This window comes from Glycine soja, chromosome 6 (assembly GCF_004193775.1).
Source record: "Glycine soja cultivar W05 chromosome 6, ASM419377v2, whole genome shotgun sequence".
In the NCBI taxonomy this organism is placed as follows: domain Eukaryota; kingdom Viridiplantae; phylum Streptophyta; class Magnoliopsida; order Fabales; family Fabaceae; genus Glycine; species Glycine soja.
Genome location: NC_041007.1, coordinates 40963810 through 41024757, shown reverse-complemented (window position 1 = coordinate 41024757; position 60948 = coordinate 40963810). Strand labels below are relative to the sequence as shown.

The following is a 60948-nucleotide window of genomic DNA, read 5'->3' as shown; positions in this document are numbered from 1 at the left end:
CACTACTGAGGCTCTAACATGGTAGTACTTAGTCCATTGGTTGAAGACAGATGCATGGAAGAAGAACCTGCATCACAAAAAACGTTATTGTCCATAAGGAAAGCGGGTTCCTTAGGTTGGGGAATGGCACTCTCACTAATCAACATCACAACAACAGTTGACATTGTAGGTCTATCCTTTGGATGCTGTTGAACGCATAAAAGACTTATTTGAATGCAACGCAATGCTTCTGATAGAATGCATGAATTCTTCAAGCTTGAATCAATCAACTCTAATGACTTTCTTTCTTTCCAAAATTTCCAGGCCTGCTAAAACATACAAAGACATCTCATGTCATCACCAAAGTTTGTTCATAAGTCTTAACAGAAAAATATCAACTCCTTGTCACTTACATGTCCAATAAGGTTTGCACATTTATCTGAATGGGAAAATCCTTTGTTCTTCTCTCCACATACTATCTCGAGCAGTAATACTCCAAAGCTGAATACATCATATTTAATTGAGAATAACCCATTAATGGTATGTTCAGGCGTCATATAAAGATATGAAGGTTTAAATATGTTTTTGATCCCAATAAGTTAACACTTTATCATTTTTGGTCTTATGTAACTTCATTTTTCTAATTTTAGTTCATGTAAGTTAAAGTTTTTCCAATTTTGGTCCTCACAAGATATTTTGCTCATTTTTAGACCAAGTTTGTGTTTATCCAATTTTTATTTTTGTAAGATTATAATTTTTTCATTTATAGTCCTCATATGTTTACACTTATAGGGACCAAAATTGAAAAAAACGCAAACTTAAAAAGACTAAAAATGAGCAAAATATCCTACAAGGATCAAAATTAAAAAAACACAAATTTACAAGGACTAAAATTTTAAAAAAATGAACTTATAGGAACCAAAAGTGAAAAAAATGCTAACTTATAAAGACCAAAATCATATTTAAGCCAATAATGAATGATAAATTTTTTGAAAGATAACATTACAAACGAAAGATAAAGGAGTCTAGGCAATAGTTCGGTCTGTCTGTATTCATAGATAAGCATTTTCTCTTCTCCTTGAGTGCAACAACCAAGAAGCTTAACTAGGTTTCGATGTTGAAGTTTAGCAATCAATACGACTTCATTCATAAATTCGTTCAATCCTTGTGAATAACTCCGTGAGAATCTCTTGATGGCAATTTCTTGTCCATCTTCTAGCATACCGTACCATTTCCATTTATACATAAACAATAAGTAATGATTTATAAGCTTTTATATTCATAAACCAATTATGCAGCATAACTACCCTATATACAGTCCCAAAACCACCTTATCTAAGCTTCTTGTTAGTTGAGAAGCTATTGGTTGCTTTGACAATTGAAGAAAGGTCAAAGGAAGGAAGGTACTGGTTTTCTTTCATGCTTTCAACATTATTCTCCATCAAGTAATTCTCTGTTTCCTCAACTGTAAAGCACATGATAGCAAGTTGATTCTAAGACACATAATAGCATGCCATTACCAAACATCTAATTCTGTATTTTATCCTAATCGAAAACCTAACATTTCAGAAAATAATAGGGCTATAACAGAACAGAGTTATGTTTCAGAAGTTCCAAGTCGTCTTGTGAATGAAGCCAGGGGATTATTTTAGATTTATAAAAAGCATTTATTTAAAGTTCCAATTTCAATTCCTGTGAAAATGCAGATTATTTACATCTTTCTTGGTCTAAATGCACGATGTTGATCCTAACTACAAAATTAAAAAAAGAATGCAACATTATTTTGCCAGGGAAAAAATAGAATAAGGCAATTATGTATTGGCGTTCAAATTTTTGAATAGATGTTTACTGGTAAGGATCCTTCATAGCACAATTTATAAGAGCAAGTATCTAAGCCAATGAATGTGAAATTTATTGGCAGTTGTCACATGCTAAACATTATGCTGCAAATAAATTAATGTGGAACATGGCATGTAATGATTTCAGCACACCCCTCTCCCTGATTCAAAATGGAGAAGATACATCAGACACAGTGAAACTAAAACTGATTACTCTTGTTTTATTTCAGTTGAAATTCCTTAAGTAAGAGTAAAAACTACTTTTTGCATTTTTTTCATTCTCTTGCCAATACCAGAGCCAGAAGCCAGAAGCCATTGCATCAACATAAGGGAGAGTCACAAATACAAGAGACTCACTTTTTCTTTGCTCTATTAATTCTTCTCCGCTTATGTTGTTTTTCTAGGCCAATAATTGAGCCAGAGTTTGTTGGCATGCTAACTTGGACTGAATCACAACCAGTTCAAAATAAAGTTTGTTGTAGGCTTTAGAGATTTTTTTTATCCATAAGAATCAAAAACAAAAATTTACAACAATTCACATACCTTGTCAGTCTATTGAACCAACTAGCCCCTCGGTAAAGAGGTTTGCCATAGCATAATAACCATGTCTATTTTTTACAGAGAAGTTGATATTTGTGGTAAATTATTGATGGGTTAAAGAAAATTCCAAAATTTGAACTACATTACTACACCATCAATTTTGAGGTAATTAAAAATGTATTTGTCCAGAGAATATTTCATAGAAGTAAAATACAATTTTTCGTCGGTGGGAAAATACAAACAGAAACATCATTTTTGCATGTTGACGACTTTTTATAGAAGTAAAAAACAATTTTAATACTCTTTCAAGAAGATAGAAATAAAAAAAATAAAAAAAGTTATTATTTTCTAAAATTAGTTGACCCGAAACACGCACTAAAGTCAACAAATTTCATTGACTACTTTCTGATATGCAGGCATGGCATCACGATTTTAGAAGTCTCTTGCACGTTTCGTGATCAGTGATCACAGTTGTAGCCTAATCCACGGTAAATAAAAACATTTGTTGCCATATAAAAGGTTTAACCCTTTAAGTCTATAGGTACAAAACTTTCCCTTAACTTTTTAATCATTTTAACCATCGTTTTGAGTTGTCTAACGCAGTTCCATAAATGGAATGTTTTAAACTATAAGAAATAAAATTGTTATATCTATTGGGACTAAAAGAATAATTAAACTTATATAAAGTAAAAGTATATACTGTTGTAGCAATGGACATGGTAACAGGTATATCCTATTCTCACTTTTTTCCTTGTTTCAACTTTACACTAAGCAAATCTAGATCTAACCTAAAGTGGGAACCATTACGAGGAAAATGACTTTCACGCATGTACCATCCGCCAGAAGAAAATTATTTGGTAATAGCTTCAAAATATAAATTCACAAAGTTAAAAAAAGGAGTTTTCTTATTCGATTGAATACTATGTCAAGTATAGTATGACATAGTGTCTTCCAACAATTAGTTGGTATGGTAAAATTGTTGATGACTTAGTAATAATTATTTTAAAAAATATATATAATTTTTAATTAATAGACAATCTACTTTTTTATTTAGTTTCTCTAAAGTTTTTTTTCTTCTTTAGAGACAATTCTTTTCGTGATATTTTTACCCATTAAATTTAGACATTTTTCCCAACTCAAACCCCTTGATGTGTAATTGATTCACAATGTAAAAACCTTTTATTTACTTATAAAATAAACTCTAAACAATAGTTAAATCGAGTAATATACAGGGAATAAGTAAGCAAATGAAAAATCTCTCTCCCACGGTTTCTCCTCACAAATCAAATGCATGCATGGCAATTCAAACATCCAAACCAGACCATCGAATGAGGAAGAGAAACCCATAACTGATAACAAAATACAAAAATCAATGTTCATTGTTCAAGGTCTTGCTGAAGCACCTCCTCCAGCCACAACTTGGACCCCTCCATGAGCTCAGGACTCAACCTAAACATCAAAACACAGAACTCCAGCTGGCTCAGCACACCGTCGCCATCGAAATCGCCCTGCCGGAGCATCAACCGAAGGTCCTCGTCGCCTAGTCCTTGCAGGCCAAGAAGAGCAGCGTTCCTCTTGAGGCTCTCAAAGGTAATCACCTCTCGGTGGGAGTCCTTGAGCAGGTTGAAGCCGTTGCAGAGCTCGTCGATGAGGCCGTCCCCGCCGAGCTTGTTCGCCATCATGGGGAGGTAGTCGTGGAAATGTTGGGGCTGCTGCGAGTTTTTGGATGGCTCCATTGTTGCTGCTAAAAGAATGCAAAAAATAGTTTTTGTTTTTATCTGTGGAAATCAAAGACAAGTACGAGGAGGTTTACAATAAATAGAATAGTCACGTATCCTGTTCAATCAATTAAATCAGAACCCTTGGCACGTGAAAATTAGTTTGAGAGAATATGAATGAATGAACAAGGTGAGAATGTGAGAGAAGGTGGAGAAGGGAATGTGGTTATATGTAGAGAAGAAGGAATGAGAAGGGAGGTTCCGAGAAAGAGGGGGAGAGATTAATTGATGGAGATAGTCGGTGACTGGGGCTGGAGTTTACTTGCCTATGGCTTTCGCAGAAGGTCGTTCGAGGGCAAAATCGTCCATGAAGGAATGTGTAATTGTCTCTTTGTAAGTTTCGCGCTACCACGGGAGTTGATGCCATGGAGAGTGTGGCGCAGGCTAATTTCAGTGGGCCCGGATGAGAATTTGGGGTCTTGTTTATTATTCAGAGAACGTTTCTCTGTTTTCTTCTCTTCACTATTCTTTGAAAGAGTTATTATTATAGTTAATAATTATGTATTTATGTTCTCATTTGTTTTGATTGGGGTCTTATTTTCTTTTTGTTTTCGTTTTTATTATTCTTTTTCTTTCTGTTGTCCTACAGCTTAAATGCACCGGATGGACAGTTATATTTTTCCTCTCCATAACAAGAGAAAATTAGCATCACCAAAAAGAAAAAAACATGATTAGAGGTATAAATGTTGTTTATTTTTTGGGAAAAAAATGTAAATTATATTAAACCCAAAATGATACAATAATAAACGGGGCATACCCCGCAGTTAAAGAAAATCAAAAGTCTCCCTAATACAAGAAGACCTATATCACGATGCTAAAACAAATGCAACAGGTGCGCTTGTCTATACATAAGAAACTTAATCTTGCTAATAATTTCTATTACAGAAAATTGATAATCTTCAAAAATCAGCTTGTTCCTAGACAGCCAAATGCAGTAGTCTGTAATTGCTATAGTCAGACAACGTAATTTTCCTTGAACACCTGATGTGGATTTGCCCCCAATTAAAGAGTCAGTAATGCACTGTAAAGAAGTGAAACGCCTGCGGAAAGGAGCCAACTCACGAATGTGAGCCCAAACTTGGAGAGATTTCCTGCAAGAAAAGAACAAATGAGCATTTGACTCAGACTCATTTGAACATAAAGGGCAGAGGGAACCCTTGTTCAAAAAAGCAACTTTGTCAAGAGTAAGTAGCTGATTCCTTTTAGCAAGACAGGCTTGACACCTCTAATGCATTCATAGACTTTGCCAACAAGCAATTGTTCATTGGTGCTCCAAGATAAAAAATTGAGTATTAAGTATTCATATCTTTTTGCTTATAAAAAAATAAGTTGAATTCACTTGACTTTTTCCAACTAATTTATGGTGAAATTGACACCAGGAAAGATTGAAATGTGAGATAAAAAAATATATAGAAAATATTAAAAAAATTATTATAAATGTGAAATAGAAATAAAATTATTTTATTTAGAAAAGAATGAGAGAAAAAATAAATAAATTTGAAACTAAAGAGGCATGAATGCATGATGATTCATCCAATTTCCATCCTCCTGGTGAAACGATTTGATTCATTCGGTGTCCATCCTACTGGCCAAATAGTTTACATTCAATACATGTTTATGACCAAGTTATAGTATTGTTAGTTGTTAGACCCACTACAATGTTCAAGAAGAAAAGTCTAAAATTGTCATATTTAGAGGCAGAATTGACGATGAAAGTTATTAACAAATAATTGTACCACGTGATACTAAAATTGCCATCTCACATTTCAATTGAATTAACAATTATTTTTTAAAAAATTCGTGCTATTATGAATCAATAAAAAAAATTGTTCTTATTATTATCATGGTTAGGGGCACCCAGCAGGTGATGTGTAAATTAAAATTTAGTTTGATTAAACTATCAAGATACGACCATAATTTTCAAAAACAGAGCAGTTCCATTTAAGTCATAGATTCAATACAAAATAATAATAATAATAATAATAATAATAATAATAATAATAACTCTAGAGGCATTGGTATTTTTTCCACACATATTATAGTCCTAGTTGAAATTGGTAGTAGGAAGCGGTTCTATTTTCCATACCATTTTTTTTTCAAGTATTCATCTTGGCTCGAACAATGAGTTAGACATTTCATTGAGGGAATAAGCATCACAATTTCTTGAAGAAGAATCTGTCATGGTTGAATTGTCTCTTCCTCCTATGTAGAACCCGGGTTGACTTGGGTCAGGCAATAATTTCTCACCATTCAGCATTAAAACCACTGAAGACATGTTTGGCCTATCTTCTAGTCTTTGTTGTACGCATAACAAACCAATATGAAAATATCTTAACATTTCAGATGGAGCCGAAAGGATTGTCCTCTGAGTCATCCATTAGTTCCATTGGCCTTTTTTCAATCCATAGTATCCATGCCTAAAAATTACAAGAGAAAACCATTAGTTAATGATTTGGTTCTCCATATTAATTGGAGACTACTAGTTAAACAATAATGTTAATTGTTTCAAGGGTCAAAGTATTAATATTCATTCACATACAAATTATCATTTTTAGACTTACATGTCCTAGAAGATTTAGGTGATTGTGGGGTCACAAAATCCCCTGTTCTTCCTCCCACTGATTATCTCCAACACAATCACACCAAAGCTAAACACATCGGATTTGACTGAAAAAGATCCATGTACAGCATATTGAGGAGGCATATAAGCACTGCATAGAAAAACAGGAGTCCATAATATGAGAAGCTAGAAGCAATTGTAAAAGGGGAAAGATAAAAACAACTACAGAAAATTACTTACCACGTTCCCATCACTCTATTTGTGTTTGCTTCATCTTGATCTAGTCCAAATGTCCTAGCCATACCAAAATCTGAAATTTTCGGGCTTATATGACTATTGTGAAGAACATTACCTGTCTTGAGATCCCTATGAATGATCTGATAGCAATTTTGGATCATAAACATATATATATCACATAATTGAATGAGTTAGGACCATAATTTTATCAGCTAAAATATTAAAGTGGTCTAATCAATATAAAATTATGGCTAAGGGCATATATGTCATGAAAGACTAATTGTGTAAATACCATTAGTGATGTTATAGATGAGAAGCCAAATTATAATTATCAAATTTGGGGTAACTGATTATAGGACTAATCTTGATCCTCATCAACCTTTCATCATTCCATTATAGCTAATCTAGGTAACGCTTCCGCATTTAGTTTTCATCATGATTTTGAGTATGGAAACACAATGGGATTTTATTCATCTTTATGCAGTAATTTCTCTCTATAGGGATAAAAAAACATGTGGTTAGGATTTATGACTCTGTTAGAATCAAATTAGGTTGATTGATTGAATTCCTACAATTTGGTATCAGAGCCACCCATGTTTGATTCATATATGATTTTGGAAATTTTATTTATTTGGGTGGCTGACATATTCTAAATTTTAAAAGAATTTAGATATTTTACATATTGTTGTTTGTTCTTACTTTGAGAGGAAGCTACAGTAAATTAAAATAACAATCGTGGGCTTCTAAAATTTAAAATAAATAAATAAAGTTAAAATAATTTACTCTAGAAATGTTTTATTTTTGGATTTGATGCATCAGTGTTCAAAATTTAGCTTGTGGTATATCATTTTAATTGTTTAACATTTAAATGAGCTAATTGAATCAAGATGTCACCAAAGTGACATCTCTTCTGTAGATTGATTGTTTATAAGAAATGTTAACAAGAAATGTTAACGTGTGTGATGATTTATATGAGTGGTGATTGGCCCAAGGAAAGTTATCATTTAACTAATTTACATATACACCTGTGATGTTAAACATATGATAATTACGAGGTTTTGCATGTGAATAATAAGTCACATCAAAAGATGAGTTTGTTATTTGATATGCTTTTATTATCAATGTTTGAACATTAGAACAAGGATATCACTAGCAATTAATACCACTGTCCAAAGACTTGATATTAATGGTGCACTAGATATCTTGAGATGAATTATATTGTTAGATAAATGCATCGATGATTGTTCTGTGAGCTTATTGGATTATTTGTTTTAATCTTTTCAGTTGTTATTTCTACATTTGCTAATCTGAATTCGGTTCTGGTAAAGAGAACATGCAAATTGTTCTTGACTCTTGCATTAAGGATTGAGAAACCCCCTTCTCCCATGGATTCAAATACCTCTGAACAAAGGAAACTTCATGAGAAGTGGGATCACTCAAATCACATGAGTCTTATGATCTCCTGAGGTCTGTAGGGGCAGAGATGATATAACTAGTGCCAAATAATTACTTGCTGAAATTGAAAAACGCTTTGCAAAAAGAGATAAGGCAGAAAAAAGTACTTTTCTTCAGAACTTAATTTCCATGAAGTATAAAGACAAAAGAAATGTCAGGGAATACATTTTGGGAATGTCAAATATTGCTTCAAAATTAAGGGCACTAAAGCTTGAGCTATTAGAAGACTTGCTTATTCATTTAGTGCTAATTTCTCTACCTTCACAGTTTAGTTAGTTTAAGATCTCTTATGATTGTCAGAAGAAGAAATGGTCTTTTAATGAGCTCATTTCATATTGTGTGCAAGAAAAGGAAAGGCTGAAGCAAGAAAGGACTGGAGGTGCTCATGTTGTAAGTACCTCTAAAGACAAGAGCAAAAGAAAAAGAACTGAGGAGCCCATGAATGTAGTTGCTAAGGGTCCAACACAAAAGAAACAAAATCAAAGTGATGAATGTTTCTTTTGCAGTAAGCCTGGACATGTAAAGAAGCAATGTACCAAATATCATGCTCGGTGTGCAAAGAAAGGTATGTTTCTTACTTTGGTATGTTCTGAGGTCAATTTAGCTTCAGTACCTAGAAACACTTGGTGGTTAGATTTTGGTGTCACTACTAACATCAGTGTTTCAATGTAGGGTTGCCTAAGCTACCAGAAGACAATTGATTCTGAAAGATGGATCTATGTTGGAGATGGTAAATCGGGGAAGGTGGAAGCTATAGGGCATTTTAGACTATTATTATGTACGGGCTTTTATTTGGATTTGAAAGACACTTTTGTTGTACCATCATTTAGACGGAATTTGGTTTCAGTTTCTTATTTGGACAAATTGGGTTATTTGTGTTCAATTGGAAACAATGTATTTAGGTTGTCTTTTAATTCATATATTGTTGGAACTAGTTCACTCTTGGCTTATGATAATCTATATTTACTTGATATTGTAGCTTCCTATGGTGAATCCTTTAATGCGGAATTGCGTGGTACTAAGCGTGTAGAATTGATAATACAAACTCAGGAGCATTATGGCATAAGCGCTTAGGTCATATTTCTAAGAATAGAATTGAACGACTTGTGTCAAACGGAATCTTCGATTGAATTGATTTAACAAGATTTGATGTTTGTGTTGAATGCATTAAAGGTAAACAAACAAAAAATAAGAAATTAGGTGCATATAGAGTTACAGACGTCTTGGAATTGATACATACGAACATTTGTGGGCCATTTCATACACCTTCATGGAATGGTCAACGATATTTTGTATCATTCGTAGATGATTACTCCAGATATGCACACTTGTTTCTTATACATGAAAAGTCACAATCTCTGGATGTGTTCAAAACATTTAAAGTTGAAGTTGAAAATCAACTCAACAAAAGAATCAAGAGTGTTAGATCTGAGCGTGATGGAGAATACTATGGCAATATGACGGTTTAGGTGAACAACGTCCGGGGCCTTTTACTAGGTACCTAGAGGAACGTGGAATTGTCCCACAGTACACCATGCCGAGGTCACCTAGCATGAATGATATGGCTAAAAGACGAAACAAAACTCTTAAGGATATGGTAAGAAACATGATTTGTCATTCTAACTTACCAGAGTCACTCTGAGGAGAGGCTCTAAAGACTACAACTTACATTCTAAATAGAGTGTCAACCAAGGCAACAACCAAAACACATTATGAGCTTTGGGTTGGGCGAAAGCCTAGTCTGAAACATTTTCATGTATGGTGTCCAGCTGAGGCAAGGCCTAATAAGCCAAATGAAAGGAAATTGGACTTTTGAACAGTGAGAAACTACTTTATTGGTTATTTTGAAAGATCCAGGGGTTATAAATTTTATGATCCCAAATTAAAGATAATTTTTGAGACGGGAATTGCCATATTTTTTGAGGATATTGAGTTTGGGGGGAAGAATAAGGTTAGAGTCTGTCTTAGAGGAAGAATTAGTAGCAATTCCATAACCGATTCATATAGTTGCTTTTGATAAAGCAAATTCAGAACCTCTACAAGATTTTGTTAGTGAATCTCTCGCTCAAGATAATTTGGTCGTTCGTGAAGAACAAACTCAAGATCCTCAAGAACCTATGCTTCATGAGCCAATACCTTTGTGGAGATCTATAAGAGAAAGGAGAAGTGGTATTTCAAATGATTATATTATATTTCTCTAGGAACATGAGGAAAATAATGGTATGATGGAAGATGACCCAATCAACTTCCATCAAGTCATGCAAGATTCCAACTCAAAAAAGTGGATTGAAGCAATGAATAAGGAGTATAAGTCCATGCAAGAAAACAAGGTTTGGGAACTTATCCCATTACCAGAAGGTGTGAAACCCGTTGGTTCCAAATGGATATTTAAGACCAAGTAGGATTCCAAAGGTAATGTGGAGAGGTATAAGGCTTGTCTTGTGGCGAAGGGTTATACCCAAAAGGAAGGGATTGACTTTAAAGAGACTTTCTCTCCAGTTTCATCGAAAGACTCTTTTAGGACAATCATGGCTCTTGTTGCACATTATGATTCAGAGCTTCATCAAATGGTTGTCATGATGACATTTCTCAATGGCAACATTGATGAGACAATTTATATGGTGCAACCAAAAAACTCTGTGTCAGAAGACCCAAAGAATATGGTTTGTAAACTGACAAAATCCATTTATGAGTTAAAACAAGCATCTTGTCAATGGTACCACAAATTTCATCAAGTAATTCTCTCATTTGGTTTCGAGATGAATCTTGTTGATGATTGTGTGTATCACAAATTCAGTGGGAGCAAGTATATTTTCCTGTTGTTATATGTTGATGACATACTGCTTGCCATTAACAGTATAGGCATGTTGCATGAAACCAAGAGATTTCTATCAAGAAACTTCAAAATGAAAGATCTTGGTGACGCCTCCTTTGTATTAGGAATTCATATACACCGAGATTGATCTCGAGGTATTCTAGGATTATCACAAAAGAGCTATATTGAAAAGGTATTTCAAAGGTTTAGCATGCAGGAATGTAAATCTGGGGATACTTTAGTTGCTAAGGGAGACAAGTTCAGTCTCAAACAGTGCCCAAAAGGAAATTTGGAAATTCAGGAAATGCAAAAGATTCCCTATGCATCAGCTGTAGGGAGTTTGATGTATGCCCAAGTATCTACCCATCTGGATATAGCATACATAGTTGGGGTATTACGTGGATATTTAAGTAATCCAGGAATGGATCATTGGAAAATAGCCAATAGAGTTATGAGGTATTTGAAGAGAATAGAGTATTATATGCTCACATACAAGAGGTCAGATCAGTTGGAGATCACTAGGTATTCTGACTCGGATTTTGCAGGATGCCTAGATAGTTTAAGATCCACTTCAGTTACATTTTCATGTTAGCTAGTGGTGCAGTTTCTTGGCGCAGTGTCAAGCAAACCCTTACTACTTCATCCACTATGACGGCATAATTTGTGGCATGCTATGAGGAATCAAATCATGAAATATGATCGAGAAATTTTGTCATAGTGTTGCAAATTGGGGAAGGAATTAAAAGACCACTTAAGTTATATTGTGACAGTAAATCAGTTGTATTGTATTCTAACAACAATAAGAGCTCGACCAAGTCGAAGCATATTGACATCAAGTTCCTAGTTGTTAACGAAAAGGTACAGAGTGGACAAATTTCCATAGAACACTTAGGGACAAACTCCATGATAGCAGATTCTCTTACTAAGGGACTTCCACCCAAGGTCTTTCATGAGCATGTTGCTTACATGGGTGTTTTACAGTTTGAGGAATCTTTGGTTTAGTGGGAGTTAGTCACTTTTATGTATTTTATGTTCTATGTTAGATTTTATGTATGCATAGATTAACTTTTGGATATATTTGGTTATATATATATATATATATATATATATATGTTTTATTATTCATTTATTACACTTTGCACATTAAGGTTATTAAATGATCTCATTAAGGTAAAGTAGGACCAGTTGAAAATAGACGTGTACAGGCCATCTTCATGTACTTTTCATGCTACACATTTCATGACGAGTCTATGTCATTTGATTTTGTCAGCATTAGTGATCATTGAAGTAATCAATGGACAAGATTTTTGGAATATGCTCAAGGCTTGTCATGGAAAATTTTGAGCTCATAAAGTCTAACACATTCATAAGGATTGTAAGGATATACATATTTGTGACGAGTGGAAGATTGTTAGCAATTTTGGGTCATATATATATATATATATATATATATATATATATATATATATATATATATATACATAATTGAATGAGTTAGGGCCATTATTTTATTAGTCAACATATTAAAGTGGTCTAATCAATATAAAATTATGGCTAAGGGCATGTATGTCATGAAAGACTTGTGTAGATACCATTAGTGATATTATAATTTGATGAGGGGCCAAATTATAATAATCAAATTTGGGGTAACTGATGGTTGTTACCAATATAAGAGGTTATGGTCCCCATTGGTAGAGAGGTGTGACAGAACATACAGTTTTGCTTTCTTTTTCTCTTTATCCCCATCATAAGAGAAAATTAAGAGAAGAAAAAGGGCTCTCTACATTTGGAAGATAATAGAACCAATCTTGATCCTCATCAACCTTTCATCATTCCATCATGGCTAATTCAGGTATTCTTCTGCATTTAGTTTTCATCATGATTTTGAGTATGGGAACACAATGAGATTTTATTCATCTTTTTGCAATAATTTCTCTCTACATGAATAGAAAGCATGTGGTTAGGATTGATGATTGTCTGTTAGAATCAAATCAGGTTGATTGATTGAATCCCTATATGTTCTTTAGTCTAGAGTCTTGATGAAGATAGAGAAGTCCTCAAGCAATTCCACAAATAATTTCAAATCGCTTAGCCCAATCCAATAATGTGCATCTTGTTGAATCTGAGAAAATTCATTACTAAGTTAGCATAACAACTATTGGAAAAAAAATATTTTTTCAAAAAAAGAATTGTAAGGATTAGATTCGAGCAAAGCTCCAACCAAATATAAAGTAGTCCAAGTTGTTGGACAAGTGACCTTAATAACTTAAGAAGGGGGTGAATTAAGTTTCACAATTTTCCCACTAACAAACTTTAACCCCCCCCCCCTTTTAAATGATTGGCTTAGAATGAAGAAGAAGAAGAAGAAGAAGAAGAAGAAGAAGCAATCAATTTAACAATGTTCTTTTAAATGTGTAAGATAAAATTGATTGCAATAAAATAAATGAGATAAAGGAAGAGAGAAATGCAAACTCGATTTATACTGGTCCGGCCACTTCCCATGCCTACGTCCAGTCCTCAAGCATCCCATTTGAGATTTTTACTAACTTTGTAAAAATCATTTTTACAACTTCTGAACACCCGAGGAATCCCTTTCCCTTGTGTTTAGGAAACTCACAATTCAAGAGACAAACAGTCTCTTGATTACAACTGACTTTCTGAGATAAACAGAAAGATTTCTCTCCTTTAGAGTGGATGATACAAATTGAAGTTCCTGGATGAACTCTCAATAGATTTGCAAGTGTTTGCCTAAGATTTTTTGAGAGAGCATTTGGCAATGAAGTTCTCTTAGAATATCTTTCTCTTTCTTTTTGAAGTCACACACACACACACACACACACACACACACACACAAACACACACACACACACACACACACACACACACACACACACACACACATATATATATATATATATATAGGCCCCTCGTGCCTTTTCAAAATGATTTGAAGAGATGTGTCTTTTCAAAAATCTTTTTATGAAATTCTTCACTGGTAATCAATTACATGTTTCTGGTAATTGATTACACAGTTATATTTTGAAGGGTCATGACTTTTCAAATTTTGAAAACACTTTGTTTTGAGGCAAAAGCTTGATCTTGAATTAATCTTGAAGCAATGCTTGTTTGTTGAAGCAAACTTGTATTAATTTGAAGCAATGCTTAACCTTTGAATATTTGTTGAAGTAATCTTGAAAGCAACCTTGTTTGATTATTCTTTGGCATCATCAAAACTATGTATTCATACATGCTTTTAGAAGGGTTTTCAAATTGAATTTCAAGAGTTTCGTTGCTGGTAATCGATTACACATCAATGGTAATCGATTACAACTTTTAAATTCAAATTTCAAAACCTTTCTAAAAGCTATTTTTTTTATTTGTCTTCTGGTAATCGATTATCAGACAGTGTAATCGATTACCAGAGCCTTGGATGTCTTGGTAACACTTTGTTTTGAGGCAAAGGTTGATCTTGAATTAATTTGTCTTCTGGTAATCAATTACACTACCTGGTAATCGATTACCAGAGCCTTGATCTCTTGGAAACACTTTGTTTTGAGGCAAAAACTTGATATTGAATTAATCTTGAAGCAATGCTTGTTTGTTGAAGCAACCTTGTATTAATCTTGAAGCAATGCTTAACCTTTGAATGTTTGTTGAAGTAATCTTGAAAGCAACCTTGTTTGATTATTCTTTGGCATCATCAAAACCATGTATTCATACATTCACATTCTCCCTCTTTTTTATGATGACAATAATTATCAAGTGAATTCTTATCGACATCATCAAAACCTGCATGATTCACACAAGCTTCTATTCGGCATGAATTCATAAACCAACAACTTCTCATCTTGCTAAATGGAACAACCAAGAAGTTTTACAAGATTGCGGTGTTGAAGTTTTGCAACCAGCATGACTTCATTTTTGAACTCGTCCAAACCTTGTCCAGAAGTTTTAAAAAGTCTCTTAACTACAATTTCTTGCCCATCTGGTAATATGCCCTGGCAATAAATTTTGGAAACATTAAAATTATTCTGAAGAAGATGAATGATTGGATTAAATTTAATTTTCAATTTATACCTTGTACATAGGTCCAAAGCCACCTTGTCCCAAATTGTTACTCTTTGAAAAGTGATTTGTGGCATTGGAGATGGTTAAAAAGTGAAATATTGGTAAATCAATGTCATCCTTCTTACTCTTGTCTTTCCAATAATTTGTTTTTGCAACCCACAAAATTATTATCAAAACTTATGAATGGAAAAGAATTTAATTTCTGTTAATTTTTAACAAAAATGAGAATTTAGAAATAGTGATAAGTTGTTAGCGCATTCCCTTAATGTTCTATTTGAATAAAATATAGTACAAACAAAGTGTCAGTATTTAATTGTCACAATTCATGAGTTCACCTGACTGCTTGAGTTTCTTCCTCCTGATACAAAAAAATCCGAATATTGTAATTCCAATGATGAATATAGTACAGCCAACCACAATTCCTGCTAATTTCTTCCAGTTGAAGTGGTGATCTGAAAGATTAACAACATAAATGCATAATCAAGTAATAATTAACATCAACTGACACACAATAACACTTTGGAATATTTATTACAAGAAATACAAATAAAAACAAAAAAGTAATATATAGAACTTTTGATAAAATATCACCTTCAAAATAATTAAGAGTAGAAAAGGATAAATGAAACAGAGAAGAATATGCAAAGAAGGGCCAACATTCAACAAGCACCACTTTCCTAGTTTAAGCAATGAACAAAAACATTCTATTAGGAAAAAAAATCACTTATATTGAAACACAAATCAATTTTAGCCAATCTGGTCAGAGATGGTCTATCAGTAGAGAGAAAAGAAAATATTTTGCATGCAACACAATTAGTAGTGAGAAATTTTATACTTTGTATCTTTAGGGCAAGATACTTCATTTTGTCAAACCTACTCTACATGTTGGGTACATTTAGGTACTTACTAAAAATAATTTGCTTTTGAAAAATTATAGTTTTTTTAGTACACTAGCAATAACCTTGTGTATTTATCTCAACTTCCCATCACTAGGCCATCTTAGTGGGTCAAATTATACATAGTTTAAGTATGAGAGGACTAGATATGGCTTCAAGTAGAACTAGATATGTCTTAGGTATGAGCTGGATAATTTTTTTGTACAAATGAAGTTTCGTACTTATTAGCATTTTTCTTAAGTAATAAGCCTATTAAAGTACCACTACCATTATGGCAGAATTTAAATGAAAAAGCAATAAATTCATTGAAGAGAAAATGTGAAAAATAAAGATACCTTGTAATTGTAAATCTAAATTTGAAACTATAGCCATTCGCAAATAAAAATCTTGTCCACCCGTTGGGAGTGTCCTGATGTCAACAATGTCATAAAACCAATGCAAGCAGCCACTTCCATTGCCACTGATATTCAATTGAGCATATGCAGTACAAGAGCAGTTGCTCAAGGTATATTTCTCACATTCCTGAAGACTAATAGTCTTATCATACCAAGATGAAGATGTGTCTGACAATTTCATTCGATCATACTTCTAAAATTTATCTATATCTCCCTTATTACAATCTAGACGTGTAGTTCAAGCACAAGTTAAATGTGCAGAGTTCGCTTTGAATCCACTCAAGCATTCACAGTGTTTATCTTTTCCATTAAAGTTGCAAATAGTATTTGCACCACACAAGGAATATGTCTGACACACACCATATGGTTTAGGGAGTTGACCAACCCATCTTTTATTCTTATTTAACCATATGAAACGTACTTGATACCCTTTTTCTGGAAGCAAATTTCTTCTCAGTATAGTTGAACTATTCAAAAGCAGAATCTCATAAAAGACGTCATTTTCATTCATAACAAAAAGGGATTTTGTTAATTGATCATTTATTTCTCCAGGGAGTTCTGTTACACTAAGACCATTCCATGACCCTTGTCTATAAGCTATGTCATTACTACTATTAGCATTCTCCTTTATAATAACTAATTGAGGAAGGCCATGATTATCGACACCAAGTCAAAAATTACCTAGAGTAAGATCCGATAAAGATTTCCATGATCTTAGAGCTCGATGTTGACCGGTTTTGAAGTTCACTCCAATTTTCATTCCTGGAAGTAAAGTGTCACTAGGATAATCAAAACTTTGCCATAAAAGGTTGTTATGTCCATCTTTCACAACCATGTTTCCTGATTCCAACAACTTCACCACAATCGATTTGTTTGGTGTGTGTGATGCACTTGAGGACCATATTTTGGCTCCTCCACCATCCTTGATGCTAAGAATTCCTTGATTAGTGCCTACTTCTAAGATGCCAGTGTTGTCTTTAAGTGGTGTTTCTTTGTTTGCTACCCAAACAGTTGTTCTTGGAAATATGTTTTTGTACCAAACTCCAAGGTATCGGTTGTTGGAGTTTGCAAGGTTGAAGAATCCTGCTTCAAAGGTTCCATTTTTAAAAAACAAGAATTCCATTCACATTCTTACCATCTCTGATGGGATGAGTTGGAGTAACCATGTCCAATGTGGAGGACATGGTTATCAAGGAGAGAAACAAAAGGCACACACCAAGAATTTAAAAGCTTTCCATTATTTTTGGTACGGTTTCTTCGAATGGTTGGCGTCTGAACTCAATGATGGGAGGTTGGTATTGCAAAAATCAAAGAGGAAAGAGAGAAACACCTCAAAGGAGTGCTACATATGGTCTTGGTCATGAAAATTCAAAAGGTTAAGAATGTGTTGGTTTATGGCTAGAACTTTATAGTACGATGGACTATTAAAGGGTGTGAAGTAACTACCTTGATGGTGTGTCTCTGATGATAACCTGAGAGTCTTGTTGAGGTTGGAAAATTTCAACATGGCAAATTTTTTTGGGGTAGTTTCTACAATTGAAACATGACCAAGATTGTGCGCCCATGCATTAACGTCACAAGAGCTTCACTAATGCAAAAAGGACCCTACAACAACGGTTCTAAACCACTTTCAAAAATGGTTTCGAATCATCTTTGAAACAACCGTCGTTGAAAGTCTTGAATTTCAACGACGGTTGAATACAAAACCGTCTTAAAAAATTGTGTCATTCTAAGACAATTTTTAGATAAAAATCGTCTTAGATGGATATTTTTCTAAGACGATTACTTAGAAAAACCGTCTTAGAATTATACTTTTCTAATACTATTCTTAGTAAAACCATCTTAGAAGGCTACTCTTCTAAGATGTGTGTTATCTAAAAACCGTCTTAGAAGACAATTCTTAGATAATAACCGTGTTAAAATATACATTTTTTAAGAAGGTTTTTTTAAATAACAGTCTTAGAATGTTTTATTTAAAAAATTTTAGAAAAATTCTTGTCATCAGTATAATGCTACTCATAATTTAAAGGTAAATGCAGTAAACATAACAAGATTATAATTGAATAGTAAAAATAACTCACTTGATAAATCACAAAATCTTCTTTACCTGCAGCAAATGTTACAAAGTAATTGCTACGAACTTGTTTGGTGCTTGCAGCAATTAGAAAGCCACAAAACAATATTTAGGGGAACTGTAATTTAATATAATTTCATTTTTACTATTGGAATTCCCTACCAAATGTCACTTATACCTATACTTTGTTTACCTGTGGTAACTACTCAATTAATGCCAAAATGCTTTCCATATCATTACACTATATTCTCATACTTACTAGGATTTCAACATGTTAAGAAAAGTAACATCAATAAAACTAGCAAACCAGGATTTCTATGTTTGTTGCATTTGCAGCCTGAATTATACTACCATGACATTGACGTGGAAAAAATAATTCAAATCATTAAATCACTCAAAAATTCCAAGTGCGTTGAACTTTCCTTCACCAGTTTCTAGCACTGCTCACCATCGCATACCACTGTGCAGATCTTTGCTAGCCAATTTCCAGTATGTCCAGGCTCTATTCTTGTCCCTGGTAGGATGCTGAATTGATTTGCCTGTTGAACTCTCTGAAGTAAGAGTCACATGACTACCGATAATGCTTATACGATCTTCTAGCATTGAGAAAATGAAATATCAAGATAGGTTATAGGTTTTAGACAAGGAAATATCATGATGTGTAAGTTGGGAGAGTTTTGAAAATTCATACCGTATACTTTATATAAACAATAGAAAGGACAATTTATTCACAACCAAAGAGCAGATCTTATACCTTTGGAATTTCCCAAAGAAGAGTTTAATGCAGAAAAAGGAAAGTTACAACTTTCTAGCGGAAAATAATAGGGTCATGCAATAATCAATCATTTATTGAATTTCAATGGACTACAATTTACTACGCTTTTGGAGAGATCTGACAATTGGTTAACTTCATGCACCGAGACTTAAAGATTAACTAAATTGGTGACCACACAATAACATTATTTGCGAAATTAAATATTTCAATAGAAATTGAGCATCAATAGCAGTATATAAGATATTAACGAAACAGACTTGAACGTAGTTAGCATTAAAGAAATGACCTTTGTTGGAGTGTTAGTATTAAAGCAGTATAATAACAACTTTGGTAACCCACTAACCCATGTGATACATAAAATTTTTATTAAATTTTATAAAGAGTAAAGTAGGTTTTTGATCATCAAAATATTTGAGAAGGTTGATTTTAATCTCTATAAATTTAATGCGTTTTTAATCCTTAAATTTACTACAAGTGATGTGATTTTAGTCCTTCATTAGGAACTAAATATACATGTTTTTGGATACATGTAGAGACTAAAAGCATGTTAAATATTTTAGAAACTAAAATAACATTCAAAAACATTTTAAAGGACTAAAAAATACTTTATCCTTTTATAAATATATTTACACACTAATATATACCGTTAAAGATTTAAAATTACAAAAAAGCACATATACTTCAATTTATATAATTATTTACGTAATGCATCATTTTTAATTTAATTTGATAGTAATATATTTCTCTTCCATAATATTTAATACTTTTGACATTAATTTAATTAGTTTATTTATTATTTATTATATAAAACAATATTTATTTGGACTCTAAAAAAATATTTCTTAAATCCTTCAAAATTTAAAAATTTCACTAATCTAATTTTTCAGTCATATAAATGTAATATTATTTCCATTTAAGAAAATGTATTGTTTTAAATGTTAAGTCTTCTGCTATGTATCAAAAGAAAATTTTAATATGCTTTATTTTGATGAAATATGTGATTTAAAAAAATATTAAAAAGATAGTTACACAAAATAAGAAGTATTATATATACCATGGAACTTCAGCTTGGACCTTTGGGTTACTGAAAATTTCAGCAGCTTTGTGTCTCTTATTTGTAGGGATAGGCTCACTTGTGGGGTGTAAGAATCACAAATGACCTTAGCAAAACAAAATATGTCTAGTTAACTTCATAATATCTATATTTAAATTTCAATCAACATGCCATGTGACCTCTTTCAAGTATAACAGTCCTTACCAAAATATTGTTACCACCACGGAAAGGATCTTTGAAAATTGCTTGAGGATTGGGAGAAAAAAAAAGATTAAAATTAAAACTACAATGGTGTAGAGTAAGTAACATAAATAGAAGTATCAGTGCCAAAATTCTTACTATAGGATTACTTCAGTATCATCACCCGGTGCCTATCCAGTCCTAGATTCATCATAGTTCCATTTAGGGAGCTCAGAGGGATCTTCAACAGGCTTTGACATTGTCTAACAAATGAAAATATATGTGTATGATTATCACCAATAGCATGAAACAATTCAAATGAAAATGATAGGAATAATTTGCTTATTTAGAACATTATAAATAACATACTCTTGATTTACTGCGCACATCAATTCCTGTCCCCCAATCCTGTTTCAATAAACAAAATTCAGTTTTAAATACCTTGCATCCTCCCTCAAAAGCAGGAAAAAGGAAGTAGTTAGTCATAATTTGATTCGGAGAAACTATGAGATGCAAAAGGAGACAGAATAGAATGAATACCAAATGTACCAGGCAATTATCTTGTCAGTGAATAGAGTTAATTGTCAGACTTTCAAAATGTACTCAGCGATTTTTTTTTTCACTAGGTTTCTCTTACTTTTTTCAATGGGTTCATAAATTTGAAGTCTTTCAAAATTTTAATATTCTTTGAAGGTCTTGGAGTCCCATTTCCTTGTTTTTATGCATTGTTGTTTTAAGTTTTAACACTGTTCCTTTCATTCTTGTTTTAGATGTATTCACCTCTTGAACAGTTTTTTACATTTCCTAGTCATAGGACACTTCTAATTTGAATTTCTTTTGCTTCATTTTCATTTTATTCGTACTTAGTGCATCTGTATTGTCCCCAAGAAAATAGCATATTTCTTTCAGCTATATTTAAATTATGAAAATTTAGCTTTGCATTGACAGGTACTACTCAATGCTTGGGCATGTGGAAAGATTAGCTCAAGAAATAAAGAGAGGAGCCGATTCTGTACAAGGGTTTGAGTCCGAATTATGGCAGGCATGTTAATTTCATTTTTAATGCATCAGTGTTGCTAATCATATATATGCATTAATTCAATTCTTGACATTTTTAAGTCCAATAACCCCTGTGCTTTATTCTGTGTGATCTCTGTGACTACGACTTTATTTCCCAAATTTATAACATATGACACTATCAACTAAGGAGCTTGGTGCACGAGAGCACCGACCAAGAGTGATGTACCAATCATCACCAGAAATGAGCTCAATGATGCTGATGGTTTTGTCTTTGGCTTCCCAACAAGATTTGGAATGATGGCTGCTCGGTTTCAAGCTTTCCTTAACTCAATCGGATTAATATAGGACAAAGAAGAACAACTGCTTGAAGGCAAGCCGGCTGGAATTTTCTTCAGCGCCGATTTCCAAGGTGGTGGACAAGAAACTACAGTGTAAGACCTAATTACATTATGATCGGAAACTAGTTTTCTCAAGCCTGTTTGGATAAACTTTTGCATAAGTACTTCTAGGATGATATAATAATTAAGAAGGAAAAATGAAATAAAATTCTCTATAAGCTAAAATTAATGTATGCATGAATTAAAAAAATATCACGAAAAGAAGCTAATATGAGAGTTTCAACATATTACCTTTTGCATAACACGCATTGCTCGAGATTGTGACCAATAATGTAGTTCTTGAATCTGAGTTCTTGTTTCCGTGGTAATGATGGTTTTCTTTTTAACAATACAATGTTTTGCATTGAGCGTTGTGGTTTCATTGTACTAATGACTGTTTTCTTTTCAACAAACAAGACAATGTTTTGGATTGTGTTGTAGTTTCATTGCACTGTAGATTGGTCATTGATATTTGTTATAAATTTCTTTCCTAATTTTGTGTTCTATTTTTTTAAGATTAATTTAACATTAAGATTTAAAATTTAAGAATCAATTGATGATTAAATTATAGACAAAACGTAATTATCACACTTTTTATTTATTGAAGGACTAAATTAAGTAGAACTTTCATTATTTCAAGAACTAAATTATCATTTACATATTCAACGATCAAAATGATCTTTTATGTAATTTTAATTAATGAAATTTAAAATTTAATCAAACACTATAAATGTGATTTTATTGTTCGTTAAAAAATTATTATTAATTAATTTGTTAATATTGAATTTGCTCCATTAATCATACCCTCTAATATTATAACTAAAATGATACTGGTATATATGAATAGGAAGGAGAAGAAAAAAATTAAACATATTTAGCAACAGCTATTACAACCTCAATTATTGTAGGCGTTTGAATGGTTCTAGTTTAATTACAACCAGCCTAAGCACAACATGAGGTTGGCTAACCTTTTGTACCCTGAAACCATGCAAGACCATACACTTTTACGACCAATTTACAAACTAAATATAAGGTGTTGTTTTCCCAAAATAACTCAAATGCTGACTTATAAAGCCCATCAAAATCCCCCATTGTAGCTCAGACCTGCTAGCTTGCAAATTGAAACAATAAAACTAAACACACAGTTGTTTCATCAGCACACCCGCAGGTCTCCTAAACAAGTCACATTTTATTCATCATGGACATGAAGAAGGTCACTTGTGCTGTTCTCATCGCCGCCGCCTCCGTGAGCGCTGTGGTGGCTGCCACTGAGGTTCCAGCCCCTGCCCCCGGCCCAAGCAGTGGAGCTTCAGCTAGCTTGCCCCTTATTGGCTCCTTGGTTGGTGCCTCAGTCTTGTCTTTCTTTGCCTTGTTCCACTAAGCGTGGCAATATGGCAAGAGATTAATAAAAGAAACATTGTAAGGAATTTAATCAAAAAGATTGAAAGATGTGATTTTGTAAGAGAGAATATTCAGACTGATATAACATGATGATAGAGAATGTTCATGCTTATGTGTCGATCGACTACCCGATTTCAACTTTATTATATTCTTTCTTTTTGCATTTTGGGATAATTCATTAGTTAATTTTATACTAACAATGAATGGACAAATAACGTTGATCCAATTGGAGAGGAACCAGCATATATCCAAAAGGACTCTTGGGTTCCCTACCGATGTAAAGATCTTGTTGGTGAATAATATATAAGTTTATCTCTAAGCATTCTTTGGGATTCGAGACCTAATCTAATCCTCTGGAGACTCAACTCACCTAAACTTTTGAAGATAAAAAAAATACTAACAATGAATAGACGAACAACTAAATAAATTAATAAATCACAAAATGAACATAAATTCACTTAATCCCCACATCTACTTTATAAAGATTGTTATCAATTATCAAAGTAGCTAGCAATAAATAACGAAACAAAAAAACAAGTAAAAAAAATAAATTAAAGATAATAAATAATAAAAAAATTGTAAAACAAATGCATGTCCAAATATAAATGGTATTTACATTTTATTTTTGTATCACCCACTTTTCTCTTAAGTTTTCTTTTATGGCTTGTATCAGTCATCTCATTTTATTGTTTCCGTATTCATTTGTATTTTTGTTTGCATACCTTCAAATTGTAAAATGGGCTGAGCGCCTGAGCCCCTAGCTAGGTTGATAGCACAGAATGATAAAAAAAGATTATGTTGACATCTTGACGTTCCTTTTTTTAGTTATTTTTATTCATATAATTAAAGGATGTGAAATGTAATGTTTTCAAAAAAAGGAATATTACACAATATTTGATGAAATCTCAGGAGATAGGAGATGTTAGTGTAGTTTATTGTAGAATCTTTTAATTCCATTCAATTGTTTGAATACATAAGAGTTTGTATGTCCCCTTTAAAATAGAGTTCGTATGTAACATGAAGCATTGAAATTTTATTGCTACTATTTATATTCTATCTTGCATCTAATCCCGTTATAGAAAGTTCATTTGATGAGCACAATTTGCAATTTACTTCAGATGTAATTGCCTCGTTGTAAAAGGCAGGAACGATCCATTCTGGCAAATATTTCTCTCCATTATTGAACATTGGAACCACTGATGACATATCTGATCTGTCTTATGGTCTTCGTTGCACTCATAATAAGTCCACTCATATTCATCGCATGACTTCAAATGGCTTGCATGGCTCTTCTAACACTTCATCCAATAGGTCTAGGGCCCTCTCTTCAGTCCATAATCTCCATGTCTAAGATGGTTCAAATTAAACTAGTGAATTGAAAACATTTTCAAATTATGCTAACTAGCAAGTTAGTCAGACCATTATGTTTACGTGTTCAAGAAGATCATCGCAATATTCTGGGTCTGAAAATTACCTGTTTTTCTTCCCACTAACAATCTCTAGTATTACAGTGAGAGATCGCTTTCAGATACCTACTATTGTCGAACTATTGGATGAACTGGGTTCTGCAATTATTTTTTCTAAAATTGACCTTTGGTCCGATTATCATCAGATTCACGTTGTTCCTGAGGATACACAAAGACTATTGTCACGTTAATTTGTTTTAGCTTCTTTTTTTTTAATGATATTTTAATTTACAGTTGTTCAGTGGAGTTTTTTACATAAAAAATATAAAAAAATAATATTTACTCAAATAATACAAACCAAAAAATATTTATTATAATAACACAAAATACTATAACGAGTGAGAAATTGATTGTTTTTTTTTCACGTTACTTATCATAACGTGTTTTTTTTAACTGTTCTTTTTGTTATTTAAAAAAAATATTTTTTTAATTATCCATATTTATGTTTAAATTGTTTAAACTGAAAATAATTTTATTTTGTATATGTTATTTCTTTTTTTGCATAATTTTTATTTTATCATTTTTTAAGAGTTGAAATCCTTTTTAAAAGTGAGTGATGCCTATTTGAAAACATAAGAATAAAAAAATAAGCATGTTTTTATTTCTTATGTCCTTATTTTGTAGTAATTTTACCAAACAGACAACCGTGATGAAAGAGCCATAAAAATTAATAGCATAAAAGTTATAGAATATTTTGATTTCAAAACTAAAAACTAAAAGAAGAAATATAAATTCAATAGAATAAATAAACCAAAAACAATTCATAATCAATAAATAAGTAGTTTTTTTAAAAAAAAAATAACTGGTTTTTTATTTGTTTTAATTTGTGTTAATTTTTTATTTTACTAATTCATAATATTTTTTGTTTTATAAAAATTAAAAGAAATTATATGCTTTAATTGTTTTATCCTTTAGCTAATCCTACTATACTATATCTAAATTTGCATAGGCATTTGTTATATCCACCCCCTTTGTTTCTAAGTACACTCCTCTTCTTCTTTTTTTTAAATCCAAATGACTTTAATAACCTCCTTATCTCAACCCTCTTCTTTCCCTCACACGATCGCACACTCCCCGGTCGGGTTATTTGTGTAGTGACTTTTCACCAACCTCTTAATAAAAAAGAGTTACTCAAACTAGAAAGTAAAAATAATAATAAATAAAAGGCACTCTAGCTTCTGTCAATAAATACTACACTTATTACAAATATTATAAAGATTAAATTGTATTTTTAGTTCCTCTATAATTTTAAATCAAAACATTTAGTCCTTCTATTTTTTAAAATAAGTAATTTTGGTCATTCCGTTAGTTAACAATCCAAAGCCATTGACTTTGATGTGACATATTAATTTTTTAAAAATTGATGTTAATAATGACATTTTATTTATAAAAATGTCACCATGCATTTTGTAAAATTGGTTTTCATCAAAACCAACATTAACTAGGCGGTTTTAGATCCTATTTTTGTAGTAATGTACTCTTCGTGAAAGTAATACGATATCAGATTGTCTGGCTAATGTGGGGGCATTCTCTTTTATTAGGAATTTATTTCTTTGATCAACCACTTGTTCAATGCATATCTTGTATTAGAAATGATTTTGTTAAGGTGACTCTACCTTGTTGGGTTGTCTGTGTAGTGACTTTTTACCAACCTTTTAATGAAAAAGAGTTACTCAACCTTTAAAAATAATAATAAGGTAATCTAGTTATTGTTAATAATAAATACTAATTACAAATATTATAAAAGACTAAATTATAATTTTGGTCCCTCTATTATTTTAAATCAAAATATTTAGTCCTCTTATTTTCCAAAATAAATAATTTTGATCCTTCCGTCAATTGATCATCCAAAGTCAAATATTGACTTTGATATGATATATTGGTGATGACATAAAAATTATGTAAGCTGATGACATAGTGCTTATGTGAAAAAAATTAAACAAATTGAAAAATAAAAAAAATTCTCAAAAAGAAAGTGAACTCATGACCCTATACTCATAGACAATACAATAAATAACAAACACATTTGTTTTATTTAGTTAACTACATTAACATTATTTTATTTAAAAAATTAGGGTGAAAATAATATAATCAATTTACAAAAAAAAAATTATGTAAATAATTTACATCTTAATTTATGAAGTTTAATTATAAATCGATAAAATAGAAATAAAAACATGTAAACTATTCAAATTAAAAAGATATAAAATGATATGAAATAAAATTAAAATGATTTATACGTTAAATATTTTTTAATTTATAAGTTTTGATAATTTGAAAAATTTAATAACTCTTGATTGATGATACATAAAAACTAATGTTAATGTAGTTAACTAAACAAAACAAATGTTGATTTAATTTATTGTTTTGTTTATGAATAAAGGATCATGAATTTAATTCCTATTTTAATTTTTTTTATTTCACACTTCATTTTTTTTCTTTCACATAAGCGTCATCAATAGTTTACATAAACTTCACGTCAACATCAATATGTCACATTAAAGTCAACATTTGACTTTAGATGGTCACTGGAGGACCAAAATTACAATTTAGTCTATTATAAAAGGAACTTCTTTTGTTTTTTCTTTTAATTGTTGAATTTTTGAAAAATAACGTTTTTATTTATTTATCATCTGCAAAGTTGATGATCATATTAATTACTCTTTTATCAATTATATTTTTAGTTATATTTTATTTTCTAATTTATTTACACATATATTTATTTGTAAAGTGGGAAAAAGGGATAAAAAAGAAACTCCACAACTATTTTATTACATTCAAAAAGCTTTATTGTATTTTTCGATTAAGATATAAAAACCTTAAAAAAAACATATGAAAAGGAATGGAGGGAGTATAAATATAACTATCATCAATAATAGCACTACATTAGTGGTAATTGAAATTAATTTTTTTAAAAAAATATAAATAATTTTTATGTGTATTAGTATTACAATCACAAGTCAGAAATGATAGAAATTAAGATATTATTATAAAATTTATTTAAAATATCATTATAAATAATTTGATTAATAATTATAATATGACAAAACATGTATATATATATATATATATATATATATATATATATATATATATATATATATATATATATATATTGTACTAGAAATGTATGTTTTTACGACTATTATTCTACGATGGTTCTTTTGGAACTGTCTTAGAAAATGAACCGGTGACATTTTTGTAATTATCTTTTTGAAAAAAGCCTTATACGACACACATTCTAAGACGGTTATTGAAAATTGCTTTAGAATGTGCGTTGGTCATAAAAATTATAACGAATTTTATTAAAACACCGTCGATTTCTCAATTGAATTTAAAAGGCCTATATATATATGAGTGGTCCACGGGAAGCCAGCAAAGGAAACCTAAGCCCCAATCCCATGAAGGATCAGAAGCAGAGGCTCCGCATCCAGTCCAGCCCCAATCCTCGTCTTTGCTGTGCCTACTAAGGAACACACAGCCACACGTTGCATTGAGGGACTGAATCTGTGACCAGAATGACAACACCCAACCGGAACCGAGTAGGATGTGGTTCTGCAACCTGAATGGCAGTGACCAAGGCCTAGTGCTCTTCTTTCAAAACCTACCAATCGTATCGCCGAAGAGGAGTTGCTATTCCAACCGGAATGGAGACGCTCAAAGCCAAGTGCAACTGCAATTGTGAATGCCAATGCGAGTGTTTGGGAACCTGAACGGAGGCAATCGAGACCAACGGCAATGGCATTTTCGTGGAACCTGAATTACGGTGTTTAGAAAGGTATGGCATCGAGTTCCAGAGGCAGCGGCAGGGTTGAAAGACACGGAGACCCTAGCGACCATTGGTGGAGACCTGCTCCTCCGGCTACAGGTATATACATTCATTGTTCAAAGAAATGTTCCCTTCTGCCTGGTACTTACTTTCTCTTTATCATGTTTCATGGTTTAAGACTTGGAATAGGTACTGTAGAAACTACTAGAATAAGGTTCCTCTCATGTCCGGTTTAAGCATGCATTATTGGTAATTTAGTGGTTTTTGTTTCTACTGATAATTACAAAAACGTGACTTTGTTTTCACTTTGTTTCCTCTTTTCAAGAATTTGCAAACGAAATGATGAAAACAATGATAAACTTCTCGGTAAGTGCTTATAAGATAAGAAAACAAGAAAGACAAAAGAATTGAATTTCTGTTTGTTAAAATCAACTTACGCATTCCATATTTTGGAAACGTTAAATGAGAGTATAAAAGATATTTTGGAAATGTTAAATGAGAGTATAAAAGTTAAGTGCATAAGTTGATTTTAGCTTGTAGGAGTTCAATTCGTTTTATCTATAAGTACTTTTGGAGATGTTTATCCAAGTAGGACCTAAATTTTGTTTTTGCTATTTTTTTGGAAATTCTTGAAGGCTAGAAGCAAATTATGAGCTGGTATTTTTTGTAATTATTAGTAAAAGTATATCAATTTAAAAATAAAAAGCAAGAAAAAATGAAATATACAAAATGGTAGTATTTGTTTCCTTTCTTAATATGTACAAAAATGAAACTTGTATTTGTTTCCTTTCTTAATATGTACAAAATGGTAGTGACAGGAATTTGGTTGGTTTTGTAACATGTTGTCATTTTGTAGGATATTGTAGGTATTCAAACATCGAGTGATGCCAAACACTTTTCCATCTCTGCAAAAATACCAGAATTCACAAACAAGAACAAAATATTGGTCCTTCAGTATTTTGTAAAATTTGAGCAAGAGATTGAATGTGGTGGAGGTTACATCAAGCTTCTCTCTGGATTATTTAATCAAAAGAAGTTTGGTAGGGATACACCATATATGTATGTTGCTTATTCCATTTTCTTCACTTTGTTTTTGCTTCTTGATTTATATCAAGTGAACAAATAGTAAACCTGCAACCTAACTGAGCTAACTTCTTCAAAAAATATTAATCAATTTTGATTATCTCCTCTTTGTATTATTGATTTTTAGAAGCTTAAGTAAAGTCATAAAAACTTTAATAACAACATGAAATGAAAAATAATATATCCATGCTGAAATTTTGGTTCTTGCAAAACAAGTAATCAGTGTTATAATATACTAGTAAAGAGATTTCATTAGTGTAGAAAACTATGTTCACAAGTAACATAAAAAAGAAAGCTTATGCAGTTATTTTATATGCATGTTAGCTTGCTCTGATAAGAAAATCGCATTTTGCTTCACTTGCATTATTTTTAGAAAACTTTATGTTCCACACCTGGTCTAACTTCATTTTTTTTCTCTTTATCCATGCTTTCTATTTTTACCTTAAAAAACAGAAAGAAAGAATGTCCTGTTGACACATTCTCTAATAGTACTTTGTTGGCCTTGACTTGTCCATCAGGTACATGATGCAAAAATAAAAGTTCTTCGGGGTCTAAAACTAGAAAGCGATGAAGAGTGCTTGGAATGGAAGGAGTTGTCCGCCTTGCTCAAAGTCAGTATATAATTTTATTCGAATGTATAATTTGGGGGTTTACTACATTCATTTGTTTCTTTATTCTTAAAATTCTATTGATTTGATTTTGATCTTCTTTTGCTAGACTTTTGATATATATATATATATATATATATATATATATATATATATATATATAACATAAACTAACAATTAACATTTGTCAGTAAAAAAATATGGTTTGTTGTTATTCAAAACTGTATTCAGCTGTTTATTCTCTATATTTTAGGTTAAAACTTAAAATTAACTAATTGCAGAATTGATGTTTCATTGCAGACTGAATATCCAAAGTACATTCCATTGCTTGCCAAGATTTTGGAAGGTTTAGTTTCTAGGAGTAGTATCAAAGACAAATTCCATCATGATGAAGAGGTACACATTGTTGGAGTCAAATGTTTTACTATCCCCACCACCCCCTTTCCTTTGATTTTCCTTCCTCACCATAATATTTGTTATATACTTTTTGAAATTTTGTGATTTGTTATATTTTATGTATAATCTCTTGTTTTTTAATATTATAAAATTGTTAACTGTGATTTTGGTACTTGAGTTGGAGGTGCTTATCCATGTTTCCTTTGCTTTTAGTTATCTCTACCATTGACAATTTGACATGGCATGTGATTTTCCAACCTTGCATGATTAACTATGATTTTGGTACTTGAATGTTTATTTTTAAAGAAGATGGTTGTGTAGTAGTTTGTATGAAAATGATGACATGATAGTGTTAACAAACATATTTATGCCCTAATAGTGTATAAAGTGTTAAACCAATTGTTGTCAACTAAATTTATTGGAAATTCTTTCCACTAGACAATGAATTTTGGTACTACATTACTACTTACATGGTGGATTTTCAATTTGCAATTTGTTGGCAATCAATGATATTTTAACCCCACTGTAGAAAATCAAGAAAAAGATGGAATCAGCCCATGACCAGTTGGTAGAGGCACTTTACCAAAAGGGGCTTGCACTAGCAGAAATTGAATCTTTAAAGGTTAGAGCTTTTGTGTTCTTTAAAGCAATGATTGTACATTATGAACAGTTACAATATCCATTCATGCAAAACAGGGAAATTAAACACCATGCAGATGATATTGAAAAGGCCCAAACATAGATCAAGTTCTTTATATCCTTGTCATCATGTTCTCCAATCAAATAATGACACTTGAATGTTCCTTTAAAAATTTGCAACACGGATTTTAATGCAGGTTATTTAATATTAGAAAGAACATTCACATGCCATTATTTGATAAGAGAACTTGATGCAAAAGATAAGAGAACTTGGAAGAGTTTATTTGGTTTTGGTGTTACTGTGTTAGAATAAGTCAAAAGTTTTCCAAGTGTTTGCATACACTTCCTATGCCAAAAAAATAAAAGAAAACAATATGGCTTTTCTTGACATCTTGTGGTTCTGTTGTATAAGGTCCTATGGATAACCTTGCTGCATTCAAGTGCCTGATAATCCTTGGGTGTGGAACACACATCAAGGGATGCTAATCCTCTTTGACATTAGTAATTACATAATTAAGTTGGTTTTCAGTTTTCTTTTTGTTTTTAATTCTGTTTTTTTTTTTTGCCTCTTAAATCTGGTTACTTTTATGTTTGGTTCCTTGAATTTAAATTTATTTTTTTAGTCTGAGTTTAAAAAAATATTCATTTTAGTCCATATTTAGAGCTTTTTTTAGAAAAAAAATCATGTGAGATTCATAATCAATATGCAATTTGAACTATTAATTTTAGTTTAATTTTATAATTAAATGTTGTTTTTGTTTTGTAATAATTAACCAAGAGTTAGTTATTGACTCTCAGAAAATTTACTAACACGAGTGAATCCAAAACAATTTTTATCTATACTTTACCCCAAATTGGATAACATTGAAAAATAAAAACAGAGTTTTCACGAAAGATTATATATATATATATATATATATATATATATATATATATATATATATATATACTTTACGAGACAAGTTTTATGAAAACTAAATAAAATTGTGATGATGAAAGGGAGTTATAAGAGAAATATAAAACTTACAAAACACCTTTAATTCAAACGCGTATTCAATTTAAAGATATGATGATTTATATTCTGCAATATGTTTAGATTCTAGATTCTAGTGATTGGGCATTGGATAGTCTATCCTGCATTCAGTTATTCACAGATTGAGTAACTTGAATTATTTATCAATAAAAAATTTTCATGTAAAAAATAATACGAATTTGACTATTTAATGTAAAATCACTACTAGAAAATATGCTTTTTACATCGATTATTTAGGACTTTCAACATTAGTTATTAACCGATGTTGAAAGTATTAACGTTAACATCGGTTTTTGAAAATTGATGTTAACGTAAAAATGATAACATTGGTTATTTAAATAACCAATGTTATATAATAAGAATTACACAAAAAAGGTATCAATGTTTATACAAGCATTGACAGTTAACATCAGTTTTTGTATAAAACCGGTGTTAACTGCCAACATTAACATTGATTTTCTACAAAAATTGATGTTAACTAATACGCTGACATAAGTTTTTGTACAAAACCGGTGTTAACTTCCAAAAGGTTAACATTGGTTTTTGGAAAAACCGATGTTAACTTCTAGACGTTAACATTGGTTTGTAACAAAAATTGATGTTAAGTGACAACGTTAACATCGGTTTTTGTAGAAAATCAATGTTAACGTTTTGGAAGTTAACATCGGTTTATGTTGAAAAATGATGTTAACGTTGTTAGTTAACATCGGTTTTTTGAAAAAATCGATGTTGTTTGTGTAGGTTAACATCAGTTTTTTTTTTTTTTTAAATTGATGTTGTTATTTGGAATTTTTTTAATACACTGTCTGTTTTTTCAATGAACCTAAAAATTAACTTACAAATTTGAAATCAGATCACATAACACAACATATATCATTTGCATTCTGTTTTGAAACAATTTTTAGCAGAAAGCTAGCTAGTAAATTATCAATTGTAAAAAATCAATTGATAACTATTAATAAAGAATTTATTAATAACTATGAATAAAGAATATTCAATGTTAAAAGGAAACATAAATTGTAAAAAATGTAAAACAAGCTAGTAAACTAATTAAGTAAACTAAAACTAGAAAGTTGTCTAACATCCTAAGTTTGATTTCTAACTTTGAGATAATAGTTTGCCCACTAGATGCGAAGCGCCTTCAATCTCTCTGATTTCAATGGTCTAACATCATTAAAATATTGCATGGTAAAATAAAATATAAGTTAATAATATAATACCAATGATAACAAAATCAAATTTGTTTGAAATAAATAATTACCATTTTTCAATTATTCCTGAAACTTCCTAAGATTATAGTTGACATCCAGTGTATCACGTAATAGCCACGCTCAGTGCTTCATTTTTGTCTATTACACTAAATACATAATGAAATTTAAATATTCAATGTTAACTACAAATTAGTGTACACATACATAAAATATAAATAAGTAAAAACATTGTTTAAATTACTTACTTTAACAACAATCCACCTAGCACCAACCTTGGATTTAAGTTGTGGAGTATCGTCAAGTCCTTTCAAAACACTGTTGAATAAAAGGAACATTAAAATATTGATGCTGCTAACTAATGTTAATACAAATGTATTGAAAAATAACACTGACATGTTAATTATTCTTTTTAGGTAGTTGTCTGACCTATTATGCAAGGAACAAAACCAGACAACAAGATTTTCCTTAGGCAAAATGACGACCATTTGTCAGTGTGCACTGCAATGAAGACCAATATAGGTTATTGCAGTATTATACATTATTTAAATTCATTTGATCAGTTTTGCTTACCTATTCAGGTAGGCTCCTAGGTAGATGTTTCGCTCCCGCACTACTTGTTAAAATTGGTGATGCAAAATCTAACTGGCAAGTGTATCGAGTCATGCAAATAATATTAAAACAGTAAGAACCAAGTATCGAACTTAGGGAACTTGTTTTATTTGGAAAATTAAGTATCATTCAATAAGCAGACATTTGTGCAAAGAATTGATTGTCATGAATTAAAAACAAGCGTGATTTCCATTCTAATTGAAAACAGTAAATATGAGCAAGTGGATGTGAAAACAGATATGTAAAAGTGTTGGTCCTCCTACTAAGATACTTGGTGCAATTAAAAGTATTTCTCTAATTAAGGTTATTTCTGTGTTCTATGCTGAGGGCTGAAATACCAAACATCGATGTCTCATGAGTTTGGACTAATTCAAATTAAGCTTCGTTCTCAAATGTCTCTTGTTGAACTTAGCCTAACCGAACAACGTTACAATTAGAACATAATAAAAACTAAATTACCACACTCCATGTCCAGATAACTTAGCCCTGTCCTATCCAATTCTAAGGATGCAATACATTTTCCAATGCTAAAGCTCCTAACAACACATACAAATGGGTGATCAAGCCACAAGCATGTGATAATAAAGCACATATAGAAACAATAAACACATAAAACAACATTAAATAAATAGGATAAGAGTTTACATCAAGTACTCAATAGAATTCCCCAACAATGGGTTTAGCCTTCCATCACAAGGAAGCACCTTTTACAAGCAGGAGAAGGGGTTTGAGAGCAACTCACAGATACACAGTGGGGAGGATGTCTCCTCTACCTCTAAGGACCAAAAAATTACTCAGAAACCTAGAATCTACCTAAAAGCTAAGGTTTTTCCTCCCTTGCTCGGTTCTGCACCTCTATTCTCTATTTTTCTCTATTCTTTGCCAAACTCTCTCTTTTCTATTCATTTCAGGCTTAAAAAGGGCTTTCTGACCTCGAAGGCACGCTTAACGCCATTTTCGTTTTTAGCGCAAGTGAACATCCGTTGAGCGAGCTGGGCATGCTTAGCGAAGGAAGAGACAAACGTCTCGCTGAGTGAGCTGATGATGTGCTAAGTGCGCAAATGCTTCTCAGATTCTCCTCCATATTCTCCCAACTCGCTAAGCAGTCTAAGTGACTCACTTAGTGCATGATTCTCGCTAAGCGCACAAGCCTCGCTTAGCGAGACATTGGCTACTAGCCTTCACAAATTTCATCCTTTTTACTTGAAATTGAAGTTGAAACACATTAAATTCACAATGTTGGGCATTTCTACTAAACAAAGCTAAACTAAACGTAAAAATATGTACAAACCTACAAAAAGAATCATAAATTGGGGAAAAGACAAACATTTTATAACACTTTTCTATACAAAAGTTAGTCGTAAATGACAACTAATAGTAGACATCCTGTTTTGAATTTTGCATCCAATTCTTGATGTAACTTTCTGATTCAAATTGTGATTGCCCAGATCTTTGGATGGACCGTGGCTCGAGGAATCCATACACATCGGAATTCCCTGTTGGGAATAAATTTGTATGCCCACGATCCAAGTCATAATGTAATCAATTCTAATTTTAATAATAAAGTATTATTTTATTTTCATTGGCATATTTCACTATTTGATTAAATGGTCCATTTGATAATGTCCTTGATTAAAATTAAAGACTTTTTCTTATAACAGAGATAATGATAATGAGAAATAAGTTTGTTCTAATTTTAATCTAAACCATTCTTGATCACAGGATTATTGTAAATAGGATATCAATAATCTGGATAGATTAATATATATGTGATAGTATTTATTGGATAAATATTAATAGATCTCATTTATTAATTTGCATATATAGATGAGTCACATGTTGATGTGATCATTGAACTGACTCAATTGAAATTTTCTAATGGTTAAAATTTACCATAAACTGTCAATAGAAAATTCTCAAGAAGAGGTATAATAGTTTTCTTTGACCTGAGATTGTCATAGTAATTAACAGGTTATTTGTTGTATTTTGATTTCGGACACCTAATGCTTTAGAGCACTTGTTGAATGAATATTGGATATGATTAAATACCTGTAGAATTAATTTAAATATAATATAATTTAAATACAAAATAGATCTTTTTATTCCGCAATGTGTGTTTTTGAACAACATTTTTTTCCTACATTCCCCGCTCGCATACTTGTCTCAGTCAGATGCCTATTATTGTTAACACAAAGTAAATTATGTATGAATTTAAAACAATAACTTAGATAATTAACAATAATCTAAATTAAGTTACAGAATCCACAACTATATAACAGAGATGCTGAGACATTGACCATCGTGTGCTATTTCAGATAGATCTTCATGCTTTATGTACAAGGGGAAGATTAATTTATTTCAATCATACCCAACCATACATAGCTTATGCAGTAAGTTTAGTGAGACAATTCATGCACTCGCCACATGAAGAACACCTTGTGGTAGTTTACATGATTTTAAGGTATTTAAAAAGTGCTCCATGTAAATGACTGTTTTTTAAGAAAACTAGGTAACTAGGCATCAAAGTATTCACACATGCAGATTGGGATGGATCCATTATTAACCAAAAGTCCACTTCTGCCTAGTGTACATTTCGTTCGGGTAATTTGGTTACTTGGAGAAGCAAAAAATAAATATTGTTGCTAGAAGTAGTCTAGAGCCTGAATATATAGGACAATGGCCAGGGAGTTTGCTAAATTTTATAGCTTAAAAGGATTCTAGAAGAGTTACAAATAAGGATCCTAGAAGATATGCGTTGCTAAAATCCAAATCAGATTAGATTGTATTCTCCTTTATTCTAGGAGATTTAGTTAGTTGATTTCAAGATTAGATTATGCATATCTGATTTCATTCTCCTTTATTTCCTTACCTTGCCAGCATCAACTCAAACAACAAAGATGGAAGCAAATAGATAGTATAGAAAATCGAAAAAGGAACAAAATTGATATTTTTCTTCAATAATTTAAATACTTAAAAATTAAATACCTCTTTAGTTTATTAAAAGTAGGTGAGCAGTATATAAGGCGATACCCTGCAGATATTCATAACCAAAAATGCTGTAAGCATAACAATAATATCTAATCCTTCTAATGTACTAAATACATTTTCAATCAATTGTTAATCAATACATGCAGGAAGGGATCAAATTATTTAAAGTTACATTAAAGGCTTGACAAATAATTAAGCTTAAGGATCCTCATGGCATTAAATTAAACTGCTTGCTCAAAGAAAGATAGGCTTGTTATTTTGACTCCAACTATTCAGTTTCCTCTTAAAACGTGCATGATGCAACTAGTTTTTGTTTCACTTTCAGCCCCCTTCATGTTAATTCCACATTGAAAAAACAAAATGTGTGGCCCCTTTTTCTCTCAAAGAAACACATGCCTCACTATCCCATATTAAGCTGAATTGGAAGGTACTACTATGTTCCTGTTACATAACTCTTTACTCTTGTCTATTATTGGCCTAAGTTGGATAGTACAATGCATCAATTCTTAAGGGTCCTACTTGAATGATACATGTCAATGTGCTCACAAGCATTGATCTTGTACTACAAACACAATTTGGTTTGTAGCTTAGTTATTTGTGTGCTCAACCTTGTGTTGTGCTTACTAAGTTACTTTTACTTCTATAACAATTATGGTTCAGAGGAGCTCATCACACTTATTGATTTAGCTCTGAAAACCATTGTTTGGGGTGCTGTTTGTGCTTATTTACATTCTACCAACTCCGAGGCATTGGATCCGAGTTTACCACGTATGTTGACAATTTAGTGGTGGGTCTATGCCTTTGTTTGTTGTTCTTGCCTTGTTATTGACTTCGTAGTCTATGCAAAGCATATTTTCTTGCCAATTATGTATCTTGTTTATCATATAGGCTCCTCTATTATGAGTTTATTTCTATGTTATGTTGGATCACTTGGATGTTCTATTAACAGTATGGTTAAGCTTGCCCCACTTGAAGAGCCCCTTTTGAATGGTGACTCTAATGTAAGCAATAATTATGTTCCCATTAAGGCTAGAGGAAATGAAACTTTAACCCGGTATTCAAATGCTGGATTTTCCAGCATTCTTACTTTCTCATGGATGAGTCCTTTAGTAACTCTAAGGAATGAGAAGACTTTAGAGCGTGAGGATCTCCCACATCTTGCTACTAATGACAGTGTGGATGGGATTTTGCCAACTCTTACAAACAAACTTGAGTCAGAGTGTGGTAGTGTGATAACAACCCTACGAAAATATGAGGTTACTGCACAGATGAACAACACTATGCTAGTGTGATAACAACCCTGCTTACACTATGCAAACAACCCTGCTTCTAGTGTATGTTTGTGATAACACTACGCTACCCATTATTCAATCTCCTCATGCCCTGCCCCCAATGAAAAACACTACACTACCTCAATCAAAATGAGACCAAGTACAATGGTCACAAGTATTTGGAACACTACACTACCTCAATCAAAATGAACAACACTATACCACGCTACCCATTATTCTACTTTTGGAAACTCCGCCAAAACTACAGTGGTCACAAGTATTGGAACAACGCACTCAAAGTGAGAAGTTGTCTCCATGGTGCTATACACATTACAATAGACATTAAGCATTCAAAGTGAGCATGACTTACCTCAATCAAAATGAGACCTTGTGAGCACGAGTGACCACCCCAAACAGACTGCAAAATGAGCACGACTTCCACAAACCAAATCGTTGCAGCAAAAACAAACAAATTAAGGTCCTTGCAGTGAGCATGAGTTCCCCAAATAGACCTAGGTATTCAATAGAACAACTAAGCTTAGATGAAACATACCTAGGTAACATACTTGTAGTGGCCATGAAATGTACAAGGAAATGAGCTGTCACGGTCTCGAGCTTAGACGAAATGTACCTAGATCAAATGCAGGTTGCGACCAACTAAGGGAAGTTAAAATCTCAGTTTAAGGGAAGTTATAACTAAGGGAAGTTAACAGAATGGTAGGCACAACCAAAACTTGCTTTGTGATTGGGAGTAAAAAGACGAGCAAAGATTGCTTTCATGCCAATGAAATGCCTACAAGGAAACCAACGAAGCTTGTTCAAAGACAATGGCAGTGACCTGAGGGTGGGGTGAGCAATGAAGGTCATTCAAGGAAACCAACAAAACTTACCAAAACACAAGGGTGGGGTGTGTTAGACAAGTGGTCTCAGATATCTTAAGAAGGGGGGGGGGGTTGAATTAAGATATCACAAACTTTTCCTAATTAAGAAAAATTCTATTTTGATTTTAACCCATATCCCTAGATTCCTTAAAAGTAAACTCTTAAGAAAATATGCAAGATAAACTTACTGAAAAGAAAGAATAAATAATAAGCAATTAAAGGAGTTTAAGGGAAGAGAGATTGCAAACTCAGATTTATACTGGTTCGGTCACACCCTTGTGCCTATGTCCAGTCCCCAAGCAACCTGCTTGAGAGTTCCACTATCTTGTAAAAGCCTATTACAAGATCTAAACCACACAAGGACAACCCTTCCTTTGTGTTCAGATTTCTTTACAACAAGAGACCCTCGGTCTCTTAATCCTTTTTCAGAATAAAGAAGAAGAGAAGAAGAAATCTCTCTTGAAAGAGATAGATTGAACAATTTGAGCACTCAAATAATTCCTTATTGAATCACAAGTGTTTTGACCAAGGAATTTGTAAGAGGATAAAACGATTTTGCTTTTTAAGAAGATAAGACCTTTCTATTCTGAAAAACTCTTAGCAAATTCGTGTCTCAAGTCACATATATATATATAAGCCTTTGATGGTCATTCAAGAACCAAAAGAAAAGATGTGACTGTTGAGAATATTTTCTGAAAATCTCCTCTGGTAATCGATTACAGTATGTGTGTAATCGATTACAAGCTTTAAAATTTGAATTAAAACGTTCAATAACTGCTGGTAATCGATTACCATATATGTGTAATCGATTACACAGTGCAAATTTTGAATTCAAATTTTAATAGTTGTTGTAAATCATTTTTGGCCACTGGTAATCGATTACATGCTCTGGTAATCGATTACCAGAGAGTAAATCTCTTGAAAAAGACTTTTTAACTTAAATTTCTTGGCCAAACCTTTTGCTACTTCAATTAGGAATTCCCTTCCTATTTAATATACCCTTCCTAAGACTCTAGAGACTGTCTTGATCATCCATCTTGAATATCTTTAATTTCTTTGTCTTGAATAAAGCTTTGAGAAGTATGTGATCCTTTGGCATCATCAAAACATTCAGCTTGATCCTTTGTCTACAGGGTGAGCCTCACAGCAACGACGGCAACCTAAGGGTGGCTATGTGAGACTCAGCATCGAGGGTCAAGGACAATGACAGTGATGACGACGGCCTGAGGGTGCCTTTGCGAGAGTGAGCGTGGGGGGTCAGGGAGAAGCAAGAGTTTGCGAGAGACTGGTGAGCGTGAGAAGAGAGAAGGCTTTTCAGTTTGTAAGTTTAAGTAAAAACACAACATTGGTTTTTTTAAAAAAACCAATGTTAACTTAGGCTCGTTAACATCAATTTTTTTTAAAAAACCGATGTTAACATGGAATCGTTAACATCAGTCTTGAAAAAACCAATGTTACCTACGTAATGTTAACATGGGTTTTAACAAGATCGATGTTACCTACGTCATGTTAACATCGGTTTTCACAAAATCGATGTTAAGGATTCTATGTTAACATCGGTTTTTTTAAAAACCAATGTTAATAAACTAGTCTTAATTGCAAGTATGCCACCACATTTATGTTAACATCGATTTTGTCAAAAACCGATGTTAACCTAGCGATGTTAAATGTATAATTTTTAGTAGTGAATAATTATATGTTTATCTTTGAACTTCTCCTATTTGTATAATAATTTTGTATTTTATTTGAATTCCTATTTATAATACAAATTTTACTACTAATAAGTTTTGTTAAAACAAATTTTAAAAAAATAAAAATAAAAATAGTAATAATAAAGCATGTGTGTAGTCTAGGAGAACTTCCTTCCATCTAATTGGTCATCACCGGTCTCTCATGAGTATCGCCTCCCTCCACCAACTCCAAGTTCACTTTCACTTTATTTCATCAACAGTGATACCTCCTCCTCACATCATACCATCTTATAGACGTATGGAAGAGCCAAAAGGAGAAAAAAAAATCTCATGAAATGTAGGTGATATTGATTTGTAATGTTTCTAAAAAACAATAAGAATTCTTTAGATTTGAACAAAAAATAATTTACTAACATATATTTGTTTGGTCAGAAGAGTCCTTCCAATATTCTAGTCTTATATTGACAATTATTTTTAGTATTTTGGTCAACGACATATGTCGCCAATGCTATTTTAGAGGTAAGTTCATTTCGTAGCTCATTAATTTTGTTCAATAAATTGGATGTTCTGATGTGTTGATGCAGGCTTTATGGTTTCTGACCAAAATGTTTTCTCTTTATGTTGGACCTCTGTTGCCTAAATGAATTTGAAATCTTATAGGATGGGTGGAATGGAGGGACATTCTGTTTTTATATCAATCGAGAACTAAGCATTAGCTTTGTTATAGAAAAAGGGAAACTGTCGCAAGGGGGTGACCCTTGGAAGAGTGATCTTTCTACTTCAGTTCATTTTCAATTAAGAAATAAAATCATTATATTTCCTGTTTTCTATTATGGGTTCCTAACTTCCCTTTTCTTTTTCCCATTTTTACTTTTTTCTATCTTCAGCTGATTTATCTTAGTGTCCCTCAAAACGTTGGCTCAAGTCTCTGCCTTCCATTTCATGTCCTTGTAGGCTAAGAAAGTTTTCAATCAAGACCTTTATTTTAGAAGGACAGTCAAGTATGTTGGAGATCCCATGACTCACTTGGAATATATTGCATCCTCAGCGGTAATTTACATTTTTCTTTATTGGCATGGTGTGGTAGATTCTTAAGTGTGCTTCTTACATGCTAATGTTTACTTGTTGGGTACGAGCTGCAATTAAGATGCTATTGTACTTTCTTGGATATGGACGTCCCTAATTCCATCTAATGTTTAGAAAAATTTATTTACCATAATGTGTTGTGTTTACATTGGCTTACACCTTGCTTACCAAACTTACTAAGAAATTCAATTTATGACTCAAGCAAGACAATCACTTATTGTGAGAGGTCTCCTTCCTATGCTTGCAGATCCTCAACATCCTGTAAGTTTTTTCTTTTTGGAATTCTACTTAGTTATATTTCATTCTTGAGTTGTTGGACATTGTTCTGTTGAGATTATTCGTTGGGGTTAGAATTAGATGCTGAAAACAGATCAGGGTTAGCTGGACTTTGGGGTTATGTTACCTACTCTAATAACTTAGTGAATAACTTCTATCTACTTATTAAACACTCTTTAACTTATGGAACTTTGAAATACCAAATACTGATTGAATATAATGTTTTTTTGTTGCAGAATATGTATGCTCAGTTGTTGCCTCTTGCTTTGCCTACACCACCAATGGGTGGATTGGGGATGCCTCTAATGCCACCTTTTTGGTATGCCACCCATGGGTAGTTACTGACAGATAAGTTCAAATTTTATTGTAGCAGAAATTATAAATTTTATAAATTATCTACTCTATAATTTAACATAAATTTGTATGAAATTTGCTTGAGTTATATGTTCTGTATTAGAAGACTAATATGATTTTTTGTTAATTCTCTGGTATTGGCCTATGATCATGATTTTGTCAAGAACTTTTTTCATCAGAACATTGGTGGAGAAGATGTCAAGGTTCTTTCTTTCTTCATATCTTCTAGTCATCTTTAAATATGCAAGGATATATATTTCTTTTAGTATTTATTTTGTTACACATTAGAATGGTTTGAATGAATCATTGTTATAATATAGTTAGAGACAAAAAGAATTTTCTTCACATTAATTAGTTGAATGATTACACGTTTTTTTATCAATTATTACGTGTCACTTAAGTAGTAGTGTATTGGTGTCAATCATTGTAATATAGTTGGCATGAAGATGACTACAAAAAATGAAATTAATTTTAAAAAAACATAATACATTCTAAGACGGTTGTCTTTAAGATCCTCTTAGAATGTGATACATTCTAAGATGGTTGTCTTTAAGACCGTCTTAGAATGTACCACATTCTAAGACAGTTGTCCTTAAGACCATCTTAGAATGCGGTACATTCTAAGACAGTCCTAGCAGGAACTCGTATTAGAATGTTATACATTCTACGACGGTTCAATACAACCGTCGTCGTAAACGTCCATACTTTCTACGACGCTTGATTCGGCGACGGTCGACAATCAATGTTCTAAGCTACAAATAACCGATGTAGTAGACCTTTATTGTAGTAGTGATAAACTAATATTATATATAATCTTCAATCAAATGTAAATTGAATAAAAATAACAGTAATAATGAATACAAATAATATTAATTTAACATAAAAACAAACAATCAATACTACTAAAGTAATACTATAGACTTAAACAACAAATATTAGTATAATATTAAGATAATACTCTAATGTAAAATTTAGGAGAATAATATTCGTATCAAATGAAATCATGCTATATTTTAATTTATTACTTTGTAAGCTTACGAAAAAAATTAAAATTAAAAAATTTAAACTCACGAAAAATAAGAACAGACTTGATTTATTATACAATTTTTAATAATAAGAAATTTCCACTGAGACAAATACTAATAAATAACTAATTCTTCACAATTGTATTCAGATTCTCTTTTAAAAGCAATATGTATTAAAGCAGGAAAAATGTTTCAGATTTTGATGAGATTGAATTTTATTACATCCAAGTTGCCTCTAAAAAGCCAAGATATTAGTACAATTGTTGTGTTCTGTGATTACCCCATTTCTCTTTTGCCTGTTATTAAAGATATAAACAACTTCCAGCAAAATAGTATCCAATTTTACCAAATTCTAATTACAGTTTAATCATAAATTTAATTGATTGAACAAATACACCAATATCCTGAAGTCTTGTAGGTTCAATTTTTTATTTAGTCTTCAAAACATTGCATAAGGAAGAGTATTCAGCATGTCACTTTTTTACAATTAGTGTTAAGTGCCTAAGACAAAAGAAAACAACAATATAGTGACTCTACATCAAAATATATTCACTCATTTTCTTCTTAGGCATGCCAAAATCTTGTTCCTTAGTTTTAGTACTTCATGATTCCTAGATTTACTGACATGAGGATTTTCTTTAATTTTGTTTTTGTACGTTTTGTTTAGTTGTCATGCACTAACAAGTAAAAAGACTGAAAACCATGGATTCAGATATGTAGAAGCAAAGCTTCCAGACTTATTTTGATGATGCCAAAGACTCAAATCAAGAATCAAGATTCAAGTAAGTTTCAAGAATCAAAGAGTCATTCAATCAAGAATCAAGATTCAAGTAAATAATCAAGAGAAGACTCAAGATATGCAAGAATCATTAAGATAAGTATAAAAAGAGTTTTTCAAAATATTGAATAGCACAATTTGTCCAAAAGAATTTTCCAATGAAAAATCTTTTACTAGAGTTTTTACTCTCTGGTAATCGATTACCAGAAGCCCAAAATAGTTTTATAACTATTTTACAAAGAAGTAATCGATTACCATGGGCATGTAATCAATTACCAATGTTTTTTAACGTTGAGTTTTCAAATCTCAAGAGTCACAACTTGTGATAAAACTTTTTCAAACTTATGTAATCGATTACACAATATTTGTAATTGATTACCAGTGTTTTCTAAACGTTGGTTTTCAAATCTAAACATGAAGAGTCACAACTGTTGATGTGTAATCGATTACACTATAATGGTAATCGATTACCAGTGACTGGTTTTGAAGAATTTGCCAAGAGCCACAACTTTTAAAGTGATTAGTTTTGAAGAGAGTCACAACTTTTAAAGTGACTAGTTTTGAAGAAATTGCCAAGGGTCACAACTTTTAGCATAGTTTTTCAAGAGCCATCAAATGACTATAAATATGTGACCATGGCACAAATTTAAAAACACTTATGAACAGATTTCATTCATTCATTCTCAACATCTTTCTAAGAGTTTTTTGTTCAATACTTGCTTTGTCAAGAAAAGTTCACTGGGCAAAAACTTGTGCTATTCTATTTTTCTCTCCTCTTCCATTCTTACAAAAAGCATTTCAAGAGACCTACTCTTGGTTACTGTTTTTCAAGAGAAGGTCTTCTTTGTTAAACACTGGACTCAAAAGACTAATCGCTTTTGGGTTCATTGCAAGAAGTGGATTTGCTTCTTGGTTGATCACTGGACTCAAAAGACTAACCGCTTTTGGGTTCATTGCAAGAAGTGGGTACAACTTCTTGGTTGTTATCACTGGACTCAAAAGACTAACCGTTTTTGGGTTCATTGCAAGAAGTGGGCATAACTTCTTGGTTGTAATCACTGAACACAAAGAAGAGGATTCCTTTGTGGTTCATTGCTTGTAAAGGATTTTACAAGGATAGTGGAAATCTCAAGTGGGTTGTTTGGGGACTGGATGTAGGCACGGGTTGTGGCCGAACCAGGATAAATCCGGTTTTGCATTCTCTCTTCCCTTATCTCTTTTACTTTCTGTTGTCTTTAGATTTCCGCAAGTTATTTTCCTTCATTCATTATTTCAGTAACTTGTTAACAAAGAAATAATTGAATCTAGGGAATAATTAAGAAAGGAAAAATTTCTATTAGGAATAGTCAACAAAATCTTAATTGAACCCCCCTTCTTAATATTTCAGAGGCCACTTGTGCAATAGGATACACTAAAAGCATACAACTACTCAAACCAGGAATTGCATTATCCTCTGATAAACATTACTCAAACCAAAAAAAGAAAAAACAATATTCTTAAGCAACTACACAAAAATCCAATGACAATCAAAAACCTCATTTAATGCCACCAAGCGTATTCAAAATTTGCATCAGTTCCCTTTATGCAGCTTCTGAATTCTTGAGATGAGTGAATGACAACTCAAATGAAAATCGTCGTTCCTTTGCTTGTAGGTTACATAATTTCTAATGATATATTGGCAGTTTGTTTCTTGAAATAAATAATAGAAGAAAGGATCATTCTACAGGCTAAGATTTGCAAACTCATTTTGCAACTAGTTGATTGTGTTTTCCTGAGAGGAGTTTGGTAGTATCTTTTCTCTGTTCTAGTGAGATTCTTCCTTTGCTTTTTTTTTTCCTTTATTTGTTAAATGGCCCCAAATTATCGTTTCCTAGCCAACGGATTTGATAGTTCTTCTACATCCTCTTTATATACCCAGTGATATTCAAATTTCTTCACCTCGATCAGCATATTATTCTTTCCACATACCATATTACCAAAACAATCTGTCAATCCCAATTTTCGTAAACTAGATTAAAAAGGATTGTTATTTATAAATAAATAGAATTTTAAAAATAATGATGAGATTTTATAAATAAATAAATAAGGAGATATAATTATTAATTAAAATAATGATTTGAGAGAAAATAAAAAGGGTATTTTATTTATTTGTTTGATAGAGAATAAAATAAAGTTTATTTTTATAAAATAATAAATAGTAAAAAAATAAATAGAGTAAATAATAGGTTGAAAATGCCCCTAGCTATAAATAGCAACATGATAGGTCAGTTTTCAGACTGACTCCTCAGTCTCCTCTGCCTCACAATTTCGTTTTTTTTCTCTTCTCTCAAAACTCTTACTTTTTCCCGCATGCCACCTAACCTGTCTCAGAAAACTGACGATCTCGGACTCATTCACCGTTGGATCGTGGTGACATTTGAGCATCACGTTTGAAACCCAGTTCCGAGCATTCTAACCGTTGGGAATTTAAATAGTATATCTGAGCTAAGAGAAATACCCCTCACATTGTAACATTTTCCTTTCCCGTAGAAACCCAAAGTTGTCTCGGAAAAACTACGATTCCGGATTTGTTAACCGTTGGATTTTCATTAAATTTGGATATGTTGTTTGAAATTCAGTTTAGCACGTTCTTACCGTTGGGATTTGTGAGATAATATTTGTGGAGGGAGAAAAATAAATCGCATGATAACAGTACAAGTGGAGGCTTCAATCCCTTCTCTGTTTCTTTGATGTTTGGGAACTCTATCGGAGCAGTTAGAGGAAAAAAATTGGAGTAATCTCAGGGAACCGCTAGAGATGCTACTATCACTAGCTGAAGACACGTGAGCCCGCTTAGAGGTAAAGGATGAGTTATTCACAGTTGAGAATTAGTGAGAACATGTGTAGGGATCCTTAGAGATATCAATTGGAATGAGTTTTGGGGTATTTTTGTAATTTTCATTTTATCCTTATAATTATTACAGTGAATTATATATGTTTGGCAGACCAATTGTTGTGTAATTGATATGCTATTGTGTTGAGTGTGAACCCTATAAATCGAGTACTTTTTCTAATTAATATGAATTGATGAAATAAAGTAAGGAGAAATTTAGAGAGATATTGATTTTGTATTTTCTCTTTTTCTTGTTGTTTAGGTTTTTATATATAATTTTAAAAAATTAATATCATAATTGAAATTGACCAAAGTGTTCATATAATTATTTAGAATTTGTGCATTGAAAGCTTACTTTGTAATTTGTGATTCAATATGATGTATGCTAGTTTATATATATATAGAGGTAGTTATTTATATTAATACTTTATGTAAATAATATTGTAGAGTGTTATAGTATGATTCCAAAAATTATTAAGTGTTGGAGTTTGAAAATATTATGGTTAAATTTGATGAACATGTGTATGTTGTACCTTATGAATATAATTGGGAATGTTATGAGATGGTTGATGTGATGTTATGAGATGTTAAAGTGTGAACATGATATTCGATTGTGAATAAGTGGATGTGTTAACACTTGATGTTACATTAATTACATCGCGAGCTATGAATTATACAATAACCCGACCAGTGTTTATGCGCAGTGTTAAAGAGAAAGTGTAGGTTCCTAGTTAGGAACCAATGTTAAATTGTAGCGCAATTGTGTTAAACATGTTTGAAACATGAGTGTGAGGTCGTGGTATTGTATAATTCATGAGCAATGCTTATAAATGAAATATGTGATGAATTATGGAATGATATGTTGCCTTGAGATTATAATATTATTATTGAGATTGAGTAAAAGTGTAAAGTAGAACAGGTGTTGAATTGTGAAATACATGAAAACATGTGATGGTGGATTGTGACATTATGAGATGTGAAATTGTGAATGAGTTTTGGTTGTGAATAAGTGTGTGATTAACTCTTGATGTGACATTATTTGTGTTGTAAACTGTGAATTGTACAATAACCCGACTAGTGTTATCTTGAGAAAAGTGTAAATGCGCAGTGTTAAAGAGAAAATGTAGGTTTTCTATTTAGGAACCAGTGTTAAAGAGAAAGTGTAGGTTCCTATTTAGGAACCAGTGTTAAATTGTAGCATAATATGTTGTACGTGCTTAAGACACGAGTGTGAGGTCATGGGTATTGTATAATTCACTAGCAGTGTCTGTGTGCTAAAATGATTTTAGGGATTGGACCTGAATCAGGAGGGAGAGGCCCTGACGGACTCTTCGGAGTGTAGGCCTTGGGGGTCACCGGGTTTGAGTGCTACTTTAAGCCTATGCTGATCCCATATGGTTGGAGCATTCTCGTAAAACATCGTGACCCTGACTGGTCTCCCTATGATCTTACTTAGTGAGAGTGACCTGGCAAACCCATTGTGTGGTGTGTCTTGTTATGTATTCCTAAGCGCCCCAAGGTGGTTTTTCACTGACATGGTACCACATTGCATGTAGGCTTGAGTCTTAGCATAATTGTCTCATGTGCTTGCTAATTGTTTATTATGAAATTGAGGTGTTATTATGTCTTGATCAGAACGTGTGATTCTTGTGTAATGTGATTGATGATTGAAAAGTGTGATTGATGGATGAAAAGTGAATTTTGAATGACCAAGTGATGAAATAATGTGAGATATGCTAAGTAAATTGTATTTGGCTACTATATGTTGTTTTGTTTCTCTCTAGTAGTTAGGAATGTGATAACTCACTCCCGGTTTGTTGTTTGTGTTTGGATCCTGTGATGATCTTGAACCTTGTGTTCGGGGGAACAGATGGCTAGGTGAAGTGCTTAAAGGAACCTTGTGCTGAAGGACGTCGGGACACAATGCTCTGATAGGATGTGACAGTGGGGCATAAGTTTTATATTAATTGCATAATGTTAGTCTATTTTATTTTATCTCACTGATTTAACAAAATATTTTTGTAAATTTTGACAGTCTTGTTTTGAGCCGAATATATTTTTAATAAGTCTTAATTGATAATAGTGAAGTGAATGTGAACCTTTTACCCGTGTGAATTTGGTTACCGATATTTTTTATATATTTTATTTATTTATATATCGGGGTAGAGGGTGTCACACAAGATATTTGTGCTGGAGATGCCATTTTTTAATGAATTATAGTTCATCCACAAAGAATAACCACATGTGATCTAATTTGTCTAAAACAAGTTCTAGATCTCCAAAAAAATCCACTAGAATATGATAGCAATACAACCCAACTCAGCAGGCCCAAGAGGACACCAAAAAGGCCTTCCCACCTCAAGGACTTTGTGCGAATCTAGCTAAAGGATAAGGACAAGAATTGCTAAATTGCTGAAGATTCCTCCCGATTTTGTCAACAATTTTTTATAACAACCTAGGACTTATTTTAACAAATTCGGTTATTTTATTCTCTGCATTTAGTACCTGTACAGCTGGCCAATGATTGGCAGCAAAAATAATCAGCTGTATTTCCTTATAAATGAGACAGAGAATTATCAGTCCATCAATTAGTTTACACTAGCATAGTAGTAGCCTATCTGAATATCACCAAAAGCATGACATCTCCTTTGTGCTTTTGAAAAACCCATCGTTGAGAGTATTTCATGAGGCACCATGAATACTGCACAAAACACAATACTAATCCAATTATCATCATGCATAACAGGAGATGTGTCTAAGTGATAACTTCCAATTATGAGTATATTTTGGGGTCAAATTATATAGGAAGTTATAATTTTCTCTCCTAATTCTTCCTTTTTTAACAAATAATTGTTAAATTAACATCACTCCAATTTTTGTGCAGATAATATCACTAAAGATAGGCCAGTACCATTCCATTTTTTGAAAGACCCATCGCTAAGGGTGTTTCATGAGGTACAATGAATTTTGCACAAAATGCAACGCCAATCAAATTATCATCATGCATAACAGAAAATGCATCTAAGCTTACACACTTTCCGTCATGCGTCTTGAGTAGACACTTTTTATTGACTCGTGTTTGTTTGAAATCAAATATAGACCATGTTGTGGGGTGACATGCTTTTTTAAATTTGGGAGGAAGAAGAACTAACCTTCAGTTGTTTCAAACAAAAGCTATTGGAAGGATTTTATTATTGTCATCTTGTGCAACTACCACAAGGAGGAATATTCCCTTATACTTACCGTACAACTATGTTCCATTGACCTGAACCACAGACTTGCAATATTGAAACCTATCGATACACGATTTGAAATTCCAAAAAAGACACTGAAATTTCACGTAACATTCTATTACTTGACCTCCTTGTGGTCGCATTGACAGTGTGTGTGATTTTTCTCTAACAATGCACTTTCCCAAATCATTCAACAAGTCATGCATTTTAATTATCCCAATCATGGTTGAGTGTTTTATGAACGAGAACTTGTAGGCCATATTTGAGATTAAATCCACAAAAATCTACATTATCCTTCACGTAATCCACATTTTCACCATTGAAGAAGCAAGAAATATCTAAAAAGATTTCGTTATGTGTCCTCTAATTGATCAAAAGCTATCCTTCACGCATTCATAATATTTACTTTTATTTTCTCTTAATGAAGCCAATGCACTTCTCCAATGTAAGACATCTTTATCAAACAAAGATGAACCCAATACTTTAATTACTAAGGGGTGACTTGACAATGTAATAGTACATCACAAGTCAACCTAGATTTCTTGACCGGTTTCTAAGTTTCCTCCAAGCTTCATTCCTGGGATCAATGTATCACAAGGATAATCAAAACTTTTAGTTTCGCATATTGACTCATTCTTCACCATAAAATTTCCAAAATCCAATAGCTGAGCAATTGGATTATTCCCTGCTTTGCTTGAAATGTTGTTGGATGATGACCGGTTGGTGCTGTTTGTGCCATTGAGAAGTGTGATGTCCTCTATCCCTCACATATATGTACTAATAATAAAAGAAGTAAGAAATCAAAATTAATTAAAAGTTTTGAAAACACATTTAAATACAAGTCTTTCAAAAGGTTAAAAGGCTTACATTCACTTTTCTAACATCATAATAAAACTTGTCCAAATAAATAATAAATCATCTCAGCTCAAAACAAGGTCGTCCAAGACTTCATGCAATTAACATAGAGACCTATTCCCTAATGTCACATCCTATCAAAGCAATGTGTTCCCGTGTCTTCTAACATGAGGTTCTTCATAGTCATCCACCTAATCATCTACTCCCAAGAATATAGAGTTCGAGATCAGCACAGGATCCAAACACAAATAGCACAAGGGGAGTGAGTTATCACATTCCTAACTAATAAAGAGAAACCAGACAACATATAGGTATAAATATCATATAAACAAAATACAACTTACTTAAGCATAGCTCATGTTATTTCACCACTTTTTCGCACAACATCACATCACTACACCACACACGTCTCATTCGTTTTCACGACATTCACATACTCAATGATCAAAACACAATATCACTAAATCAATCCATATTGATCAATACACAGGCGTTATGCAACAGATACACTAAGACTCAATCCTATCTGCAATGTGGTACCATGTCAGTGAAAAACCTCGTCGGGCGCCTAGGAGTACATAACAAGACAAACTACACACTAGCAAGTCAGGTCACTCTCACTAAGTAAAATCATAGGGAGACCAGTCAGGGTCACGCTGTTTTGCGAGAATGCTCCAACCATATGGGATCAACATAGGCTTAAATGAGCACTCAAACCGGGTGTATTTACCCCCAAGGCCTACACTCCAAAGAGTCAGTCAAGGCCTCTCCCTCCTGATTCAGGTCTAACCCAAAAAACATTTTAGCACACAAACTCTATCTATGAATTGTACAAAACACACGACTCCTCAATTGTTCTCAAAATAGTTTTATCTCGTTGCGCTTGGTCAGGCATTAACTCGTCGCCCTTAAAGGGTCTTAGTATTAACTCGTCACCCTTGAAGGGTCTTATAGTCGTGTGATTGTACAATTCATAGCTCATAACTCAATGCACACAACATCTCAATGCACACATATATGTTAGAAGTCAATATATACTCAATTTATCACATATATTCGGTCTCAATCACAATGGAATGGTATAATCTCAAAGTAGCATGTTATCACACCTCATGAATCGTACACACTTTACCTATGAACTATGCAATACACACAACTACTCAATTGTTTTCAAAGTCATTTTAACTCGTCACACTTGTGATTAAACTCGTCGGGTTTCCACAGTGGATCCCATCACAATACTCATCACCCTTAAAGGGTCTTACAATTGTGTGATTGCACAGTTCATAGCTCACAACTCGATACACACATCTCATCTCAATACACATGTATTTCACCATTCATCACAGGTTCAATTTATCACATACTCACAATTTGAATCACCATTTCATAATCTCAACATAACAATTTATATAAAAGGTTTATCACAACATGGGGAGTAAAACCCCTCAAATAATTTCACACAATTATATCAAAATCAATTAATCAAAATCATGGGTCAAAACACAAAAACATCAAGAGCACTCAAATTTATCAATCAATTCTTATCAGAATATCAATTGGTATGCAAAACACAACAATATTGTATTTATAATCGTAAAGGAAAAATAATAATTCAATAAAAACCCCAAAATAAAACCTAATTTAATCCTCTAAGGATCCCTACACATGTTCATTCTAACCCCAATTGCGATAAACTCATTCCTTACCCCTAAGCGGGCTCACATGTGTATTGTGAAAGCAATAGCGGCATTTCTAGCAGTTTCCTAAGATTCCTCAAGTTTTTCCTCTGATTGCTCTGATAGGGTTCCCACACGTTAGAGAGAAAGAGAAGGGATTGAAGTCTTCGTTCCACTATCTACGTGCGATGAGTGTTGCTCCCTCCATAGATAATATTCTGCAAATCCCAACGGTGAAGATATGAGGAAGTAAAACGTGAACCACATATCAAAATTTCACAAAAATCCAATGGTTAACGTGTTCAGATCATGGTTTTACTGAGACAGTTTTGGATTTCTATGGAAAAAGAAAAAGATATGATGCAAAGTGTTTTTCTCTCAGCTCAGACACTTTTTCTTAATTCCCACCAGTGAAAATGTTTGGAAATTAGTTCTGAACTTGGTGCTCAAATTTCACGATGATCCAATGGTGAATGAGGCCGAGATTATCATTTTTTTGAGACATGTTTGATGATATACGGGAAAAAAAAGGATTTTGGAAGAAGAAAAATGGAAAACGAGATTGAGAGGAAGAGGTGACGAGTATCTGAAAACTCACATAAGATACCTCTATTCATAGATAGGGTACTCATAGCCTATTATTTACTCTATTTATTTATTTTTATTATTTTATTAAAAGGAGCTCTATTTTAATTCCTATCAAATGAATAAATTAAATATATATTTTTTTCTTCAAATCATTATTTTAATACAATTATTTATTTTTATTTATTTAATTATAAAAATCTCACCATTTTTTAAAACTTTATTTTTTTTACTAAAAATTTTTTTACTAATTTTTTTTTTAATTTATTTTCAAAAAATGAGATGTTACAATAAACACGAGAAATCCATTTTCATATAATTTGAGAACTTCTGAGTTGTTCTCAAGAGGTGTTTCGTTAGCCACCCACAACACTGAAAGGGGATACATTTCTTAACCATATACCCAAGTATTTTCTTGTTGAATTTCCTGAGCTAAAGAAATCCAGTTCAATTATTCCACCTGATGAAACCAAAGTCTCACTATCTAGGATGTATTGACTCACTGCCAAACTGTGTAGTGAAGTGCATGTTCCCAACATGTTGGAGAATAAGAAACAAATAGATAACATTAAGATGCTATGCACCATTATGCTGTTGAAGCAATAATAACAACAAAATTAGGGAAGATGAGGTTATATTTTTTTTTATCCATAGGGAAGCTGTAGTTTTGCGTTGAAAAATGTGAATATTCTTGACTATGCAGAGGCAGAGGATGATCATTTAATAAAATAAGAAAAAAAACTATTCCATCTAACTGCTCTGTGGGTGGAGCCGTATTTGTTGAATCCTGATTAGTGTCAATTGTTGTAAGAACCTAGAAGAGAATACTGTTACAAATAATCAATGTCTTGGTAGTGGAAATCCAAATTGACATGCTCTCTGTTTCACACCATTTTACATTTTTTTTCTTTCTCATTTTACATTGATACAGCTAACAAATTAAAATAGAAAAAATATATTAAATTATATAGGTATTATGTTACCCTTTGAAACTAATATTGGATAACACAACTGATAATGACTTGTATCCCTTAACCAAGAGGTCCAGGGTTCAAATCAGTATGGAATAAATTAGTCCCTGTGATGTGAAATGTATAAGAGTCGAACAGTATAATAAATTATCCATTCAATATGGGTGCCACTGAAACTTGAACGACAAAAAATGGAATTAAAATGATGAGGGATACATTAATAAACCAATGACCCATGGTTTCAAATTTACAGAATCAAGCAATAGGTCATCAGAAGACAAATGAGATCTTGCTATCCATAGATTCTTTATAATCATTTATTTTTATTTGCATCGAGGATATTCCCCAAAACAGTTAGAGACTATTCCCTTCAACATTTAAAGATCAATGAAATCATTATTCTTTCTTTTAACAAAATCTTTTATATACATGCGGTCAGGAATCTATCCAGTGACATATCACTTACGAGTCTCAGTTATCTACCAATTGTGCTTTTGTTGATATTTGCACCATAATTTGATAGTAACTTTACTTACTGGAAGCCATATCATTTCCTTTACTCATCAACAAAATACACCATTACTAGAGTCTTTGTATTCTATCTTGCCTCGAAAATTGTAAGGGATATCTCATTTTGTGATAATGGATTACAAGTTTTAGATGAAGATACTAATTCAGGAGTACAGTTTCCTGTATAAAATCCAGGAGCCTTTGGCAGAGGCAATAATTTCTCACCATTCAGCATAGGAATGACAGAAGACATATCCGGCCTATCTTGTGGTTTTTGTTGTACACACAACAAACCCACATGTATGCATCTTAAGACTTCAAAAGGAATGCATCTTTCACTTAAGTTTATATCTATCAGCTCCAATGGCCTGTCTTCTGTCCAAAGTCTCCATGCCTAAAGCCAAAAAAATTAAAATAGTCACATACTTTGATTCTATTGTAATATTAATCGATTCAACTAGGTAATAAAATGAATAGTCATTGTGCTTACATGTCCAAGAAGATTAAGAGAGTGTTCCGGGTCAGAAAATCCCCTGTTCTTGTTTCCACTAACTATCTCTAGTACTATCACACCAAAACCAAAGACATCTGATTTCACAGAGTAATAACCATGCACAGCATACTCTGGAGGCATGTAACCACTGCAAGTACAATTTTCAGACTTAGTCACAAAAAACAATTCCATATAAACTATACAGTAAGCACAAAAGGAAGGCAACTTACTATGTTCCGACCACTTTTCTGGTTTTGGCTTGACTTTGATCCCAGCCAAAAGTCCGAGCCATGCCAAAGTCTGAGATTTTAGGATTCATATGCGCATCGAGTAGGATATTGCTGGTTTTCAAATCTCTGTGAATAATTCTCAGTCTAGAGTCTTGGTGAAGATAGAGAAGCCCCCGAGCGATGCCAACAATAATGTGAAAACGTTGATTCCAGGATAAGAGCTTACTTCTAGTTTCATCTATTTAATTTCATTTACATGATTAGTACAGCAGTGGCTTTCTAAATAGAGTTTAAAGGTAATCACATAAGGAGATCCATAAATTTCTTAATGTAAAGTTGGACTTCAAAGGCACTAACCAAAGATGAAGCAGTCTAAGCTCTTGTTGGCCATGCATTCATAGATCAACAATTTTTCCTCTCCATGAATACAGCAACCTAGAAGTTTCACAAGATTACGGTGCTGAAGTTTTGCAATCAACACAACTTCATTTTTAAACTCCTCCAGTCCTTGATCAGACATTTCTGAGTGTCGTTTTACGGCTACCTCTTGCCCATCTATTAGTGTACCCTGAAAACTATCATTTGGAATTAATAATTATGGAATGTTTTAAGAGAAAATAAAGGTCTATATAAGATATGGGTATGTAACCTTGTATACTGGCCCAAATCCACCTTCCCCTAGTTTATTTCTGCTAGAAAAATTATCAGTGGCTTTAGCAATGGCTGACAACTCAAAGGTTGGCAGATCCATGTCTTCCCTTCTCAAGATAAAATATTCTTGCCGCCATTGAAATCGTCCGATATGAGAATATAATCTTCCTGCCACTAAAATGTGCAACATGACAATATTAAAACATTAATCAATATGATTAGTGTTCTTATTTTGTTTATTTCTGTATTTATGGAAGCCTATATATATTAGCATATCTAAGAAGAAATTGCATAATCAAGCTTGACACTATGTAGCAGAGTTTTGAAATCTTTCTCAATACAGGTGTTGCACATCCAAGAATATTTTCTAGCGCATGATTAATATAGATGGTTACCTACTATATATTTTTGTAATGGTTATTGTAAAACTTTGTTGCAGACCATAGTTGGTTTTAAAATAACAGTGTATAAACATAGAAACATAATATGCACATGTTCCTTTTTGTGTCTAATTGCCTATGATAGATGCTAAATTATGCATATACTTACCTGGATTTTTAACTATCAGTATGCAGAAACATGTGATGATAAGTCCAAAAACTGTCACACCAGCAGTGATTACTACTATCTTTTTCTTGATTCCAGGGCCACCATTATCTAAAAGAAACAGAGCAACATCAGTTGCCAACTTTAAAATAAACAGATCTAACCATTGAAGCTTAAAAAGTGAGTCTAATTTCTTAGACTGAGTTTGAAAAAAATACATTGTATTTAAATTTCAAAATAATTCCCATATAATAAAAATCATGCATTACTAATAATAGAAGGCTTTTTTAGGTCACCTTTGAATGTTATCATGGCCTAACATACAACAAAAAATTAAGAGGGAAAACAGAGCAAAGAACATAGGAAAAAGTAAAAATCAAATAAAAAAATTGACGGAGTACCTAATTCTGAAGCAGGGACTCTGATATAAATGTCTTGTCCAAATTTAGGGAAATACCTCATGTCAACTGTATTATTAAACCAAAGTAGACAGCCACTTCCACCACCACGAATATCTAAATTTGCATATGCAGTACAAGAACAGTTTTTAAGACATGACTTCCGACATTCATCAAGGTTCATGGTTGTATTAAACCACGAAGAAGATGTGTCTGGCATTTTCATGTGTGCGTACTTGAAGAAGCCATCTGTATAACTGTTTTGGCAGTTAGATTTATTCCTTGGAACACAGCCGTTTGGTGAAATTGACATATTCCACTGATCCGGAGACTTAGGAAAATAACCTCTCAGGCATTCACAAGTTGGACGGTTACCATCATAACTGCATATAGAATTTTCACCACAAAAGGCATAATTTTCACATTGATCTTGATCCTCAATTGTTAGGACTTGCCTGGTGTTTGTTTGAGCTCTCCAAAAACTTCTCTGTGCCGTGCCTGAAGGGGTAAGTTTAAATATGCTGATGAATTCCAAACTATCAAGAAGGTCGTACCCATAATACACCTCTTTTTCATTCAATACAAATTTTTGTGAACAGTATGGAATTTTAACAGGTAATCCAGCCAAAGACTGGCCATTCCATGGCCCTACTCTGAACTTTATCAAGGATCCTTTGAATACAAATACTTGAGGATATCCTCGAAGATCCACTTTTACAACATACTCTCCCTTCGCAGGATCCTCATCACTTTTCCAAGATGATATAGATCTTTCTAGACCAGTTTCTATGTTCCATCCTATTTTCATTCCCGGAATATGTGTATCACCTGGATAATCAAAACTCTGCCATAAAACGGTACCCTTGTTAGGTTGCTGTCCAATTTTCACCACAAAATTTCCCGAATCCAACGGATGCGCAATTGGGTTATTCCCAGCTTTGCTTGATATCTTGGATGACCAAATGGTGCTGTTTTTGTCATTGAGAAGCACAAGAATCCCTTTCTGGTTGAGTTTCAAAACTCCTGAGTTATTCTCAAGAGGTGTATTTCGGTTAGCAACCCACACCACTGTTAAAGGGGTAACATTTCTGAACCATATACCCAAGTATCGCCTTGTTGTTTTTGCTGGGCTAAAGAAACCCACTTCAGTAATTCCACCTGCTGAAACCAAAGTCTCATTCCCACCATCTTGGATGGATTGATTTACTGCTAAACTGTCTAGTGAAGTGCAATTTCCTGAGAAGTAGGAAAATAATAATAAGCAAATACATAACAATGATAACATGTTGTTGCTGAAGCAATACTAACTGCTGAATTGGGGAAGATGGTGTTCTTGTTTAGGCAGAGGCAGATGGGTAGCCATATAATCAAATAATAAAAAATTAAATGAATAGTTATGGAGACAGGCAGTCTTTGTTGAAACCTTCTTAGAAGAGAGGGGTAACCCATGTGATAAAATAATAAAAATCAACTTTGTTCTTAGAAGAGAAGGCTATTTTAAGTCAATGTTGTATACAGGAACCTAAATTCATATGCTCCCTTTATTTCATATAGATTTGGATTCGTTGGCTTTCTGGACCTCGTTTTACACTACTAGATTAATCTAATTGTCCAGATTTTGCACTCATTTTAAAAGATATTTTCTAATTTAATTAATAGTTTAGTTTTTATCTTTTATGCTTTAAAATTGGGAGTGCAAATTAATGGGTATAGTTATTTCAGTTTAACAATAATCTCGAGGAAGTGAGAATTTTACTGTTCATAATGATGTTACCTAAAGGATGACAAATTTAAACGATATACTTGAGACAAAGTCACTGAATCCAAACCCTTTTTTATAACTAGGCTCTCATCTTGTGCAACCCGGAGATATTAAATAATTAAATAATAATAATAATAATAATAATAATAATAATAATATAATCTTTAATGTAATTAAAATTAAATGGATTTTTTTTCATCAAGAAGTATTAAAAGAAATAAATTTTTTTTATTATTGTGAAATAAAAATTAATACATAGATTAAAAGTATATTGCTTTACAAAATTAATATTTTAAAATATTTTATATTTTTTTGAAAGATTTTAGTGTATACGATTTTGTAGTGCTTAAGATTTTTCAATTTTTATTATAAACAAAAATATTTAAATTTCTCTTCATCCTATAATTGAACATGACAAAATACTTTCACATGATTATTAGCGTCTTAGAGAACTTTGTTATTTAACTTCTATACATAAGGAAATTAGTTAAATTAAAATTTATTTAATTTTTATATTTTCCATATACCTTTAAATGAGTTTTGTAATTAAATAATATTGATGGAAGTGAATCGAATAATACTTTAATTTTTATACTTCTGAAAATATTTAATCGAGTAAAATATATATTTTTTAGTTAAAAAGTTATACTTAATTGAATTTCTTTATGATATATCTTTTATTTTCTCTTTAAAATATTAATCCAAAACAATTTCAATTGATTATATACACAATATTAATTGATATCATATAGCAAGTAAAAATAAATAAAACTGTTTTTCAAGTCACGTTGAATTCATATTAGAAAATATATTTATCAATTGTTTTATTTGACTACCACTCTTCTTCAAATTTAGTTCATTTTGGATAATCTTGACGCTGATCAAATTTACTTTCTTTTATAATATTTTTCAAAGTTGTACATATGAGTCATATATATTCCCGTGTTTTCAACTCTTAACTTTTAATTATGTGTCATATATTAGAGAGAAAAAACGGTTTTAATTGATTTCTTTAACTGTGGTGTTGATGCATCAAAGCTTACCAGAAGTTACAAAATACATTACTGATGCAGTTTAGACTAAAGCAGAGCAATATTTTATATATATGTGGAAGCCAAAAGAAGGTCAACTATTTGTTTGTGGAGGTAAGTTCTTCTTTTTAATTTATTTAATCCATTTTTTATTACTAAATATTTTTCGTTGAACAATTCATGTGAATCTTGTCCCATGCATGGAAGATAGTTGGGCTCAAAGAGAAAGAGATATACAAAAAGGGATTAACGGAAGGAACATAACTTCTTGCTAAAGTTCTCGTGTCATAGATACCGTGAAGAAGAGATTAATATTCTTTTAATAAATATTTAATTTTTATGTTTGTTTTTTTAATAAATTTTTATTTTGTGTTGACTCATTATTAAAATAATATTTTTATTTTTTATCTTTCATATTTTATTTTAGTCTTTTATAAATTAAAAAAATATATTTGTTTCCTAATAAATTAGCAAACTTTATTTGTAGTTTGTATTAATAACAAATGTGAAGTATTTAACACAAAAT

General features: G+C 32.2%; 2 protein-coding genes and 1 pseudogene across 2 annotated transcripts; all 3 read right to left on the bottom strand.

The window, feature by feature from the left end:
• Positions 1 to 3513: 3513 nt before the first annotated feature.
• LOC114416965 (calcium-binding protein KRP1-like) lies at positions 3514 to 4289 on the bottom strand. Its single transcript, XM_028382023.1, has one exon. The coding sequence runs from the start codon at positions 4091 to 4093 to the stop codon at positions 3734 to 3736; it is 360 nt and encodes a 119-aa protein (XP_028237824.1). The 5' UTR covers positions 4094 to 4289; the 3' UTR covers positions 3514 to 3733.
• A 1950-nt stretch (positions 4290 to 6239) lies between these two features.
• Positions 6240 to 19238, bottom strand: LOC114416263 (annotated as a pseudogene).
• A 35728-nt stretch (positions 19239 to 54966) lies between these two features.
• LOC114416959 (G-type lectin S-receptor-like serine/threonine-protein kinase At4g27290) lies at positions 54967 to 59089 on the bottom strand. Its single transcript, XM_028382015.1, has 7 exons — positions 57633 to 59089; positions 57235 to 57342; positions 56684 to 56859; positions 56392 to 56602; positions 56035 to 56272; positions 55802 to 55952; positions 54967 to 55705 (listed from the first exon to the last, which is right to left on the bottom strand). The coding sequence occupies exons 1-7, from the start codon at positions 58912 to 58914 to the stop codon at positions 55400 to 55402; spliced, it is 2472 nt and encodes an 823-aa protein (XP_028237816.1). The 5' UTR covers positions 58915 to 59089; the 3' UTR covers positions 54967 to 55399.
• Between the last annotated feature and the right edge of the window lie 1859 nt (positions 59090 to 60948).

Coding starts and splice junctions, on each gene's coding strand:
- LOC114416959 (XM_028382015.1), bottom strand. CDS start 58,914: ATGTTATCATTGTTATGTATTTGCTTATTATTATTTTCCTACTTCTCA. Junction 55,953..56,034: donor AGAAAAGTGGTCGGAACATA/GTAAGTTGCCTT, acceptor TTGTACTTGCAG/TGGTTACATGCCTCCAGAGT. Junction 55,706..55,801: donor CTCTTAATCTTCTTGGACAT/GTAAGCACAATG, acceptor TTTTGGCTTTAG/GCATGGAGACTTTGGACAGA.
- LOC114416965 (XM_028382023.1), bottom strand. CDS start 4,093: ATGGAGCCATCCAAAAACTCGCAGCAGCCCCAACATTTCCACGACTAC.